This window comes from Onychomys torridus, chromosome 5 (assembly GCF_903995425.1).
Source record: "Onychomys torridus chromosome 5, mOncTor1.1, whole genome shotgun sequence".
Classification (NCBI taxonomy): domain Eukaryota; kingdom Metazoa; phylum Chordata; class Mammalia; order Rodentia; family Cricetidae; genus Onychomys; species Onychomys torridus.
This window is the reverse complement of record NC_050447.1, coordinates 7,792,733-7,864,821: the sequence shown is the minus strand read 5'-3', so window position 1 is coordinate 7,864,821 and position 72,089 is coordinate 7,792,733. Positions and strand designations below refer to the sequence as shown.

Sequence of the window (72,089 nt, the reverse complement as noted above, 5' to 3'; positions counted from 1 at the left end):
CTCTGTATGCTGTGAATGTGTTGCTCTGATTGGTTAATAAATAAAGTACTGATTGGCCAGTAGCCAGGCAGGAAGTATAGGTGGGACAAAGAGAGAGGAAAATGCTGGGAACAGGAAGGCTGAGTCAGGAATCGCCAGCCAGGCACAGAGGAAGCAAGATGTAAAAGATACTGGTAAGCCACAAGCCACGTGGCAAGGTATAGATTTATAGAAATGGGTTAATTTAAGATATAAGGACTAGATAGCAAGAAGTCTGCCATGGCCATACAGTTTATAAGTAATGTGATCTCTGTGTATTTATTTGGGTCTAAGTGGCTACAGGCCTGGACGGGACTGGAGAAAACTCCAGCTACAGTTAAGAGCACTGGATGTTCTTTTAGAGTATCTGGGTTCCATTTCCAGCACCCATACATTGGCTTACAACTGTCTGTAACTCTAGTTGCAGGGTATACAACCACTCCCTCTTCCGGCCTTTGAAGGCACTGCATACACCTGGATCACAGGCATACATGAAGGCAAAACACTCACATATGTAAAATGAAAAGAAATCTGGGGGCTGGAGATGGCTTAGAGTGGTTAAGAGTGCTGGCTACTCTTCCAGAGGTCCTGAGTTCAATTCCCAGCACCTGCATGGCAGCTCACAAACATCTATAACTGTAGTCCCGTGGTATCCAATGCCTTCTTCTGGTGTGTAGACATACATGTTGTAAATGGACATTTCCTGTCCCAATTGCCCAGCTCCAAATAACAGACTCAAAGGCTGAATATGAATTATAAATGCTTAGCCAACAGCTCAGGCTTATTACTAACTCTTACTTTTTTGTTTGTTTGTTTGTTTTTGTTTTTCAAGACAGGGTTTCTCTGTGTAGGTTTGTGCCTTTCCTGGAACTTGCTTTGGAGACCAGGCTGGCCTCAAACTCACAGAGATCTGTCTGCCTCTGCCTCCCAAGTGCTGGGATTAAAGGCATACACCACCAACACCTGGCAACTCTTACATTTTAAGTTAACCCATATTCCTTATTTACGCTCTGCCATGTGGCAGTACCTTTATTAGCATGGCACGTTCATCTCCTGTTCCCACTGCATCTGGCTGATGACCCCTGACTCTGCCCTTCTCCTTCCCATTATCCTTAGTTTGGTCACCCTGCCTATACTTCCTGCCTGGCTACTGGCCAATCAGCATTTTATTAAACCAATTTGAGTGAGGAATCTTGACAGTGTACAAGAAGATTATTCCATAGCAGTTACCCCTTTTTGTCTAATTAAAAAGGAAGGTTTCAACTTTAACATAGTAAAATTTTATACAACAAAAACAATTACCAAGTAAGAATTATGGTTACAATATCCAATCTATTTGTATTTGGTAAAATTAGAGAAGATACTCTATTATCTATTGATAAAATTAGAGAGAAAATACTCTATTATCTATCTTATCTTTGTGGGTCCAAAGTTTTGAACTTAATTTATCATTTATCATAACTAAGGAAACCATAACTATCTAGTCTTCAAATCCATCCAAGACCTCAAAAGGACAAAATGTTATGTAATGACAGATATCAGGTTTCCTGGACAGTCACCCAAAGTTCCTCTATAATGTTGGGGCATCCAATTCTGGCCTCTAGGCCTAGGATATGTGACAGACTTTCTGGTGAAGCAGGGAATTCTGAAGGGCTGTTCTACCTTGTCTTGGCAAAGTTTGGTGGTTGCTTTTCTTATGTCCTGCTGGTCCAGTTTAGACAGTAACTGTCAGCAATTGAGGAAAAGTCAATTTCTTTGCTTACATAGCTAGTTTTTGCCATAAAGAAGACAAACTCCATATGGAGATTCTTCAATGTCCATTATCTTCTCTGAAGTAGATTGTTTCTGCCAAGAGCATACCTGTCTCACTGTCATGAAAAGCCTTAGGTTATTAAATATATTAAATGCCATATTCTGTAGGTCTTTGAAAACCATCTATATATATCTAAATATATATTTTATGACCTTGAAAACATACCTGATATGACTACAAGTTTGACTATTGTAGATGACTATTAGTCTGTATTTGTTAATTACACTACATTTTAAATGATCTGTATAAACACAATACCTTAAACAAGAGTAGAAATGTATATACAGTATAATAGAAATAATTTAAATTTGTATCAATAAACTAAAATCCATACCAATGTAAAATATTTAAGGTTAATAGTTGTTTTTTGAGATTAAAGTAGGTTCAATAATCTGCCCTTTTATCCTATAATTTTTATATCCCCCCTTTTCCTATTAAAATGAGATCCCTGAGATCTAATCACCTTTGTTCAGATTTTTTCCTGACTATTACCAATAACAACTTGTAATCAATCCCCCTTAAATGATAATAAATATCTATAGCCCATTTTGGGGAATGCAGGCATAGTTTTCTAGACTACTTCCTATTGATTGGGCACACTGGTAATCTTTCGCACCAGATGAAGCATGATCCTAATTAGTCTTATCAATTAAAAAGCAGAAGTCAGGGGCTGGGGATTTAGCTCAGTGGTAGAGCGCTTGCCTAGTAAGCACAAGGCCCTGGGTTTGGTCCTCAGCTCCAACAACAACAACAACAACAACAACAACAACAAAAAAAAACCCAAAAAACAAAAACCAACAACAGGAGTCAGATATTGGGGTGAAAGCTGAAAGATCAGAGAAGCAGGGAAGCAGCCACTTCCTACCTCTCAGAATCCTTTGGCCAAAAGGGGCCAGGATCCTGTCTCCTCTCTGCTTTATCACTTCCTCTCTCTGCCCAGCCTGGTCACTTCCTGTCTCCTTTTTGTACAGACCTCCAGACCTCTATGCTTAACTATTGGTTAGCTCTGCTCCCTGATCTCCAGGCAAGCTTTATTTGTCAGATCACAAGCAAAATATCACACTACACCACATGTTGTCTTAGTTAGGATTTTTTGTTTTTGTTTTTGTTTTTGTTTTTTGAGACAGGGTTTCTCTGTGTAGACCAGGCTGGCCTCAAACTCACAGAGATCCACCTGGCTCTGCCTCCTGAGTGCTGGGATTAAAGTCATGCACCACCACCACCTGGCCTTTGGCTAGGATTTCTATTGCTGTGAAGAGACATCATGATCACAGAAACTTTTTGTTTTGTTTTGTTTTGTTTTGTTTTGTTTTTGAGACAGAGCTTCTTTGTATAGCTTGGCTGTCCTAGAACTAACTCTGTAGACCAGGCTGGCCTCAAACTCACAGAGATCCACTTGTCATCACATCAGGAAGCATGGTAGCATGCAGGCAAACATGGTGCTGGGGAAGGAACTGGGAGTTCTGCATCTGGATCAGCAGACAGCAAGAAGAGAGTGACACTGGGCCTGGCTTGAGCTTCTAAAACCCTAAAGCCCACCCCCAATGACACACTTCCTTCAACAAGGTCACACTAAAGTGGGGATTTATTATTTTTTTATTTTAATTTTTTGATTTTTTTTGAGACAGGGTTTCTCTGTGTAGCTTTGTGCCTTTCCTGGATCTTGCTCTGTTGACCAGGCTGGCCTCAAACTCACAAAGATCTGCCTGCCTCTGCCTCCTGATAAAGTGGGGATTTAACAAAGCAACTCCACATAGTTTATCTGGTAGTTAAAAGGAGGTTTTTTTTTGGGGGGTAACTTACAATCTGTGAAGGGGTCAGTTACAGGATCTAGGAGAGGTGATGTGCAGTCCAGTGTGATTCTCTGGAGAATTCTGACTTGGTCTACAATCCAGCATCCAGGGTCATGAGGATCCAAGAGGGCTGGCACATACAGATCTCAGGTCTTAAGGGCTCCTTCCTCAGCCATGCTCCAGGGGCAGGTCATATGTAGGCATGGCAGTTACTGGCTGTCTCACTAGGGGAAATGCTTCAAAGTCAAAGCTAGAACAGCTACCCACTATATCTCCTCCTTTTGTCTAAATAAGAAAGTTCTAACCTGATACAAAACTGTATACAATAGGAAAGATTATCAAATATTGTCCAGGGGAATAAGGGATAATGACCTAGACAAGATGGAACTACAACCAACGCGAACAATGTCAAACAAGAGACACATACTAAAATCCAGAGAAGTCTGGAGCATAGGTAAATGGCATATTACAGAGATCATTCCAAAAGGTGTCCTATCCTGAAGAACCTGAATCTAATACTTAATGTGTTCTATCTCAGGTATTATATAAATATTAAGTTGTAACTATAACTGCTAGTCTTCAGTCCCATCAAAGACCTGAGAAGGAGTATAATGGTACCTGAGAAATGAAAGAAGGATGCAAGCAACTTTCAGGAATCTTGCAAGAGTAGACAGAGACAGCTGGCAGCCTGGGCAGTCACCTAAAGTTTCTCAGTATTGCTGGTGCATTCAAATTGGCTATAGGCCTAGAGTATCTGTCAGACCATTTTACTGTCTGCAGTCAAGGCAAGGGTAGTTCTTTGCCCAGTAGGCCATTTTGTGCCAAGATGAAGACAAACTTCCAAATAAAAATGTCTCAGAAGCCCAGCATTCTCTTGGGATCAGATCAGTGCTGCCAGGAGCAATCATGTCTCATGTCAACAGAATTTTAATTTATCAAAACATTTAAATGCCATATTATCTAGGTCTATGAAGTGTTTGAAGACTACTTGTCCATCTGACCTACGTTTCTGCAAGTCTGGATACCCTAACTAACATAACTATAGAGACGACAAGCATAGGTGACTATAAATCTGTAAGTCTTATCTATCTAGATAACCTAAGGACTAGGGTATCACATAAACAGGGTAAACAGTCTATAATCAAATATACAGTAAAAGAACAATGATCTCAAAATTGTGATAATACACAAAATAGCTAAAGCAGAGGTAGGAATGTATAGTACAATATGCAATACGACAATAATCCTAAATATATATCAATATATCAAATATCCTAAACAGAGGTAGAACATACATACAGTATGAAAAATATAATTTCACATTTGTATCAATATACAAACATTTCCAATAAGAGTAGAAATATATGTACATTACAACAAATATGGTTCTGTACTTCTATCAATATACAAATTACCTGGAATAAGAATATAAAAATCATTTATATTTGTATCAATATACAAGAATCCATAACAGTTCAATTTATCTAAGGCTGATGTTTTACTAAATTAGTTTACTATATATACAATAATCTACCTTAATATCCTATACCTATCCATCCCCCCCCCCTTTTTTTCTTAAGGGAAATACTGAGTCTAATGTTTTCTTCTACCCCCAACCCTATAACCATCATCCATAACCCTGAGAAACATGAAACCTTTGGTAAAAGGGGATCTAGTTTTCTTAGAATTGCTTCTGCTGTTCAGGGGGTGATGATATCTCTGAGTTCTGTAAGAAAGCTCAGATAGTTAAGTCTCAGTTGGACTAACGGTAGATTCTGCAGTCAGTTTCAGAGTAATGGGTGAGGTTGACTGAGATTATGGCTAGAAGTATAGTATGATGAACCATCTTATTATGAAATTATCTTGGAGAATTTCAGTCCAAGGTTGATCATTGAGTAATGTTTGTAAGTATCATGGCATCATTCTGGACTGGATAGAGTTGTTGTTGTGGGACCCCAACTTACTTCTGGAGACTTCAGAGATTGCTGTTGGAAAACTTATTTTTTATTGCGGAAAACTTGAACATTATTAATATCAAAATGGAAAGTTTGAATTTAAAGATGGCATGACATGTAAGAAAGGATTCTGAGAAATCAACAATAAGCATGGAGAGAAGTAGAATCTTGAAGACAATGGTCCCTTTTTACTGGTTTTCTTCTGTCCCACACCAGATGGCTCTTCTGATATGAGACAGAATCTCTCAACCTTTTTCTTTTAGCAATATGCTTGGGTTTAGAGAAGGAGGGAACCACATTCCAACTCCAAAGCCAGCTTGGTGTATAATTGAATTGGAACCACAACTTTTCTAAAGTTAAAGAGATATAGATGTTAGGCAGTTGCCCTGTGTAGATTGGTAACAATAGATGTCTAGATATCCACAGCCTTATGATTTCTGGAAGATGGGTATTTCCATTATCCTATAAAGACAAAAATAGAACCCTGCCACAACCCTTGTTTGTTAAATTTTTCTTACAACTTGAAGAGATGTCACATCAGTAGATGAGCTTTTACTTCTCATCAAGGGGTTTCTCCTTTTCCAATTGAATTTTTATTAATTTTGTTGGTATCCATAGCTTTTCTTCTTCTTCAGAAACAAAAGCAAAACCCCTTCCTCAATGTAGGACGTATCCTAGTTTTCATTCTGAGGTCAACACATCTTTGAAATAAACCAGTTGATTTAGCTCAGAAGTTTTGTCTGTCGTCCAATGTCTTTCTGAAACTGTTGTTCCTTTCTCATCAGCATTGAGAAAATTTAAGGTTAATAAAGCATTATGCAATCTATTTCTAGGAGTCATTGTTACCTATTTCTGTTTATTTAGCATATCCTTTAAAGACCAATTGGGTCTTTCTATGACTGCTTGACCTGTGGGATTATGTGGTATACCTGTAACATGCTTCATATTGTAATAAGCAAAAAACTGTCTCATTTTATTGGAGACATATGCTGGGACATTGTCTGTCTCAATTTGTACATGTATTCCCATTATGGCAATAACTTCTAGTAGGTGTGTAATCACAGAGTCAGCCTTTTCAGAACTCATAGGAGTTGCTCACTGAAATCCTGAATAGGTGTCAAAACAGTAAAGAAAGGAATTGAAGAAGATTATCAGAAGATGGAAAGATCTCCTATGTTCATGGATCAGTAGGATTAATGTATCAGCAATGGCCATCTTACCAAAAGCAATCTACAGATTCAATGCAACCCCCATCAAAATTACATCACATTTCTTCACATATCTTGAAAGAACAATTTTCAGCTTTATTTAGAAACACAAAAAACCAGGATAGCTAAAGCAATTCAGAACAATAAAAGAACTGCAGCTGGTCTCACTATTCCTGATCTCAAATTGTACTACAATGCTGTAGTAATAAAAACCACATGGTATTGGCATAAAAAGCTTGATCAATGGAATAAATTGAAGATACAGACATAAATCCACACAACTGTGGACACCTGACTTTTAATAAAGAAGTCAAAAATGTACCCTGGAAAAAAGATAGCATCTTCAACAAATGGTGCTGGTCAAATCAGACAGCTGCATGTAGAACACAAATAGATCTATACTTATCACACAAAACTCAACTCCACATGGATCAAAGACCTCAACATAAGGCCAAATACACTGCATATGACAGAAGAGAAAGTGGGGAGTAGTCTTGAACTTAGTGGCACAGGAGACGACTTTCTGACCAGAACATTGATTGCACAGGTACTAGGATACAAATTAAAAATGAGACCTCATGAAACTGAGGAGCTTCTACACAGCAAAGAGTACCATCACTGAAAGTGGCAGCCTTCATAAGGGAAAAGAATTTTACCAACTGCACATCAGATAGATGGCTAATTTCCAAAATATATAAAGAACTCAATAACCTGGATATCAAGAAAACAAATTACCCAATTAAAAAATGGAGTTCAGATATAAACAGAATTCTCAAGAGGAAACTCAAATGGCTGAGAAACACTTAAAGAAATGTTTAACATCTTTAGTCACCAGGGAAATGAAAACCAAAAATATTTTGAGATTTTATCTTACATCAGTCAGAGTGGCCAAGATCAAGAAAGCAAATGACAGTTCATGTTGGCAAGGTTATGGAGTAAGGGGAACACTCCTCCATTGATGGTGGGAGTACAAACTTCTACAGCCACTACAGAAATAAGTAGTGGTTCCTCAGGAAACTGGGAATAGCTCTACCTCAAGACCGAGCCATGCTGTTCTTAAACATATTCCCAAAGGTCACTACATTCAACTACAGAGATACATGCTTAACCATGTTCATTGGTACTCTATTCATGATAGCCAGAAATTAGAAACAACTTACATGTTCATCAATGGGTGGATGGATAAAGAAAATGTGGTATAATTACATAATTGAATATTTCTCAGCCATTAAAAAAATGAAATAATGAAATTTACAGGTAAATGGATGGAGCTAGAAAAAAATGGTCCTCAGTGAGGTAAGTCAGACCCAGAAATGCAAATGTGGTACATATTCTCTTATATGTAGATATTAGCTGTTAAGTCATTGATAAGGAAGCTACAATGTATATAACCACAGAAGTTATATATACCTACATATATGTATATATACATATACCTATATACACATGTATGAATATAATCTACATATACCTACACATGCATATATATATACATATAGGTATATATAGGTTAGAGTATGTATGTATGTATTATGTATAAAGGACTAGGGGACTAGGGATGGATCCCCCTAGGAAGAGGAAATAGAATACATATTTATGGATGGATGGGGTGTGGAAAGACTAGGATGGGAGGATCAAATGGGAAAGAGGTGGGAAAAGGGGGACAAGAGGGAAATATGAGGGGGACAGCTAAAACTAAGGGCCCTTGGAGGGGTTGTGTGAAACCCTAATATAGTAGATACATACACATAGTCAATCCAAATGAAATTGCCACATGCTGTGGAATGATCCCTCTGGACATTGTGAATATATATTACTCTCATTGGTTAATAAAGAATCGAATGGCTGGTAGCAAGGCAGGAAGTATAGGCAGGATAGCCAAACTGAGGACACTGGGAAGAAGGGTGGAATCAGAGGAGTCACCAGGAGATGCAAAGGAGGCAAGACATGCTGGAGGAGATATAGAGCCAGGATCCATGTGGCAGCACATAGATTAATAGAAATGGGTTATTTAAGTTGTAAGAGCTTGTTAGTAATAAGCCCAAGCTACTGGCTGAGCATTTGTAATTAATATAAGCCTCAGTGAGTTTATTTGGGAGCTGCTGGAGGGACAGAAACTTCTGCCAGCAGCCACATAACAAGGGAGACAGAGCCCTAACTGGACATCTCTCATCACCAAATGAAGTTTTTAGTACTGGGTATCAGTTACATTTAATAAAGTTATTGGTCAAAGGAGTTGTATGGGAACCCTCAAACAACACAGGCTATTATCAAGGCTATTAGTTGTTCTCCAGAAGTATTTATTGTTGAAGAAAATACCTACACAAGTTCACTGAGCATAGAGAAGTCAATCTGGTGCCTACCTAGTGCCTTTACCCCTACTGACTAATGGTCATGGTACTCTGCAAGTTACCAGAAGAGAAAGATAAACACTAATCCAGCTATAAGCCCTTCAATTTACAATGTTGTCCTGTCTTCAAGGTGTGCTGGTACAATAGTGGCCCAAAACTTGTGGGAATAACCAACCAAGATCTGATTTAAGGTGCATTCCACCCAACATTACTTGGGTGGCCAAGAACCTGAGACTAGATAGTCTATGGACCTATGGGAAAACCAAATACTGCTTTCTGGTAAAGGATCATAGCAATGAAATGACTCCTAATGACATTCTGCTATACTCATAGATCAGTGCCTTGTTCAGCCATCATTAGAGAAGCTTCTTCCTGCAGCAGATGGGAACAGATACAGAGACCCATACTTGGACAAAGTGCAGAGTGAGAGATCTTAGAATACCAGCCCTAAAAGGGATGTCTCCATCAAATCTCTCCCCTCAGGGCTCAGGAAACCCTGAAGAGGAAGTGGAAAGTGTGTAAAAGCCAAAAGGGATAGAGGATGCCAAGGAGACAAGTCCGTCTAAACCAGCCGTTCTCAATCTGTGGGTTGAGATCCCTTTGTGGGGCCAAACAATCCTTTCACAGGGCTTCCCATCAGAAAACACAGATACTTACATTACAATTCATTTTGTCTTTTTCCCCCAAGAGCTGAGGACCAAACCCAGGGCCTTGCACTTGCTAGGCAAGTGCTCTACCACTAAGCTAAATCCCCAACCCCTACGTTATGATTTATAATGTAGCAAAATAACAGTTGTGAAGTAGTAACAAATATAATGTTATAGTTGGGAGTCACAGCATGAGGAACTATGTTAAAGGGTTGCAGCATTAGCAAGGCTGAAAAGGACTGCAACACAGAGACTGTGGCAGCTGCATGGGGCTGCATCAGATGAGCCCTAGAGCCAGCTGGGCACACAACCTCCCCCTCCCTAACCCAGAAGCTAGCTCCCATTGAAAACTGCCTGCAAATAAAAAATCAGTTTCAGCAGGGAAAAACAATGACATCACGAAATTTTCAGGTAAATGGATGGAACTAGAAAATAACATCCTGAGTGAGGTAACCCAGACTCAGAAGGACAAAGTATATACTCACTCATAAGTGGATACTAGATATAAAGCAAAGGACAATCAGACTGCAACCCACAGATCCAGGGAGGCTACCTAGCAGTGGGGGACCCTAGGATGACCGTGGCTTATAATAAGTTTTGGTTTTACCCAGTCACTGGACAAGCTTTAGTGAAATATTTCACCTTTAGGATAAGAAATTGTACCGTATCGAGCTGTTGAAAGAATATGCTGGCCATGCTTTCAGGAGGGGAAGGCTAAAATCTTTTTAGATGATGGATTAGCCTATAGAAAAATGTCTGCCATAAATGAAACAGTGAAGGGGAAGATGAATAGGAATCTCACTTACACAACTTAAGTAAAACATAAATCTCTGAACAATGAAGATAGGTTTCTTCTATATCCCAGAATCTAATCAAAATTTATATGTATAATTCAGCTATAGTTTAGCTTAAAAGGGCTTATTAGAAAACGTTATCATTTATACTATTTTCTTTTTTTGTAAGATTTATTTATTGTGTATTATGTATACAATGTTCTGCCTGCATGCCAGATCTCATTACAGATGGTTGTGAGCCACCATGTGGGTGCTGGGAATTGAACCCAGGATCTCTGGAAGAGCGGTCAGTGCTCTTAACCGCTGAGCCACCTCTCCAGCCCTTACTATTTTCTACAGAGAAAATATTTTAATGTTTAAAAAAACCCTGGACTTTTAAATTATAACTTGTTTTTATGTTCAGGCTATCTGAGTATTATTTCCCTTGCAGTTGTACATAAAATGTTTTTACATTTAAAAAAAGGACAGGGGCTGGAGAGATGGCTTAGAGGTTAAGAGCACTGACTGCTCTTCCAGAGGTCCTGGGTTCAATTCCCAGCACCCACATGGTGGCTCACACCATCTGTAATGAGATCTGGTGCCCTCTTCTGGCCTGCACGCATACATGCAGGCAGAATACTGTATACACAATAAGTAACTCTTAAAAAAAAAAAAAGGACAAATACTGTAGAATTGTATTACATGAAATATATAGAATATATAAATTTAGAGACAGAAAGATTAGATGTTATCTCAAGACAGAGAAGAAAGGAATATAGAGCAATAATTTCCCAAGTACAGAATCTCTATTTTGTGTGATGGAAAAACCCCACAAATGGACAGTAGTATCAGGAAATAATATCATGAATGTAATAAATCAATACAATTAATGTAATTAATGAATATCATAAATATAATTATTGAATGAATACTGCGAATATAATCAATGAATGCCACAAATGTAGTTAATATCATGAGTGTAATTAATGAATATCATGAGTGTAATTTAAAAAATTAATTAATTAAAATTTTTAAAAAAGGAAAAATCAGTTTCGTTCAAAAGTGTAGGCCCCAGGCCACAAAAAGAACTTGATGGCATCTTTGGAGGTTTTTTTTGTTGCATAATGTTGTGTTAGGGCATTTGTGTTTTTAACTTTACAGGTCCTTTGCTTATAGATTATGGCTTCCGGTTTTGTGTTTTATGGGAGTCCCAAGTGTGAATTTGCGTCTCCTTATCTCTGTGTGTTCTGTGCTTCTTCTTTGGTTTTAGTCCTTCTGTTTGTTTTGTCCTACTCTGATGTTTGCTTTTGTTTCTTTTTATTTTATCTTATTGAAGAAACAAAACACTCCTTAGATGCCCGTTTGTTTTCTAATGGGAGACAGAAAGGGTGTGGGTCCAGGAGGGAGGAGAGGACGGGAGGGACTGATAAGAGCTGGGGAGAGGAGATGGTAATTAGAATATATTGTATGAGAAAAATCTATTTGCAATAAAAGAAAACATTGCTTACCTTTATTACTATTATTATTTATTTTGAAGCATGGTCTTATGCAGCCTGGGCTGCTCTTGAATGAGATATGTAGTTAAGGACGGCCCTGAAGTTCTGTTCTTCCTAGTTACACCTCCCAAGTATTGACATTATAGGTGTGTGTCCCATTGTATGTAGTTCTAGGAATTATACCTAGGGCCTCTTCACACCAGGCAAGCACTCCCACCATCTGAGCCACACCCCTGGCCCCTCTATTTTTGAACCTGTGGAGTATCTCATTCAGGGCTTTCTGCATGCCAGAAAATTTATGTACCTCTGAACTACATCCTCACCAGTCCTTAAACAGCACACACACACACACAAGTAAATATAAGAGATGATGGTGTATGGGTTGTAGTAATTATTTTACAGTCTTATCTGTATTTCTAAACATCACATTAAGCACCTTGAGTAAACACATTTTCGTTCTTTCTATGCTAGGGATTGAATATGCTCAGCAAGAATGCTCTACTGCTGAGCTAAACCCCTAATCCATACAAGCATTATCTGTCAATCATACCTCCACCAAAGTAGGAAAAAATAGATTCTTCACTACTGTAGCACATTTATTAAATTAAAAAAAAAAAAAAAGGCAGGAATTAGGGCCCAGTAAATGAAGGACACTCACTGCCTGCCTGGGGTCACTTGCCCTGGGCTAGGAGGAGGAACCACTGGCGGTCTGGCACCATCATGGTGAGCCAATGTATGGTGGGGTATGGGAGAGAGAGAGAGAGAGAGAGAGAGAGAGAGAGAGAGAGAGAGAGAGAGAGGATGGTTCATGTCTTGTGGAGAGAGGCAGATCTAAAGAGGCAAGGGTGATTAAGGAACAAGCCTCCCTTAAGGGAGGCCTGCTTGACACCCCGGGCCATATTGACAGCTGGGCCTGGGCTGCTGCCAAGGGCCATGTCTGGGTCCATGGCCCTGCAGCAGCTGTGGTCTGAGCTGATGTCTGTGGCACCTGTTATCAGCAAAGGCTGTGAATATGCCTCAGATCTGGGCTGCCACATTGGTGCCTGAGGGCCATGCCACCACAGGGACCATCCCAAGTTGAGTGGTCTCTACTGCTATTAGGGGCCATGGAGGCCTCGGGGGCTGAGCTGCTGCCAAGGGCTATGTCTGAGTCCATGGACTCTGCTTTGCTGAAGTCTGTGTTGATGTCCATGGCCCATTTTGCCACCAAAGGCCACAAAGATGTCCAGATTCTGGGCTGCCACCTGTGGCCATGTTGGGGTCCTAGGGATGTGTAAGCTGCCTAGGGTCTTGCTGATCCAAATGGCCTGTGTTGCTGGGGCTGTGGTGTCATCTGGGGCCCTAGCTACTGATGAGGACCATGTCTGGGTCCATGGCCCTACTGCAGCCAGGGCTTGCGTTGATGTCCATAGCTCCTGTTACCGCCGCCAAAGGCTGTGTAAGTGCCCAGGATCTGGAAGGACATCTGAGGCCATGGTGATGCCCAAGGGCCATGCTGCTGCCAGGGCTGTACAGATCTGGGTGGCCTGAGCTACCTACCTGGGGCCATGGTGTCATCTGGTCCTGAGTTGCTGCTGATGGCCATGTAGCCCTACCACAGCCAGAAATCCTTTTACCACCAAAGGCTGTGCAGATATCAGGGGTCTGGGCCAACATCTGGGCCCATGTTGGTATCTGAAGGTCAGGCTGCCACTGGGGCCCTACAGATCAGGGTGGCCTGCACTGCCACTGAAGGCCATAGTGATGTCTGGGCCTAATCAGTGGCCCTACTGCAGCGAGGGTCTATGTTGATGTCTGTGGCTCCTGTCACCATTGGAGGCTGTGTGACTACCTGGGGTCTGGGCTGCCACCTGGGGCCATGTTGGAGTCTGGGGACCACAGGACTGCTGGGCCCATTGTCATCTGAGAGGCCTGTGCTGCCACTCTGGGCCATGGTGACAACTGGGCCCAAGCTGCTGCTATTGGCCATGTCTGTGTGGGTGACCCTGATCCAGCTGGGGTCTGTGTTGATGTCTATCACCTGTGTTACCACAGTGGCCCACATGAACCATGTGTTTAATCATGTGTTGAACTGTGTGTGTTGAAGTTCAAAACCTGTTATGCCCAGATCACAGGGACCCCTCAAAAGACCATTACGGAGGCCAACTGTAAGCAAAAGCAAAGAGCCTCTACTCAGGCTCGAGCTTGGGCCCTCCACATGACCAGAGAGCGGACAGCCCCAAGCCCAGGCAGGGTGGGGTTTTTATCATAGCAGAGGTTGGGGTGAGGGGATTGACTGACATTTGTCTATGGCTTTTTCTGGGCACTAGGTGCTGCCTGCCAGTAAGCCTGTCATGGTAGCTGTGTCTGGGCTCCTGTCCAGGCACACATCCAGGGCTTTGAGTTGGCACCCCTATGACCTGCTGAAGCACATGAAAGGACTGGTCCTGGAGAATCATAGCCACAGGAGGTCATGACTCAGAGCAACAGCAGGACATCTGAGAGGAGTTTCGGTGAGGGTCTGGTGTTGACAGTGTACCAAAGCCAGAGGCCCTGAACCAGACCAACAACACATTACATTTGCAAGTAAAGCTGTTTCTACAACAGTATACTGCATGATACACCACAGCTCTCAATGGCACTAAGATGAATGAAAAGGAGATGGAGAAGCTGGAAAGATGGAGGAGTGAAGTGGGTTGTTATTTGTTTGCTTTTTTTTTTGTTTCTTTGGGTTTTTAAATAATATTATTATTTTTAATTTTTATTATTAAGTTTTCCTTTGGAAGGGATGATACAAAGGTGAGCCGATATGGAGGGACTGGGAAATGAATCAATAAAAATTATGTTTAAAAAAAAAAAAAAGAAAGAAATGCAGCCGGGTGGTGGTGGCGCACGCCTTTAATCCCAGCACTCGGGAGGCAGAGGCAGGCAGATCTCTGTGAGTTCGAGGCCAGCCTGGTCTAGAGCGAGATCCAGGAAAGGTGCAAAGCTACACAGAGAAACCCTGTCTTGCAAAACCAAAAAAAAAAAAAAGAAGAAAAAGAAAGAAATGCAGGTTTAGTGGGATGGCTCAGTGGGGAAAGTGGCTGCCAAGCTGATAACCATAGTTCAATCCCAGGACCCACAGGACAGAAGAGAACCGACTCCCCAAATCTGTTCTTGGACCTCCACACATGAGCTGTGGCCTGTGTGCATACCTCCCTACCACATATACACACAAAACAAATAAATGTAACAGAAAAATGCTGACAAGAATCAGGATATACAGACCACAATGAATTTTAATAATTCCACAAATACACTTGTTTGAACACATTTTTGAAGTGTTAAAATTTTTCAGATAGTACTTCATAATCAACATACTTCTGTTAGATTGTTACATGTTAAAAGTTCATTCTATAGGCATACAATATTTTTAATATACTAATAATGTTGAAATTTAGCCCTTTATCAGCTTTTTGCCATTAAGATTATGAGAATTATTGAATTTAATTATATAGATATGTAAACATTGTTATATCTTAGAAATACTTTGTTTTTATTTATTTACTAATTTTTGAGGCCTGCCTCTGCCTCCAGAGTGCTGGGATTAAAGGCATGTGCTACCACCGCCCAGCTGAAGAGACTTCCTTTATTCAATATCGGTGGCCACTAAGTCATCAACTGGGATGAAGTTAACAAAGACCTTGTGTGCCTGGGAGTAGGTGGGTGATGTAGTGTAGGAGAGGACACAAGCCTTTAGATACAGAAGCAACACGAATAATTTTTCTCTATCACCAACCAATATATTATGTATACAGCATGTTTCATGTTTGCCTGCAGGCCAGAAGAGGGCACCAGATCTCATTACAGACAGTTGTGAGCCACCATGTGGTTGCTGGGAATTGAACTCAGGACCTCTGGAGGAGCAGCCAGTGCTCTTAACCTCTGAGCCATCTCTCCAGCCCCTCTCTTTAAATCTCTGAGACAGGGTTTCACTAAGTAGCCCTGGCTGTCCTGGATCTCACCAGGCTGGCCTTGAACTCACAGATCCGCCTGCCTCTTTCTCCCGAGTGCTGGGATTAAAGGCGTGCGATACCACCCCGACCAACTTTTCTTAAGAGGACAAAAATGCGCATTTTTCTCTGATGCACGCGGAAAAAAACACACCACCATTTGTCTTCGTCTGCTGCCATTCAGCTGTCCCAGGGTGCACTGGCTTAATTTGCAGTCCATAAACTTGCAGCAGACTGGTGCAGCCAGACGGAGTTTCAATCTGAGGTCATGTTTCTTAGACGCCCGACGTCACTCGAGGTATCCCTTAACGTCATGCCGGGTGAGCGAAGGCGGCAGGGCGAAGGCCAGCCCAGGCCAAGGCGCTTGACCGTCCCCACATAGGGCCGTGCTGCTCGGCGAGCCAGCGAGCAGTTAGGGAGCCCCGAAGCCCCGGCTCGCGTCACTCCGAGCAGCGGAGACGCAAACCTGCGCCGCCGCGCTTCCTCCAGGCCCCGCCCACCCGCCCTCCGCGGCTCGCTCGAGGGCTGGAGGAGGCGGGGACAAGGAGGAGCAGGCGCATGCGCATCGCGATCCGGCCTGTGGAGGGGGGGGTAAACTAGCGATCTCGCGAGGGTTGAGAGCGGGTGGCGTAGGTCGCTGTCCCGGTGGTTGGAGAAGCTAATCTACCCCCGGAGAGGAGAAGGCGCCGGGAGGCCTCCGAGTACCTTTCGCTTTCCTTTCCCCTTCCCTCAGCCCTCCGCCTCCTCCGACAGCCCGCCCTCCCTGACCTCCGTGACCCCGCCGGCCCCGCCCACCCTCGTCGACGTGATTCCCGCCGTGAAGTAAACGCCGGTGGAGCGGAGCGGAGTCCCGCGGAAGAGGCCGCCGGGGAGAGCGGCGCGGCTGGGCCGGCTCGGGTCGGTGGCGGAGCCGCTGCGCGTGAGAGCTTCCGTGCGGGGTCTCGCTCCTCGGGCGGCCCGGACGCCAGAGCCGCGCAGGCAGGCCCAGGCCGCTTCCCTCCGCGCCGCGCCTGCCCGTGGCCGCGGCGGGTGACGCAGCCGGAACATGTCGTCCGCGGCCGAGCCTCCGCCGCCCCCGCCTCCCGAGAGCGCGCCTTCCAAGGCCGCGGCCGCGGGCGCCGGCGGGAGCAGCAGCGGCAACAAAGGCGGCCCCGAGGGCGGCGCGGCGCCGGCGGCTCCGTGTGCGGCGGGCGCGGGCCCCGCGGACGGCGAGATGGAGGTGAGCGCGGCCGGCGCGCGGGGAGGGAGGTGGATGCTCGGCCGGCGCGCCTCCGTCACCTCGGCGTTTTCCCTCCGTTTAGCTAGCCTAGGCGGGTCGCGGGCCGCTCTGACGACACACATGTTCCTGATTACTGTGGCCGAGGGGACCGGTGTCCCCCAGCGCCAGACGCCACCAGCCTCGCTCGATTGCCCCCGGATTTGGGTTGTAGTTTGCACCAAACTTTGGGGAAGGGCGAGGGAGATGCCCCTCCGCAGTGGGATGCACCGGCCGAGCGCGACGTCTCCCCGCGTCGCAGCTGGGGACTTGCGCCTCCAGGGCCTCATCCCGGTGCTGGCGGGGGCGGCATCTGTCTGTTCTGGGCAGAAACAATGGCGAGAGCTGGAGGGCCGAGTGCGCAGTGGGGAGAAGCGGGGCGCAGCTGCTGTGTGCAGCGAGGGGAGGCCCCTCCCGGGCCCTGCTCCATCGGGAAGGAAGGCAGCGAGCGTGACGGCCGCAGCACCTGTCCTGGATCCCCATCTAATTAGGGGTTGTGGATGGAGAGATGAATGAATGGGAGCGGTGGGGAGGGTGGTGGGCTTCTAGCCCAGCGCATTACCTCCTGTTAAAGCCATTCAGACAATTTCGCTGTTGAACCACCTGGGGCTCGAGTGGGCCAGATGATGATGACAATCCTGGAAGTGGGGGAGAGGGTGGGAAATGGGGGAGCTGCCAGGCAGGTCTCTTGGATATGCTCCTAGGCTTTGAGTTGCCTGGGAACAAAGTTATTGCTTCCAATTTTTATTCTTGGCCTTGGACTTGTTTTGAGATATTCTGTAGTTCCAGTTTGAAGGGTTCTGAAAATTTCAGCCCCTGGGAGGTAATACTATAGAGATGAACCTTGGTGCAGAATTTACACTGTAAGGAATGATGGTGCAGTCTGCATCGCTAGGGTGAAATGACATGTTAGTCCTTGAAAGAGCTTTCAGTGGGGAGGGAAGGTGTAGGTGTGAGGCACCAATTTGAAGTGAATGAAGTTTTTTGTTTTGTTTTGTTTTGTTTTTTTGAGCTGAGGATCGAACCCAGGGCCTTGTGCTTGCTAGGCAAGTGCTCTACCACTGAGCTAAATCCCCGACCCGAAGTTTCATTTTAAAATGTATTTGATGCCGGGCGAACGGCTTTGATCCAACCACTCCTGGAGCAGAGACAGGCAGATTTCTGAATTGAGGCGAGCCTGGTCTAGAGTGAGTTCCAGGACCACCAGGGTTACACAGAGAAACCCTGTCTCCAAAAACAGAAAGAAACAAAAAATTTATTTGATACCCTCCTTAAGATTTTAAACGGTCTTTGAATTTCTAGGGTTGTTTAACTGGATTCTTGGATTTCTGGACACCAATAACACTGAAGGAAATTATATGTAAATGTACAGTTCACCCCACAGAGATAGCTTAGCTTACCTAAGCTTTGCAGATTCCGCCTGCTGTTATAACTTAGAGTCGCACATTTCCACTATAGGTGTTATTTCTATTTACGTGTCCTAAAGATGAGCATTTAAAACCCAAATGAAATTCATTTTTAAGTTTCTGTTTTTCAGTTAAAACTTAAATATAAGCGTGAGTGTGATAACATGGTATAAAATAAGTGGTATTTTCGTTTATCAGATGAGAAAACCGAGTCTTGGTTTTTCGAGACAGGGTTTCACTGTGTAGCTTTGCTCCTGGATCTCACTCGGTAGACCAGGCTGGCCTCAAACTCACAAAGATCGCCCGCCTCTTCCTCCTTCTGTTTTTGGAGTCTGATAGAACTGTGGTCTGGTTCCACAATGAGCCTTTTCTATACATCTTGCCCTGTTTTTTGTTTTTTTGGTTTTTTTTAAGTTTGATAATTTTACATATTGAAAAGTATCAATAATTTCTGTTTTCTCTTACTCTTCACACATTTTATTTTCTGTTCATGTTGTAGTTTTTTTTTATTTTGTTATCTTTTAAGACTATTATCTTCTGCTTTTCATTGTCTTAACTGAATTTAGAATCAGAATTAAGTTTGAGTTGAGTACACTTGCCTAATGTACCTGAGGACCTTAAATATATTTTAGCAGTTCGAAAAAGAAGACAGTTGAGTTATAGAAGTAATGTCTGCAGTTGGAAAGCACATATTGTTATTGTAGGGTGTACTTTATCTCTAATGTGCACTGGCAGGAATTTTATAAGTTAGACTGGGTTGGGGGTTTTGTCACTTTGCTTGTGGCATTTGAATGTCAGGATAAAGGCATTTCGAGAATAGTGTATTTATTACTAACTAGGAGTCAGACTAAGAGTATTCAATTTAGCTGGGCTATGGTGGCACAGGCCTTTAATCCCAGCACCATGGAGGCACAGGCAAGAAGATCTCTGTGAGTTCGAGGTCAGCCTGGTCTATAGAGCGAGTTCCAGGACTGCCAGAACTGTGTGACACAGAGAAACCCTGTCTCCAAAAAACAAAACAAAACAAAAGAATATTCAATTTAAGCTCCTTTTTTGGTAATGTTCTAAGTACTGGAAATCAATGACTAATTGCTACCTTCCATGTGTATGTGCAGTAGATAGATGGGATTTTATGATAAAAGGGAACTTTGTTCACATTAATGGTACCTAATTTGGCTTTATAATTTTATTTGAAAAGATACAGACTTGCCCACGTGGCTTGTATAGAAAGTAATTTTGCTTTAAGGTGTTGTTGATAATATTTTAATCATGGCAACAGCTTATAATTGGGAAAAGTGATTATCCTCATGGTATTTTATTTCATCCTTTATCAAATTTCATGTCAGGTTATGTGATAGCCGTTAAATACCTAGGGAATTTGGAGTAAGAACTTGTTATTTAGTTGACAATTCTTAAACAATTCGATTTCCCTTTCTAGCAGGAAGTATTTGATGATGCTTCACCTGGAAAGCAAAAAGAAATCCAAGAACCAGATCCTACATATGAAGAAAAAATGGTATGCTCTAGACATGTGAATAGTGTTTCTAATGAACCTTTTAAAAAAGATTTTAAAGGTATTTATTAGTTATATACAAGTGTCTCTAATTGTGTTGTAAAACTTTAAAAAATTCTTTGTGGTTCTTTTTAAGATGAACATAACTTTAAGGTCAGTACAGGGCACTTTTACCCACTATGGTTTAGAGTCTGATACTAATACTATATTAATAAATATAATTCCAGTCCTGTGGCTAATGGTTATTTCATTGTTGCTGACCTCATATGTATGTATTATTCCCTGAAAATCTTTATTAACCCTGAGAGACTGTTTTATTTTAAAAAATGATCATCACAATTGGCTTTCTTAAAGATTTGTGATGCCATACCTAACTTGTTTCTTTGTGTAAATACATAATCATGTCTTTATTTATTTATTTATTTTTCTGGGTTTTTTGAGACAGGGTTTCTATGTAGCTTTGAAGCCTGTCCTGGACTAGCTCTGTAGACCAGGCTGGCCTCACAGAGATCCACCTGCCTCTGCCTCCCGAGTGCTGGGATTACAGGAGTGTGCCACCACCGCCCAGCAAAGTAGTCACATTCTTTTTTTAAAAAAAGATTTATATCTATCTATCTATCTATCTGTTTGTTTATTTATTATGCAGAAGGGGGCACCAGATCTCACTACAGATGGTTGTGAGCCACCATGTGGTTACTGGGAATTGAACTCAGGACCTCTGGAAGAGCAATCGGTGCTCTTAATGTCTGAGCCATCTCTCCAGCAATCATGTCTTTAAAATATCACAGTTACTGAAGGACTTGAGATTTCCTTATCAGTAAGCTTTATTTTTAAGAAGCTTATTTTCAAATAAATTCATTCTCTTAATGTGACAATAGGAAATATTCAAAGAGATAGCTAACAAATACGAAAGAAATGAATAGAACTATGTGATATTTATTGATAAATGAATTTTGGACTTAGTACCATTTTAAAATCTGGCATCAGGTTGAGTAACTAGTGTGTTTTCTTCTTTCTGAATGCATTCCCTTATAAAATGTTTTTGTTTTTTTTTTGTTTTGTTTTATGTAAAATTTAAAAATTGTTTCTGCCATCTTTTAAATGATAATGTACATAAAGTTTTCATTTTGGATATATATGAATTCATTTAAGCATTACTGAAAGAAAGCGTGATGTAGAGTATTTTCTGTGATACCCCATTTACAATCAGTCGTTCCTGTCCTTGACCATTACCAACCACTTCTTATCTTTAAATCACTAACTAGCACTTGATATATTCGTATGTTGAACCTGTGCTTGTCCATCACTTGGCAAAATGCTTCTGATAGCCACAGTCACCCATGGTGCATATTTCAGTAGTTTGTTCATTGTGATTCTTGAGTTTATCATGCAGCCATTTGATTTCTAAAGTTTAATAAAATGTGTCTTATATTTTGCAGCAAACTGACCGAGCAAATAGATTTGAGTATTTATTAAAGCAGACAGAGCTGTTTGCACATTTCATTCAGCCTGCTGCTCAAAAGACTCCAACCTCACCCTTGAAGATGAAACCAGGGCGCCCACGGGTAAAAAAGGATGAAAAACAGAATTTGCTCTCTGTTGGCGAGTGAGTAATAGCTTATATTTGATCATTTAAATCAAACTTGGTTTTTGGTTTGTTTGTTTGTTTGTTTTGTTTTTGTTTTTGTTTTTGTTTGTTGTTTATTTTTTGTTTTTTCGAGACAGGGTTTCTCTGTGTAGCTTTGCGCCTCTCCTGGATCTCGCTCAGTAAACCAGGCTGGCCTCAAACTCAAAGATTGGCCTGTCTCTGCCTCCCGAGTGCTGGGATTAAAGGCATGCACCACCACCGCCCGGCCAAACTTGGTTTTTAAATTCTATTTAAGGTTTTAAATTTTTATTTTCTGTTGTTTCACAGATGTGGCCATCAGTGTCTAAGTATCAAAAAATAAATACAGTGACTTACCCTAATAGCATTATATGCTTTATGAATTGTAACAGCTGTGTTGTACATGGAAATAAGATGTTAAACTGCAGGTGGTGGTGGTACACGCCTTTAATCCCAGCGCTCGGGAGGCGGAGGCAGGCGGATCTCTGTGAGTTCGAGGCCAGCCTGGTCTCCAAAGCGAGTTCCAGGACAGGCGCAAAGCTACACAGAGAAACCTTGTCTCAAAAAACCAAAAAAAAAAAGATGTTAAACTGTTCCTTAGAGAGGTTAAAAATGGAGGTTAAGTGGGTTAGTCACTATCACATGGAAGTATATAGTTCAGGCTTGAACTGGACTCTGATGTATGTTCTTGTCCTCCACAATGATGGTAGTGGAGATTGGACCTAGGGTCTCATGGTTTCTGGATGAGCACTCTACTACTGATTTATAAGATCCACCCATTGTTTTCACTTTTTGAGACAAGGTCTTCTTGAATTGTCAGAGTTGGCCTTGAATTTAGTCTATAACTGAGATAGGCCTTATGGACTTACTGAGGGTCTTCTCTTTCAGCTCTCTAAGTAGTTAGAATTGCACGTCCCTTATAACCAGCCTTGGTAATAAGGGTGTTTGAAATCTGAGCTGCTGTGTGGTATACTTGTTTAAAGTGTTTGCTTCATATTTAACTTGCTACTTATATGTTGAAGTGTCACATAGGTCATCCTTTGGGATTTTTTGATAATTCCTTGTACGTACTGAATATACAAATTTTTCAAGATTTTTATGCTAGTACATCATCATCATCATCATTATTATTATCATTATTATTATTATTTGGTTTTCCGAGACAGGGTTTCTCTGTGTAACAGTCCTGTCTGTGTCCTGTTCTAGAACTCATTTGGTAGACCAGACTGGCCTCCAACTCACTGAGATTCACCTGCCTCCCAAAGTTCTGGGTTTAAAGGCATGCGCCACCACTGCCCGACCAGTGTATTAATATTTTAAGAGTGGTTGCTGCTATAATTCCTGGCATGATAAATGAAGTGTAGAAATTAATTATAGTATGTGAGATTATTTAAAAGAGGTTATATATTTATTAATGTGAAAATTGCTAAGTGATTAGTTGAAATAGAAAAATACAACGTTCTATCTGGAGGGCATAAACATATTATTTAGTTTTATTTGGAGTATTCTGTTGTTGCAGTGTATCTTATTACCAATCACGTAAATCCAAAGTGCAATTTTTATATTTAAAAAAAAACTTTCAAGCTGGTGGCAGTGGTGCACACCTTTAATCCCAGCACTTGGGAGACAAATCACTGAGTTCCACAGAGTGAGTTCCAGAAAAGCTAGGGCTACACTGAGAAACTCTGTCTCTAAAAACAAAATAAAACAAAAACCCCAAAACCAAAAAAACTTTAAGAGACAACTTTGTACTTTAGATATATTTAAATTGTTCCAGATGTAGTATCTTGTTAGCTATTTAAATATATCAGTGTCCTGGAATTACTATAATAAGTGTTATTGTGAGATAAATCAGTACAGTCTGAAAAGAAATGCTTCTGCTTTTTTTGTTTATTCTGTAAGATAAAGATGGTTCACAGGATATACACAGTAAATTATTAAGTTTTGTTTTTTATTAGAAAATAAGATTGAGATTTCTGTTTTTTTTTGTTTGTTTGTTTGTTTGTTTGTTTTTTTTTAAAGATAGTCTTGTAAGGATCAAACCCCAGATCTTGGGTACATTAGGCAAGCATTCTACTACAGATGGATATATGTCTAGTCCCCCTTTCTCATCCTTTCTCGTTTTGGAGATGGGGTTGGAGTGTGTATTACTTGAGACAACATCTAAGTGCATAGCCTAGACTGGCCTCAAATTCATTCAGTCTTTCTCCCTGGAATGTTGGAATTATAGGTGTGGCCAGCTAACACCAGGGATTTGCTTATCTCTGGCTCCTCAGTGTCCACATTGCAACCTTGAGCTGCATCTTGCTTTTATTTTGGTGGGGAGATGGATTTGAACTCATGTCTTATAAGGCAGGTACTTTGCTGACTGAACTATTTCTCCAGTTCCCAAAGTAATCTTTGGGAGTAAATCCAATGAATCCCTTAGTTACAACTGTTAAACATCTTAAGTCCTTATTTCTTAGCTTTTAGTCATAGTCATGATGATTTTAAAACTGTTATTTCTGGAATTTTCCTCTTGGCAAAAAGACCTAAAAAGGTAACTTTAAAATACAAGTTAAAAAGATTTTGGCTGTATATATCCTTGAAATTATTATCATGTTTATTAAGATCTACTGTGTATTAATATATTTTAAATATTTTTGTTTGCTGTCTCTTCCTCCCTCCCTCCCTTCCTTACTTCTTTTCTTCCTCCCTCCCTCCCTCCCCTTCCCTTGAGACAGGGTTTCTCTGTGTAGTCCTGGCTATCCTGGAACTTACTCTGTAGACCAGGCTGGTCCCAAATTCAGAGATGAGCCTGCCTCTTAATGTATTTTAGTTTTATTCATAGTTTAGGTAGCCACATAAATAATTTCAGGTTTAAATTTACTAATACATTCTCTACTGATCACTTTTTAGGCTTACCTGCTTTTCAACTTTTTGTTTATTTATTTTCATAAAATTTTTTTGGGTACACTGGATCTAACCCAGGGCTTCTACTCATGCTAGACAAGTGCTCTACCACTGAGCTCCAGTTAAGCTTTGGCTTAACTTAGATGCCTGTTAAGATTGTTGGGATATCACCATTTGGCTACTATGTTGAAATAAAGCTATTAGTTGACGTTTGTTTTCATTTTGACAGCTACCGACACCGTAGAACAGAGCAAGAGGAGGATGAAGAGCTTTTAACAGAAAGCTCCAAAGCAACCAATGTCTGTACTCGATTTGAAGATTCTCCGTCATGTATGTTACATTCATTGAATGATTCCAGTTTTCAAAGTTCCTCCCTTGAGACGTCCTTTTATGTTTGAATTTGCTTTTCCTATAAAGGGAATTCTTAGTAATCTTGGATAGTTAATAGCTGTGAATAACTTAATTTTTTTTATCTGAAATGTTAATATGCCAGCTGGGGTTATAGCTATAGAGTTATAGCATGTGCAAAGCCTTGATTTGATCCCTAGAATTAGAACTGAGAGATGATAGTATGTGCTGTATTTCAGAAGAATATGAAAATACCATTCAGTTTATTATGGTTCTAAGGTACATTTAAATAGGAGTGATTTGCCTAATTTTTCCCAAATAAGAAAACTACTTTGTAAAAGAGGGAGGAAAATCAGGGAAAAAATTTATTTGCTGATGTTTTCATATGCATTTTTCATTTTTGTGAAACGTGTTAGTGCTTTTCCATAAGAAGTCATTTTAGCTAGGTTTTACTTAAACATACCTGGATTTCTGACAGGGTTAGCAGCTTCAGTAATCTTGGCTGCAGCCTCCCTTTCCTGCAGCTCCTCGATGAGTGTTGAGTTGAGCCCTAACAGGATTTTGGGTGGCTGCTTGCTTAGTGAGAATGTTAAGGAGTTCACTCACTCCCACTTTCCCCTTTTCTCTTTGCCTTACGAAACACCCAGTTTCTACTTTTCAACTCAAGCTAGAGGATAGCGAGCAGTCATGTCTGACTGGCTGGAAAGGGAATTCAGATTGTTTGTGTTTCATATTCACTCATTGTAACTAGTGTACCCAGTCCTGATGAGCTTTTCATTCTTACGCAATGATTTATCCAGGGAAGTAGAACAAGTACTATGTACTGAAAGACACAAGATCTATCAGAAAAAGAACTTAAAAATTAGAAAGGGTAGACTTGAAGAAGGAGTTCTCTGTCTATATTCTACCATCACTAGGAGGAAAAGAAAATCTTCAGAGAACCACCATCTGATCTTTATGAAGGCTGAAAACACTTGGTTAAAAACGTTGGGCTAACATTAAAAAGAGAGGTAAAGAGGCAAGAGATGGTCTGAAGACCAGTGTGTTTTAAACCTTGGATTGAATGATTTGGATGAGGACTCTGATGCCAACAGTCATAGTTTCTGCAGTTCATTATCAGTTATTTGTATCCAACTACCCCTGCTTCAGTCCAGATTTCATAGGCTACTTTTAATGATTTTAACCTTTCAGAATCCCCATACATAACACATGTATCTTCTAGAAAAGAGACGTAGATATATGTAGGTCCCAGTTAAACCTCTAATATCAGATAAAAGAGGCCTGGCCTGTCTTGTATCTCTTGTGTTTAAAATGAGCATTCTGTTTTTGTGTTCTTAGATGTAAAATGGGGTAAATTGAGAGATTATCAGGTCCGAGGGTTGAATTGGCTCATCTCTCTGTATGAAAATGGCATCAATGGTATCCTTGCGGATGAAATGGTATGTACTTAGTTATCCTGAAGCTTGAAGGTTTTTGTTGGTGGTGTTTTGCTTTTGTAACATAAGATAGTTGGACATTAAATTTGTAGCAATTAAGAGAGAATAGTTTTGTTGATTACAGCTAAATTTTTCTTAAAGTGTTATAAGCAACTTGCCTTAGCTGCATAAGTGACATCTTCATATGGGAAGAATTATAATCTCTGTAAGTAGAGTACATCTTAAAATAATACATTTCAAGTTTTTTTGTTTCATTTATTTACTTATTCATTCATTCATTTATTTATTGTTTTTTGACACGGGTTTCTCTGTGTAGCGTTGGCTGTCCTGGGACTTGTGTAGACCAGGCTGGCCTCAAACTCTCAGAGACCCGCCTGCCTCTGCCTCTGCCTCCCAAGTGCTGGGATTAAAGGCTGCACGAGCACTGCAGCTTCTTCATTTTTGTAGTAAAGAGATTTGGCTGTTTCTAACTTTGAGAAACAGCTCACACAGTTGTATTTCATACAAGATTGTGTCTTGTGTTCACTACCTACTAGTTATGTAGTGGCTGTGCTTACCCTTCTCAGTTGTTTAAACCATTGTCTGGAGAAAGTATGGAGTCAGAAGAGATATTCACATCTCCCTCTGCTAGGTAACTTTGGGAATATCACATTTTCTGAGCCTTATACCGGTGATGTGGATGCCTTCCTTACAGACTTATGTGACCTAACTCTGTAAACTTTCATACACATTAAGCTCTTGTCATGCTGTCCCAAATGTAGCATTTCTTTTAAATGTTTCTGTACATGTTGGGGGGCTGTAAAAGTATGGAAAACTTTAATTGTGTAATGATTAATTGATGTGATTAATTTAACTGATTTAATGTTTAATTATGATGAACTTTTTCAGGGTTTGGGAAAGACACTTCAAACAATTTCTCTCCTTGGGTACATGAAACACTATAGAAATATTCCTGGTCCTCACATGGTTTTGGTTCCCAAGTCTACATTGCACAACTGGATGAGTGAATTCAAGAGATGGGTACCAACACTTAGATCTGTTTGCTTGATAGGAGATAAAGAGCAAAGAGTAAGTTTTTATACCACTAAGATGAAATAGCTGGAGAAGGGATAAAAAAGAAATGGTCTTCACAAATTACTAGTGATTTATAACTGTAATACTGCTTTTGTGGTTAAGAATTTTATGAGAAGGCTTTAAAGACTATAGAAAGCTGTAAGAATTTCTTAATTCATTTTCAGTTTATTTCTCCCCTTGTATGTGATATTATAATGTCAAGGATTGTTTTTATTTGTTTGTTTGTTTCGTTTGTTTCTTTTTCGAGACAGGGTTTCTCTGTAGCTTTGGAGCCTGTCCTGGAACTCACTTTGTTGACCAGGCTGGCCTCGAACTCACAGAGATCCTCCTGCCTCTGCCTCCCGAGTGCTGGGATTACAGGCGAGCGCCACCACCGCCCGGCCTAAGGATTGTTTATTTGGAAGTATTAGCTTGTTGTTGTTGTTGTTGTTGTTTTCTAAAAAAGTCTTGAATATGTTAAGATCATTAGAAATTTCTAGATTAGGGTACAGTGATAATAGTCAGAATAGTAATTATTAAATTTGAGTGGAGTCAATTCTAGTAATTTGGTGAGATATTATGATACAAATATGAGTTAAAATATTGATTTCTTAGCCATATTTTTGGGGGTCAAAGTTGTGGAAATAATGACTCTATTAAGAATAAAGAACTTTTGCTGGGTGGTGGTGGCAGTGCAGGCCTTTAATTCCAGCACTTGGTAGGCAGAGAGGCAGGTGGATCTCTGAGTTTGAGGCTAGCCTGGTCTACAGAGTTCCAAGACAGCTAGGGCTACACAAAGAAACCCTGCCTCAAAAAACCAAACAAAGAAACCCAGCAAAACAGAGAGGTGGGGAGGGGCGACTTAGATTTGGAAGTTGGAGATAATGATTACATTCACTGATTAAATGATTGTAATAAATGATTTTGTGTTAATTAGTATAGATTAATTTTTTAAAGATTACATTTGTGTGTGCTTTGCCTGGATGTATGTCTCTGCACCAGGTGCATGTTTCTGAGTCCAGAAAAGGGAGTCACAGCCCTGGAACTAGAGTTATGTATGGGTGTGAGCCACCATGTGTATGCTGGGATACCCGCCTGGGTCCTCCCTGAGAGCCTTCTTTCCATCAGCGGTCCGGATTTCTTTCCCTCCTGAGGAAATAGTGTGGATTAGTTTAAGTTACTAGGTTGCTTTTTGTTTGGGGGACTCAGTTACTCCTGGTTTTTACTTTCATATCCTTATCTATAAAATGAGAACAGGAACAATGTGTTAACACATCTACAGATTAAACTAATGACACTGTTTACTAACAACTGTCAGTCGTCTTTATGTTACAAACCCTGCTTCCTAAGAGTTTCAAGACCTAGTGGGATTGTGGAAAGACATTTGAAAGAGATTGGCTTCTGAATTTTGTGATTCACGTTAGCTTTCTGAAACTAAGTTAAAACTGATATGAAGGTGACTAATGAAGTAATGAAATAAGTAACTTTAGTGGTAGGATAGCTAGCTTTAAATGCTTATTTAATAATAGCTATTCTGTTTAGTAGTATCATTCCTTTTTCTGTGTTAGATTACTTTTTGGTGAATGTAATGTATGATTGTATTGAGTGATGTAATTTTTTCTGTTGCTTTACAGGCTGCATTTGTCAGGGATGTTTTATTACCAGGAGAGTGGGATGTGTGTGTCACATCTTATGAAATGCTTATTAAAGAGAAGTCTGTGTTCAAAAAATTTAACTGGAGGTACTTAGTTATAGATGAAGCCCACAGGATAAAAAATGAAAAGTCTAAGGTAATTGAATACTTGATATGAACATTTTTATGTCTGAGGGTTGGATACTTAGAATGTTCTAACAATGTTCTTTGATTGTTTCAGTTGTCAGAAATAGTGAGGGAATTCAAGACTACAAATCGACTGTTGCTAACTGGGACGCCTCTTCAGAACAACTTGCACGAGCTCTGGTCACTTCTAAATTTTTTGTTACCAGATGTGTTTAATTCAGCTGATGTAAGTATCTCTTGTGGTTAATAATATTTTTGTTAATGCTTTATATTTTAATAATAGCACTGTTTGAGATGGTCATTAATTTTTTTATACTTATGTAGCTAGCCTGTTACTAACCAACTAAGTTGATTGTGTATCCTGAGAATTCACTTTTGAGCCTTGGCTTTAATCTCATTTCCCATCAGTTTCTATAACTGGAATGGCATACTCTTTTTTTTTTTTTTTCCAGTTTTCATTTTCACTTTATTGTTACTTTTTTTTTTTGAATGCCGAATGCCATTTATTGAAGGAGGGAGGAGGTCTTAAATACAGGCTTACAGCTCAGTGGGAGAACCCCGGAACTTCTGATGTTTTACAATCTTGCATCTAAGCTGTTAATGCCCAATATGCAGGATACACAGACAAGGAACTTCCCTTAAGCATTCTGGAGGGTGGATCTCACAGGGAATTAGCATAGGGAGGATGTCAAGGTCAGCAAGCAAGGCAACAGTTACCCAAAATGGGGGGCCAGGGCCCTACAGCCTCCCCCCCCCCTTTACTAAAAAATGAGCTTCTGACTTAGGTTGCGTGGGACGTCAGCAGGTCACCTTACCCGTCATGGAGACCTGTCCAGGCCACACAGGTGCTCTGCATTAGGTTGGTGTGTGTGTGTGTGTGTGTGTGTGTGTGTGTGTATGTATGTGTGTGTCCGTCCCCGTCCCATTACCTGTCTCTGAATACTCATCATACAGGCTCAATCATGTGAGAGCTGCAGAGTTAACTGTTGCCAAAGATCTCTAAGTGGCGCTGGGCTTACAATCTGTGTTCAACACAGAAAAGACCAACAGAAGTCTTAACCCATCCATAGCCAGTAGGCTAAAGGCAACTGAGGGAATGGCATACTCCTGTTTGGCAATCAGGGCTGTTTAATTTTGCCTGAAGAGTTTCTAGATCAACGACTTGTTTTAAAGCATTCCCAAGTATCTTTGTATACCTTATACATTGTATTTTAACATTCAGAGGTGGTCTTCAGATGTGGAAGGGTTTGTTTAACCCTGTCATAGTTTTTCTTCCTGTTGCTGTGATAAAACACTCTGACCTAAGCAATTAAGGGAGAAAGGGTTTATTGTGGGCCACAGTTGGAAGGGTAGACGCTGTCAAGGTGGAAGATGCTGACAGTAGCTGATCATACATCATTCACATTCAGAAAGCAGACAGTGTGATAAATGTATCCTAGTGTTCTGCTCCTTTTCACCATTCTAAACAGTCCAAGATTCTCAACCCGTCAATGGTCACACAATTAAGATAGGTCTTCCTACACACCACTTAATGTAGTCGAGATAATCCCCCAGTCATGATGGGAGGCCCATTTCTGGGCTAATTCTAGACTGTCAAGTTGACAGTGAATAGTAAACATCACTCATGTCTTTCATTATGGTTTAATAGCCTAGTCTTTACCCTATAAATTATTTACATAGTAGAATGATGGTATTAGTGCTTAACTGTTGATTATACTAGGGAATATAATTTATGTATCAATAGTTTGCGCTATTAGTAATTGCAGTCACCAAACCAGAGTTCAGTTTTGTCTGGAATAAGTAAGGAGGGCTTTGTAGACATCCATGTTAGTACATTTATATAAATAAGTTGTATAAAAGTATTAGTTTTGGTTTGTTATGTTAAGAGTTATTTTAAAAAGAACAGAAATTTGTGTGGAAAAAAGTACATTCAGATTTGCAAGTTTTAATTCTCCTAAATTTAATGATTTAGAGATAATTTCAAGGTAATTTGTTTTTCTTGCTAGGCTAACACTTATTTCTGTTAAAGCCCTCAGTTATAACAGTGATTATAAGATGTTTGATTAACATAGCAAATTTATAATAGATATTTTCAAGATACTTGATAAGGAAATTGTCTTTATTTAGCTCTTACCTAAATAGTAATGAAATGCTTTTAATCTCAGTTTCACTTAGATTAATTAATAAGATGGACATTTCTCTGGGAACCTTGAGTTGTGTATTCTAATTATTTCTATGAACTAGCTTTCAAACTCCTCATTGTGAGTCTGTGTCTGTGGGAAAATGCTTAGGGAATAATGTGATTTAGCTACTTGTCCTGGAGCTAGTAGTAAACATGATACTTGGAAAACAAGGGCTTACACGAAATTGTCTTTTTGTGGCTCACAACTCGTGTGCTATACTAATTCTAGAAATCATTTTTACATCTGATGCTCTAGGGCATTTGTGGTTATTATTATTTTTGACCTTAAGATATTTTTTGTTTGTTGATCTAGGACTTTGATTCTTGGTTTGATACAAACAATTGCCTTGGGGATCAAAAGCTAGTTGAGAGGCTTCATATGGTAAGTATGATTAGAACATATTTTTAATGGGAAGATATTTAAATGAATTATTTTACTGTTAACAGAAGTATGATGCAGAATTATATTTGTTTGAATTTAAAATCTGTTTGAAATGACATTAGGGAGATGATGTGTGGCTTTAGTGTTAGAACCTCAGATGTACTTTAATTTAATGAAGAAGAAAGTAGCCTTTTAGTCCACAGCTAAAAGTTGGTAGGGTAGATGAGGATGCTCTTGGCTATCAGGATCAAGTAAGATATTGTGTCCATGCCCTAGAAGTCCCTTCATGACCTAACATTAGGGCTTTCAGTATGGGTTGACATTTTGGTGTGGATAATATATAGGGAATAGGAGACGTATAGAAGGTTGTACTGTATATTATTAGTCTGTTTAACAACATCCTTACACTTTCTCCTTGATACCATGTGTGACAGTAAGCATGCTTATAAACATGGTAGAAGTTACCTGGAGATGAACTGATGCCCTGCTCACCTCTCACTACATCCCAATCTTTTCAGCTTTAATTTTACTTTTACCTAAATTTTCTGAAAACATCTGACTAATTCCACTTACTCTTTGTTCACTGTTTTTACTCTATCTAGAATCTCTGATTTCTTTTTATGTATCCTAACACTGACTTACATCTACTACCTTCTTTATTGACTATCTAGGCTGAGGCAGGCCTAGGTACTTTGTGTATTCATTCCATCTTTAGTCATTTGATCATTTGACATTATAAGACTTGTACAGGGGACTGAAGTGTTGTCCTTGATGGATCCTAAACACAAAGGCAGGAAACATGCTTATATACTTTGCACAGTGCCTGGCTTCGGTAGATATTTTTCTTCTCTCTTCTCTTTCTCCTGTTCTCTTTCCCTTTCCTCTCTTTAAGTTTTACCGAGACCTTGCTATGCAGCTATGGCTGGCTTTAAAACAGGTAGTCCTCATGCCACAGCCTCCCAAGTGTTGGGATTACAGGTATGAACCCTTATGCTAGGACTACTTTGACCTTTGTTTCTGTATACGTTAATTATACTTTTAAATTCTTGTGCATTGAGATTTTTTGTTAAGTATATCTGAGAATAGTGATAGTGTCCTAGGAACTTTTAATTCAGATAGCAGTCAAGCATTTAAATACTGTTTAGATTTGTTTTTTTTTATTCAAAGGATTGAAAGTTTTGAAAGATTAGAGTGTTGTTAAAATCCGAGTGATGAGAAATGAGGCAGAGTAATTTGGTTTTTCCTACCTTTCCCTCCCATACCCTTCATTTCATGGCTTCCCTTTAAGTGAATATCGAGGTGCATGTGGGTAAAGCAAACTAAAGTACCTAGGCAACAGAGTCAAGTAGTTTTGGTATCTTTGTTAATTTTTCTCAAAATAGTCTGAAGTGCTTTATTAACTCAAGGGAGAAGAGAAATGATTTCTCTACTTTGTCCTGCCCTTGCATTCTGAAATCTCCATTTATAGTATCTGTGACCCTATGACGAAAGGGGCATTTAGGAGTCAGCCAGGGAGGCTGATGACATGGCTCATATTACAGAAAGGTGCTTGTTTTGGAGGCTTTGTGAGTGACCTGAGTTAAGTCTCTGGCACCCACACCAAGGTGGAAGGAGAGAACTCATTTGACATGGTTGTCTTGACCTCCACATGTGTGCTATAGCATGTACATCATAGACATACACATGCACAATAATAATAATACATTTTCTAAAACTCAGCCTGAATATTCTGAGGAATGATTTATCAGCTATATAGTCCTACAAAACCAGTCCCTTACTTTCTACAAACTTCTACCTTAATAGCTTGCATTTTAATAATTTTGGAGTTCATGGGTGTTGTGGTGATTTTTTTTTTTTTTTTCTTTGCACACTTTTCTTGGGTTTATTATCCAGCTGCATTTAGCTGGACAATTTTAGAAGATAGCCAAGTGGGACTGGAGGTCTTCTTGTCTTGGCAATAGCTGGTGCTTGATTAGGCCTAGACTAGCTTTATTGTCTGCTGTAATCTGGTAAGAGTTGCTGATGGTTTTTCTTACCCATTTTAAATTTGTTTTGTGATGTCAGTATTTTAATAATCCAGGAAAACTAGTACAAAGAAGCTATAAAAACAATTTTTAGTTTTATTGTTATATTAAGCAGTACATTTTATAAAAACGAAAGAACTGCTACTTTGTGAAACCTAGATACCAATCATAAACATTGAAGAAAGTTGAAAGTGGTAGGTAGATAATTTGTTGTATAAAATTAAAAAGTAAGTATTGTTTAAAAAGTAAGAATATTGCTTACTCTTAGGAAGGACTGAAGAATTTGTTAACTTGCTAGAGACTGAACTGAACTGGGTATTTTGTACTTGCCACATGGACTGCTTCTGTAATGGGTAATTATTTAAAAGCTAGCCATAGAGCACCTAATCAGTGTTGGACAGTATATATGCAAGTAACTTCTAAACTAGCATGAATTAGCAATGTTGAAAGTAGTTTTAAAACCTACCATTGTTTCCTAGTATTTAATGAGAATATAGCAAGTATTATATAAATACTTACATATAGGATAAATAATGAAATTATTACCTTTCAAGAATGCAATAGTAATAAATTATGTATTTGGGACAGGGGAAATCTTAAAAATTACTTGGTATTCAAGCAAATTTCTTTTCCATGTATTTGGTATATAATTTTAAGATTTTGAAATACCAATATTGCAGATAAGGTTATCTTTTTCTTTTTTGCCCTTTCTAAGGTTTTGCGTCCATTCCTCCTTCGTCGAATTAAAGCTGATGTTGAAAAGAGTTTGCCTCCAAAAAAAGAAGTAAAAATCTATGTGGGTCTTAGCAAAATGCAAAGGGAGTGGTATGTATTCTGAGATGCTTGACAATACTGTTTTTCCTAGATTTTCATTTTACAGTCTTTAATGTCTTTATGGAATTATTGTTTACTGGATTATGTTAGCCTGTTAATGCAATGCCCAGAAAAGGTGGCAGGAGGCAAATCAGCACACCACCTTGGTTTGCAGCATGGTTTCTGCTGCCCAGGATTATTCTGGTGGTGGGTACTCCTTCTCTCTGTTTTATTTCAGACAAGTGATAGAAACTAGATGTTTGATTTAGTTATCCTAACTTGAGAGGCTTGGTTCTTTTCATTTCACCTGAAGTTCACTTAAAAACTGAGTCATGGGACTGGAGAGATGGTTCAGCGGTTAAGAGCACTTGCTACTCTTCCAGAGGACCCAAGTTCATTTCTCAGCACCCACATGATGGCTCATAGCTGTCTGTAACTCCAGTTGCAGGGTATCTGATACCCTTATCCAGACACATGTGAAGGCACAACACCAATGCACATATAATAAAAATAAATGAGAAACTGAGTCATAATTTCTATACTTAAAAACAAGTATAGCATTTTTCTGTTCAATCATGAGAGCTAATAAACAGAATAAAGCAAGATCTATGATACAAACAAAACAAAAAATGGCTCAGGATGTAGTTCAGTTGTTAGAGTGTTTATCTAACATGCACAAAATCCTGGGTTCAATCCTCATCACCACATAAACTAGGCATGATGTCATCACTGCACTGGAAGAGCAGAGGTATGATATCAGGAGTACAAAATCATCTGTGGCTATGTCAGTTTGAGACTAGTTTGAGAACCTTTCAAATATGCACACACACAAATATACATGTATGTACACTTACATACACTTATGGATATGTAAAACTGTATTTACATTTTGATTTTTTTTTCCACACACATATTACATGAAAATGTATCATATTTTTATTCAACTAGACTATTTTGCACATTTAAAATAATGTCCTTAAGGTCCAAGGGCATAAATGTGAACATATACAATAGGCAATAAAAACAGAAATAAGAGGTTACAAATGATAAGTAACCGTACCTTAGGAATTGATGCTGTACATCAGCTACATCATATATAGCATAATGATCCACCATTTAATGATGGGTTGTATTCTGAGAAATACATTGTTTTTAAGTTTTGTTGTTATATAAACAGGAGAGACTTTTTATAAAATCTGTGTTGTACCTGTTTATTCCTAGATCGTTGGAAGCAATTTTCAGACAATGATTTTTCAAATTATTCCTAAGTGTTTTGTGATTGGTTTGGGTAAGGAGATCAAGTATGCAAAGTGTCAGGCATTAAATGATTTTTCTTTTTAATAGGTATACTCGGATATTAATGAAGGATATAGACATATTAAACTCAGCAGGGAAGATGGACAAAATGAGGTTATTGAACATTCTGATGCAGTTGAGGAAATGCTGCAATCATCCGTATCTCTTCGATGGAGCTGAACCTGGTCCACCTTACACAACAGATATGCATCTAGTTACCAACAGTGGCAAAATGGTGGTATTAGACAAGCTGCTCCCTAAATTAAAAGAGCAAGGTATCTGTGTTACTGGCATTAAATTGAAAAGTAAAGAAAACTTTGTAAATTATAATAGTAAGAGGGCAAAAGCACAACACTTTAAAATGTCTGTTCTGACAGTTTTTAAAGTTAAAGTATTGAGCACCAAATCTCCTTTCCCTAATTTTCTTTTTCTTTTTCTTTTTCTTTGGGGTTTCTCTGTGTAGCTTTGCGCCTTTTCCTGGAATTCACTTGGTAGCCCAGGCCGGCCTCGAACTCACAGAGATCCGCCTGTCTCTGCCTCCCGAGTGCTGGGATTAAAGGTGTACGCCACCACTGCCCGGCTCTTTCCCTTAACCCCCATAGAAGTTGGTAAATACTCAAGAGTAGTTACCATTCAGTTTATGTAGCTTTCTTAGATATTTAATCTTTTTATCATAAGATACCAGGAATGCCTTTCCTGCATACACATTTCCCATATCTTTTGTTTAGAAGGTGATGTTGCATACTTTTCTGGAGGGTAGAGTCTTGGTGTGTCCAGACTCTTCTTTCCTCTCGCCCATGTTGGGCACCAAATGTGGGGTGCTCTGTGCAGCATCAGCTTGTCAGCCTCGGTTTTGAGTTAGGCTCCTCCCATAATCAGGTATTCTCAAAACAACTCCTTTGTCATAGGTTTTTGCTGATGGTGTTCCATAGCTTGTGAGGAATCTAGTAGAATAATTTGAGTCATGGCAGAGAAGTGAAGGACTTCTGTTATAAGTATGAGATACACATTTATGGTCTATTGAGTTAAACTGTGTCTTCATAATTAGAATGGTATTAGTGATTTAGAGGGGTTTTGGGGAGCTTAAGGGGTCATGTTTAAAGAAAGGTGGTGGAGTGGTGGAAGACTGCTTTTCAATATGTATGAGGGACAGATTAATGACTCCGTCGCCTAAACCAGATAGCTTGCCTTGTGTACTGCACACGTCACTCTTGGTGCCATGATGGAAGACAAGTGAAGAATGACTGTCTTGGGTGTTTACTAATGACATTTTTATTTTGTTTGTTTTGTTTTGATTTTTTTATTTTTCAAGACAGGGTTTCTCTGTAGCTTTGGAGCCTGTCCTGGACTAGCTCTGTAGACCAGGCTGGCCTCACAGAGATCCACCTGCCTCTGCCTCCCGAGTGCTGGGATTACAGGCTTGGCCACCACCACCTGGCAACAGTTTTATTCTTTTAACTAAATAAGTAATTTGTAATTGGTTGGTAATTTATTAATCTTAATTTTATTAGCCTTAAATTTTTAAATAAAAAGTTCTATTAGAAGTTTCTTGACAAAGGGCTGTTTATGTCTGTCAGGTTCAAGAGTACTCATCTTCAGTCAGATGACAAGGGTGTTAGACATTTTGGAAGATTATTGCATGTGGAGAAATTATGAGTACTGCAGATTGGATGGGCAGACACCCCATGATGAGAGACAGGTAAGTTAAGAAGGCTGGGGAGATAAAAAAAATCAGATAAAATGATTCACTTTATTTTTTTTTTTATGTTCTGTTAGCATATCCCAAGTTAATATATGTTTGCATTGTATTATATTAGAATATTTGATTTTTTAAATACCTTTTTCTTTTATAACTTATTTTGTGTATATGGGTATTTTGCCTGCATGTCTATCTGCACCTTGTGTGTGCCTGGTGCCCAAGGTAGCCAGAAGTGGGCATTGGAGCCCTGGGACTGGAGTTACAGATGGTTGTGAGCCATCATATGGGTGCTGGGAATCAAATGAGGGTCCTCTGGAAGAGCAGCCAGTGCTCTTAACTATTGAGCCATCATTTCAGTCAGGGATTTATATGCACCCATGGTATTTGCTCCACCCATGACCTTGGTGCTTCCTGCTGTGGAATGTGACCTCTTTTTGTTTGTTTGTTTTGTTTTTCCAGGCAGGGTTTCTCTGTGTAGCTTTGCACCTTTCCTGGATCTCTCTCTGTAGTCCACCACCACCCAGCTGTATGTGACCTCTTATAAGGGAAGGGAGAAGGGTCACAGGTCCCTTCTCCCTGGACCCTTCTCCCCTGCTCCTGCCTAAGAGGTGGATTCCTCCCGGTCAGATCATAGGGATGACAAGCCCAGCTAGCTCAGTCAGTAGAGCATGAGACTGTTAATCTCAGGGTCATGAATTCGGGGCCCATGTTGGGTGCCACTTATAAGTTCAATCCACCTGAGTCTATTAAGTGGTTAACAGAATTTATTAAGATATAAATTGAGGAAATATACTCATGAATATAGAAAAGAGTAGAGAGCTGAAGTCATCCTCTAATCTGACTGGGAGCAAATCCACCTCACAGGCAGGAGCCAGGGAGAAGGGGCATGTGTAACCCTTCTTCCTTCCTTTATAAGAGGTCACAAAACATGGCAAGAAGCACTGACTGCCTCCTTTGAGCCTTATAGCCCCAGGTCATGGGCAGAGCAAATATCACTACATTTATATATGCCAGGCTGGTTTGGAATTCACTGTGTAGATGAGTATGATCTTGAGCTTTTGATCTTTCTGCCTCTTCATGAGTACTGAGCTTATAGATGTGTACTGCCACATCCTAGATAGAATAATTTTTAAGCCAACCATCATGCTGTGCACTTGCAGTCCCAGCTGCTTGGAAAACTGCAGTAGGAGCATGTGGTGGAGTGTGCCTTTGATTTTAGCACCCAGGAGGTTGAGGCGGGTCTACATAGATTATAGAAAAGAATACCCCATCCCACAGCACATATAACTAAAATTTCTAACACTTGTTATTTTATTCCCATAGGACTCCATCAATGCATACAATGAGCCAAATAGCACGAAGTTTGTTTTTATGCTAAGCACACGTGCTGGTGGTCTGGGCATCAATCTTGCAACTGCTGATGTAGTAATTTTATATGATTCGGATTGGAATCCCCAAGTAGATCTTCAGGCTATGGTAAGAGATAACAAATAAAAACTTGTGTGCTTAGTAGATGTCTTAGGTAGAGTCCATTTATTCTGTAAACCTCCCTGATTTAACCTAGTAGGATCTTCTTTTTTCTTTTTAAAATTCAGTTATTTAGAAAGTGTGTGGGCACATCTCTGCCTGGTGCATATGTAGAGGTCAGAGGACAACTCAGGGAGTCTGTTCTCTTTCCACCATCTGGTTTCCAGGGATTGACTCAGTTCATCAACTTTCTCCTCAGCCTACTGCATTCTTTATTTTTTTTATTTTTATTTTTTTATGTGTATGAGTATTTTACACACCTGTATGTCTGTGGACCATATACATACCTGGTGCCCCTGGAGGTCAGAAGAGGTCATCCCCTAGAATTGGAGTTATAGGTAGTTGTAAGCCATTGTGTGAGTGTGTGTGTGTGTGTGTGTGTGCGTGCGTGTGTGTGCGTGCGCGCGCTGGGAATTGAACCTCGGTCCTCTGGAAGAGCAGCCAGTTCTCTTAACCACTGAGCCACCTCCCTGGCCACTGCATTCTTTATTTTTATAAATACATAGTATTTTAAACTAATCTTAGATATAGTATCATGAATGTATATAGGTTTTTTGATTATATACATCTCCCATTCCCCTGCCTCCTCCTCTCTCCTCTTGGACTCATCCTAATATATCCTCCCTTCTCAACTTCATGTCTTTTTTCCCCCCAATAGCCCAGTGAGCCCAATTAGTGCACCTGTTTATGGGGCCATGTACTGGAGCAAGGGCAACTTAGCAGTGGCTACACCCAGAGAAAACAGATTCTCCCTTCCCCCAGTAGCAGTACTTGCCAGTAGCTCCTTGGGTAGGGATGGGGGGTCTCAGCAGGTAACCACAACTGCTATAGGTCAGTGCCTGCAGTGGACACGGTATGGACAGACAGCATTTCAGTGTTCCTCTCCATTCTCCCACCTTTACCTCCCACCTCCTTTTGATGTTCTTTGAGAGCCTTCGACTGGGGTGGGAGGTTGATAAAGATGTCCCATTTAGAGCTGTGCACCCACTGTCACTTCATAGAATTTTCTTTCTTTGGCCTAATAGCTCAGTCATCAGAGTTTTGAATACTCTGATGAATGAGAGAATCAGTAAGTAAGTATGGTTGTGCTTTAGGAGAAAGGGGAAGTCAGTTTGCTGAGTAGCTAGCTTATCTGCCACTTGGTATACCTAAAACTTATGCCCGTTTTTGGAGTGTCTGACCAAATGAGGAAGTTGATTCTAAGGCCAAGAACATTCATGACCCACAGACTAATGTGAAATATCCAGGGTCTGACTATTGATTTGACATAGAGTTGGTGTTTGTAAGTGCAACTTTGAGATACCTGCATTGGTTACTTTTGTGTCATACTCTTTGTAAGGGTAGTTAAGGGAAAATTGATAAATTATTAGAAATACGGTGTTTTGTTAGAGGTATGCAGTTAGTGAGTTTAACAGAAATTAACATGCAAATTAATTGGATTGAAGGTATTTAGCCAGTTGAGTAGTATTTAAATATTTTTATATCATTTGTGAAGAACATCTTTTATTTTCCTAGTAAGTGACATTAAGATTTCATTAATTTATGCCTTTAATCCCAACAGCCTAGAGGCAGAGGCAGGTGGATCTCTGAGCTTAAGGCCAGCCTGGTCTACAGAGTGAGTTCCAGGACAGTGAGGTCTACACAGAGAAACCCTGACTCAAAATAGAAAAACAAACAAAAACAGATTTCATTAACTTCATGAAGGAAAAGATTTTGACATTAAATTTAAGTAAAAGAAATAATTATCAGCTGGGCAGTGGTGGCGCATCGCCTGTAATCCCAGCACTCGGGAGGCAGAGGCAGGTGGATCTCTGAGTTCAAGGCCAGCCTCCAAAGCTACAGAGAAACCCTATCTCGAAAAACCACAAAAAAAACCACAACAAACTGAAGTATTAATTACAATTTTGCCTGTTAGCTAGTGTTATTAAATTTGTGTTGCTCATGTAGTTAGCCTTGTCTATTAAACAACTGTGGTTTCCAGTCTTAGGAAGCTTGCCTTGTATTTAATTTGATCAAATCTTAGAATTTAAGAAATATTTATGTAGTATGAATTTGTGTTATTTTATATGTTATATTTTATACTTAATAAGTATTTTAATTATGCTTCTTATTGTACATGTTTATGTATTATTTCATTTTTTAACTATTCAAAATGACAATCAATTTTCCAAGGACCGAGCACATAGAATTGGACAGACAAAGACTGTTCGAGTGTTTCGTTTTATAACTGATAACACTGTAGAAGAAAGAATAGTAGAACGTGCCGAGATGAAGCTCAGACTGGATTCGATAGTCATTCAACAAGGTGAGGCCTAGAGCTTTTAGATAATTCCCTAAGTTGAGTTGACAGCAACATGTCTCTGTCTGATGCTTTTCTGAGATGAGATTTTAAGCACCTGGAATCCAACTAACAGCCAAGAAAGATGGTTTATATTCCAGATATTTTAAACTTTAATTTTGTTGTTAAGAAAGTAGGTTTTGAGCTTGGGTAAGTTGATTTTAGTATTCACTAGCTAGCAGTTTCCTTTTGTCTGATCCTCATATTTCACAGAAGTGGAAATAAAAGTAATGTTTAAAATTGTTTAGAGAGTTTAATGGGGTAATATAGAAAAATGTGTGACACTCAGCATAGTGTACATTAGATAGAGCTTTGGTGATAATTTACAAGCACTGGGGGATATTGAAGAAATGAAAGACAAAAAGCGTTTCACTTTTTTCTTATCTGAAAATATGGCCGGCCAGGCACTGTTGTTACTGCTGACTAAAGCAACAAGTCAACCAAGTATGCTACTTTTAAAGGAACTTCACAGTTTAGTAGAGAGAGACTCTTGACTAGACACAGGACTAGAGAGGGTGGGAGTTTATTTGGCTCGTTTGAAGGAAACTTCAAGTTCTTGTTATCAGGTCAACCTTTAGGAATATATACTTTGCCTATATTTGTGAAATCACTAATATTGGCTAAATTTCTACCAGATCTTCATTTAATTTATTAATGTTGAATTATTTTCTGTGATCAGACTAAATTTTCAAAAGCTTTGGGTTCCTCATATCTAGATATTTTCTTTTGTGATTTTTTTTTTTTGGGAGGGTGTGGGGGGGGGGAGATGGGGATGGGGAGATGGGGATCTCATTGTGTAGCCCTGGCTAGCCTAGAATTTGCTAAATAGACTAGGCTGGCCTTGACTCATGGTGAATTTCCTACCTCTACTTTCCCAGGATTGGGGTTAAAGTCACCTGTTCTTATATAAAATCAAAACACTAGCAAGACTTTTGTATTTCAGTTTTCTAAGAAAAAGCTGATTGGGAAAGATGAGCAATAGCATATTTCCGATATGATATTTCTTATGTTTATAATGTTTACAAATGTTAAAATTTGTGAGATTCCCTCTTAACTTTGATTATCTTTCTTTTTTTTTAAGATTTATTTATTTATTATGTATACAGAAGAGGGCGCCAGATCTCACTACAGATGTTTGTGAGCCACCATATGGGTGCTGGGAATTGAACTCAGGACCTCAGGAAGAGCAGTTGGTGCTCTTAACCTCTAAGCCATCTCTCCAGCCCTGATTTTCTTTCTTTTTGTTTGTTTGTCTCATGTAGCTCTGGCTGTTCTGGAACTCACTTTGTAAATCAGGCTGGCCTCAAACTCAGAGATAATGCCTGCCTCTGCTTCCCAAGTGCTGAGATTTAATGCATGTACCAATAGGCTCAGCAACTTAATTTTCAAATATCTCAATACTATTTTCTTCAAAAAGCATTTTATTGAGCCAATATATAGTAGGTAACATTATGTAATATTTAAGCTTTCGAAATATTTCAAAACTTACCCAGCTGAAAATTGTGACTAATTAAATTTAATGTACTAATGAGTTTGATCACTTGTAAATTAACAGTAAACAGGAATGAGGTAAAGCTATAAGATTGTTGCCTCTGACATTTAACAATTTAAGTTTATAGTAAAAACTTAAAATTAATATCATACAACACAATCTTATTTTTCAGGGAGGCTTGTAGATCAGAACCTGAACAAAATTGGGAAAGATGAAATGCTTCAAATGATTCGACATGGGGCCACACATGTGTTTGCATCAAAAGAAAGTGAAATCACTGATGAGGATATTGATGGTATTTTGGAAAGAGGTGCAAAGAAGGTAAGATGCATAGTAAATGATAATGTTTTGTAATAGAAATAGTTTATGAATAAACTGATGACACGATATGGTATCTGTGGTATGGTTAAGGGGAAGTTTTTCTTTAGTAGTAGATAAAGAGAACAGCCAGAGGCATCTGGAGGAGTCCAGAGCTGAGAAAGAAGTAGTGTGAACATGGCAGCAGACATGGCCAGGCTGGGATGTAGCAGAGCGCAGAGAGCACAATGAGACGATCAGGAACCAAAGGGGAGAATAGCAGGCTATAGGAGTGTTGAGTAGCTGACAGGAGGGAGCCTACAGAGGGAGGAAGGGAGGAAGGGAGGAAGGCTAGGGTGCTAGCATGGTAGCGTAGACTTTGAAATGTGTAAGTATTTGTAATACAGGGAGCCTGGAGGCTAGCATGTACTTTGATATGCTGATAGGTGCCACGGGCAGGAGGCTGCCAGAGGTAAGGGAAAGGACTCCCTTTGGTAGCTGGAGCTGGCCTGACAAGTTCCTGAGGGATGCTGGCTTTAATCTAGCTGCCAGAAATCTTCCTATAATCCAGGTTGAGCTCATTTCTGGATTTTTGGATGTCTTTTAGAGTTTGGGATATTTGAATTTGCTTTGAACTTAACAGTTTAGACCAAAACTACTTGAGAATATACTTCCTCTGTGAATTGCCATCTTTTTTTCTATAAAAAGCTTTTGTATAACTGTAGTCTAATCTTTTTATTTATTTAATGTGTATGGGTGTATATACACATACATTATGAGTGTGTTTGTTGCCCAAGGAGGCCAGGAAAGGGCACTGGATCCCCTGGAACTGGAGTTAAATAGAGCTGTGGGCTGTCTTGTAAATTGAACCAGGTTGTCGGGAAGAGCAACAAGTGCTCTTAATGCTAAGCCATTTTTCTAGCCCCAAAAGTCGAATCCATTTTGGCTACAGGTCTTAATATTATTTTGCTTTCAATATAATGAGTGTTTTATTCTATATAGACTGCAGAGATGAATGAAAAGCTCTCCAAGATGGGTGAAAGCTCACTTAGAAACTTTACAATGGATACAGAGTCCAGTGTTTATAACTTTGAAGGGGAAGACTACAGAGAGAAACAGAAGGTATTTATTTTAGAATGGAGTTTTACTGAAAACTTGGGAGTCTTGTGTTAGTTGTGAAACTTCATAAGTATTATTTCAAACAGCAACCAGTTTTGTTTATTCACATTTTAGGTTTTTCATTGTTTAAGTAGTGTTTTAGCCTGTAAGATCTGATTTGTTTGCTTATTTATTTATTGGGAGTCTTGCCACAGCCCTGAGTGGCCAGGCCACCCTTGCTTTATATTTGAAGGTGGCCTTGAACTCTCCTAATCTCCTGCCTTTATGTCTCCAGTGCTGGCATTACAGATGTGTGCCACTGTGCTAGTTTTGGAGTGTTTTTAATTTATATGTAAAGTTTATTATATCCTGTTAGTGAAAGTATTATTGTATGGTGTTAGTATAATTAGGGTACTTGAAAGTAAACTAAGTGGCAATAAAAAGGCCATAGGCTATTTTTCTTCGAACTTGAATTGATTTAAATGATTTTATTTTATTAGCAATATTTGCTACTACATAGAAAAATTGGGAAATTTGATATGGAAGGAATATGTTACATTTTTTTTAACATTTAGACGTATTAAACATAGTCTCAGAAGTTTTTTTTTTAAGAAAGTTGACTTTTTTTCTTATTTGGGTTGTAGCATATATTTTAAAGTATTATAGTATACGTCTTGTGTTTTAATTACATGGTATAAGAAATACTGTAGTCTTCACCTTTATAGAATTCGTAGTTCAGTATTTTGTCAGTATCTTTATTTATAAATCACTAGACAATTGACTACTGTGTATAATGAAATTAGTGATTTGCATTCTTTCCCATACCCTAGATTGCATTCACAGAGTGGATCGAACCACCGAAACGAGAAAGGAAAGCCAACTATGCTGTTGACGCCTATTTCAGGGAGGCTCTCCGTGTGAGTGAGCCGAAAGCTCCCAAGGTAGAGTGACAGTGTGGGGATACTGGGATGTCATGGCAGTTACATTGCGTTTTCTCGGATTCTTAGAACAAAAGAGAATGGAGAGTTAGGTTTTGTGTGATTTGTTGTTGTTTTTTGTTTTGTTTTGTTTTGTTTAAATTTTGGTTAATGTCAGTTTATTTTTCTTAAAAGATGAATTCTGTTCCTTGGAGAATTGGCTGTCATGCTTTAGGAATTGACTTAATATAGATAGATGTGTGTGTTTGTATTTTTCTGTTTTTTAATGGACGATACTGTTTTTATTTCCTTAGGCACCTCGACCTCCAAAACAACCAAATGTTCAGGATTTCCAGTTCTTTCCTCCACGTTTATTTGAATTGCTGGAAAAAGAAATCCTGTATTACAGGAAAACTATTGGGTACAAGGTGATTGAAATTCTTCTCTTTGTATTTTCTACTCAGAAACCACAAAGGCACAACTACTTAATGACATTTGCTTAACTAACTGAGCCTAGTAGGAAATACGATTATTTGCTGTACTCTAGTTTTATATGTCTAGTATCTGAACTTTCTGAGTTTTCATTGAAAAGAAAAAAAATTTCATGAGTAATACTTTTTAAAATGTAACTTGGAGCTGGGTGATGATTGCACACGCCTTTAATCCCAGCACTCGGGAGGCAGAGCCAGGTGGATCTCTGTGAGTTCGAGGCCAGCCTGGTCTATAGAGCGAGATCAGGACAGGGACCAAAACTACACAGAGAAACCCTGTCTCAAAAAAAAAAAAAAAAAAAAAAAAAATGAGAATTTAGTCTATGTTAAGCCTCTTAAAATTTACCAATTGATGGCATTGGGAAACATCTGTTAGGTGCCTCGGAGTCCTGACCTACCCAACGCGGCACAGGCACAGAAAGAAGAGCAACTTAAAATTGATGAAGCAGAACCCCTGAATGATGAGGAGCTGGAGGAGAAGGAAAAGCTTCTTACCCAGGTACAGCCTTGGAGTGGCACAGTCATGTTGTAAAGTGCTGTTGTAGGTGTGTGGAGACCACACAGTTCAACTCTCTGCCCCCCCAGAGTTAGTGTGACCCAGCACTGGAGTGCTTCCCTGGTGTATGCAGTGCTCTAGGTGCGCTCTCCAGCACTGAAGAAGTAGGAGGCTGATTCAGCATGGGGAAGGAAGCTTGAACACAGGCTGCTTGTGATTTTCATTCCCAGTTGAGCTTAGAGACACCTAATCAGTAGAGTTGCCATTGTTTAGAACTTACCTTCAGTAGTGCCAGCCTTCTGTGAGTTCCATACTTGTGAGTTATCTCAGTTACAGTTTTCTGTTTGGTACTTAATTGAAAACACTTTTAGAATGTTGTGTACTCACTGTCCTTGGTACTGTGTTACATAAGGATATTTTACACTGACTCTACATCATCGGGTTGAACACGTTCTTCCCCATACACCTCCCCTCCTCCCCTTCTTTTCTCCACTCTTGTTAGTTCTCTCTGTTCCTTTCTCCTTCTTCATTCATGTTGTATATACATACACGAGTCATTTTAAGTGTCTATAAAATCTAGATGCAACAAATGGGAGAATACATAGAGTTCGTCTTGGTGTTGGCTTCATTCACTTAATAAGATTATCTCCAGTTGCATCCATATTTCTGTAAACAGTGTAATTATTGCTTATGGCTGAAAAAATTGCCACACACTACTTGTTCTACATTTTCATTATCCATTCCTCTGTAGTTGGCCCTATAATTAGCTCTTGAGAATGATTGCTGAATAAACATTGGTGTACAAGTATCTCAGATATATTGACTTAGAGTCTTGGGTAAATGCCATACAGGGGGCTGGAGAGATGGCTCAGAGGTTACATTTGTCCTTGCAGAGGACCAGGGTTTCAGTCAAAGCCCCCACATGGTAGGCAGCTCACAAACGTCAATTCTAGTTCCAGAACACACATGATATAGACATATATTTGTACAAATACACTTATACTTATAAAATTAAATTAATAAGTCTTTTTTAAAAAGCCTGCTATATATTGGCTTCTATAGTGGTAGGACTAATTAAATTCCCATCAGCAGCATATGATGATTTCTTATTTGTTCACATCTTTGGTAATATTTGATATTTTCTTTGTGTTTGCCATTCTAATGTGAGATAACATTACAATGTCATTTTAATTTGTATTTCTCTGGTGGCTAGCACAGTTGGGTAGTTTATATATGTTCATTATTCATTTGTATTGGTATATATATACATATGTTCATTAGTCATTTATATTTTATTTTCTGTAAGTAGTTTATCTCCTTAGCTCATTACTGAGTTCTTTGTATTTTGGGGTTTAATTTTTTTTAAGTTCTTTGTATATTCTAGATATTAATCCTCTGTCAGATGTATTCTGCTTAATATTTTGTTTTAATTCTTTAGGGTTCAAACCTTTGAGAATCTGGTCTTATATTTTTGGTTGTGAACCTAGCCTTTAATGGCTGAGCCATCTCTCCAACCTGAGAATCTGGTCTTTGATGGTTGTGGTACTAAGAATTTAGTCTGCCTGGGTGGTGGTGGTGCACACCTTTAACCCCAGCAGAGGCAGGCGGCTCTCTGAGTTCAAGGCCAGCCTGTTCTACAGAGTGCATTCCAGGACAGCCAGAGCTGTTACACAGAGAAACACTGTCTCAAAATAACCAAAAAGGGGAAAAAATTTATTATTTCACACACACACACACACACACACACACACACACACACACACACACACACCATTGGCAACTCTTGCCTCCAACATCTCTCTCTAGTCCTTTCCACCACTGTCAAACCCCACCCCAGTCCCATTGTTGTGACCCACTCATCTGTCTGTGTGAGTTTGGGTGTGGAACTATCCATTGGAACATGGTAGTCTCACCAGTGCCTGCACAACTCAACACATGCGCTCCATAAATAGTCTTCCATTGATGGGTAGAGTCTCTTGAGTTCCTCCATCCTTTGCTTAATACCAACAGGTCCAGTTTTGTGCAGGCTTATTGCAAACAACTGCAGCTGCTGCTAGTTCCTGATTGTAATGACTCTCTTATGCCCAGAAGGTAGCATTTCATAGCTCTCCTCCTTGTAATCTGGCTTTTACATCCTTTCTGGCACTGTGCAGGCAAGCCAGCAGGGAGGAAGCTTCCAGTTGATTGTCAGCTTGAGTCCTCTATGTCTTACAGCCAAAATGTGTGCTGTCTTCAGCAATAGGTTCTCATCTAGTTCTGGTAGGCAACCAGGAACAATGGCAATAGCCTGTGTTGTTTTGGGGTTTTTGAGCCTTCCTGACCAACAACTTACAGATATCACACATCTGGCAGTGGGGGTTTCGTTTGATCTCTGACTTCTGGGGTCAGCGTTAATCCACCCATGTAGAATAACTTTTTGTAGATGCTTAAACAACAACAAAAAACCAAATACAGTTAATGTATTCTTGTGTTCACGTGTGTGGACAACTTGAGGGAGTCAGTTCTTTTTACCATGTAGTTCTGGAGATTGAATTCAAGTCATCAGGCTCGCCTTCAGGGACCTTTGCATGTGGTGCTGTCTCACGGGCTCTTTTTAAATAGTTTGATAGGGTGTAGCATGTAGAGTAGTAGGTTCCATATGACTTTGTACATCTTTGCTTTTGGTTACCCACTCCCTTTTGTTTCTCCTGCTCCTCTTTTCTCATTTAATCCTTACCCCAGTGCACCCCCCCCCCCCACTTGACTTCACATGTTCTTTTTTTTTTTTTTTTTTAGATTTATTAATTTATTATGTACACAGAAGAGGGCACCAGATCTCATTACAGATGGTTGTGAGCCACCATGTGGGTGCTGGGAATTGAAGTCAGGACCTGGAAGAGCAGTCGGTGCTCTTAATCTCTGAGCCATGTTCTTTTAAGCTTTGTTTTTCTTGCATTTTCCTACTTGGTCATTTTTACTATCAGTTATTTACTTTTCCTCCCCAAATCCTAATAGTATTTCAAAGCTAGAAAAGGTGTCATTCAACCTTTTCATGTGGCATTCCTTACAGTTTCCATTCAGAGTTAGTTGCTCAGATTTCTGAGAAATATATAGCATACTGGTAAAAGTATGTACATGGAAAGTTAACTGCTCCAAACTCTTAGTTAAGATAAAGTTATTTTTTTCTGTCATACTAAATGTATTTGTAAGTATAGTAGCATTATTTTCTAAATTTATGTCCTGTGATTAAACATTTTGCTTATTGCTGTTTAGGGGTTTACTAATTGGAATAAGAGAGATTTTAACCAGTTTATCAAAGCCAATGAGAAGTGGGGTCGTGATGATATTGAAAATATAGCCAGAGAAGTAGAAGGGAAGACTCCAGAAGAAGTCATTGAATACTCAGGTAATTATCACTCTCTGAAAGTTGAGTAGAGGGTTTTAGTAGCTTCCTGTTTTCCTTTTTATAATTTTCCCTTTCCTTCATTTACTCTCATTTATGTGCTTACAGCTGTGTTCTGGGAAAGATGTAATGAGCTCCAGGACATTGAGAAGATTATGGCTCAGATTGAAAGGGGAGAGGCAAGAATTCAGAGAAGAATAAGTATCAAGAAAGCACTGGATACAAAGGTACTTTGTATATTCATAAGTACAGTAGCTAGTATAAGTCCAGTCTGTGGATACAATGAGGTAACCGTGGTAAAGAAAAACAAATTGCTGTTTAAATTTTAAATTTCTACCATAACTTTTATTAAAATAGTTTACCCAAATATTACATTGATAACTTAGTTTAAAGGTGCTGGACTCGCTTCTGCCTAAGTATTGTCAGAAAGCTTAGACCTCATTTCTCTCAGTAACAATAATGGGAAAGTACTGTAGGACAGAGGGCAGAAGAGGGCCTAGATGGAAGAACATTTATGGTTAATTATAGTAAGGCTGAAGTAAGTTTGAAGTGTGGATTCCATAGGACTTGTGTTTTATATAACATATATATATATATATAATATAACTTTCATAGATTGGACGGTACAAAGCACCCTTTCATCAGCTAAGAATATCATATGGTACTAACAAAGGAAAAAACTACACTGAAGAAGAGGATCGATTTCTCATCTGTATGCTGCACAAGCTTGGATTTGACAAGGAAAATGTTTATGATGAGTTACGACAATGCATTCGCAACTCCCCTCAGTTCAGATTTGACTGGTTTCTCAAGTCCAGAACTGCAATGGTAAGTGTCCAAGGTTTTCTGTGTAGTGCAGCTGAGTGCAGAACAAGTACATTCAGTATTTAACTCTTTAAAAACATCCTTGAAGTGGATTTTTACTTAGTTTCAGAAATTAAATAATTTCTACTTTTCTCAGCCACAGTTTGAAAATGTAGAGGTAATTTGAAAAGCTGCTGTCTCCTTTAATGTATGTTTTACCATTGCTTTATACTATAGGACTAGTTTTTGCTATTAGCTTTAATCAGGTTCTAAGTGAGGAGAAATTCTACTATCAGGTTCACCTCCTGAACATGACGACTTTTAGGTTTGCATCTATCTGTCTATCGGGATGCTGAATCTGGGTTCTTTTAAAATAGCTGATTGGCATAGAACAGTGTTCTTTATGTTGATTGGTTGAAATATTAAGGCAATTCCATGTAGTTAAAAGGGAGGTTTATTTTGTGGAGTATCTTACAAGTGAAGGGATAGGTTACAGGGTCTGGGAAAGGTGAAGCTCAGTCCAGTGGTGTTCTCTGGAGAACTCTGTCTGCTCAGTCTACCTCCAGGGTCCAGGAACCAAAAGCCAGCCTATCCGCATCTTGGGTCATCAGGGGTCCTGTCTCACCTCCGCCTTGTAGGCGTGACAGTTACTGAAGCCTCACTGGGGCAGTACTTCCAGGTCAAAGCTGGAACGGCTATCCACTACATCTCCCCCTTTTGTCTAAATAAGAAGGTTCTAACCTAATACAAGACGACATACAATAGGAAAGATTATCAAATATTGTCCAGGGGAATAAGGGATAATGACCTAGACAAGATGGGACTACAACCAACGCGAACAATGTCAAACAAGAGACACATACTAAAATCCAGAGAAGTCTGGAGCATAGGTAAATGGCATATTACAGAGATCATTCCAAAAGGTGTCCTATCCTGAAGAACCTGAATCTAATACTTAATATGTTCTAGCTAAGACAGAGGATTGTAACTGTAACTGTTAAGTCTTCAATCCCATCAAAGACATGAGAAGGAAGATAATGGTACCTGAGAAATGGAAGAAGGATGCAAGCAACTTTTGGGAATCTTGCAAGAGTAGACAGAGACAGTTGGCAGTCTGGACATTCACTTAATGTTTCTCAGCATTGTTGGTGTATTCAGATTGGCTACAGGCTTAGACTATCTGACAGACCATTTTCAGAAGCAGGAATTCTGTCTTGGCAGAGTTCAGTATTCACTTTCCTTGTGTCCCGTTTGTCTAGAAAGGACAGAATTCGTAGTCTAGGCAAGGGCAGTGCTTTGCCCAGTAGGCCATTTTGTGCCAAGAAGACAAACTTCCAAATGCAAATGCCTTAGAAGCCCAACATTCTCTCAGGATCAAATTGGTGCTGCCAGGAGCAATTGTGTCTCACGTCAACAGAGTTCTAAGTTACTTAAATGCCATATTCTCTAGGTCTATGAAGTGTTTGAGGATTACCTGTCCGTCTGACCTATGTATCTGTAAATCTGGATAACCTAACTAACATAACTATAGAGATGGCAAGCATAGGTGACTATAAATCTGTAAGTCTTACCTACCTAAATAACCTGAGGACTAAGGCTTCATGTAAACAAGGTAAACTGTCTGTAAGCAAATGTACGGTAAAAGGACAATTATCTCAAAATTGTGACAATACACAAAAAATATCTTTAACAGAAGTAGGAATGTATAGTGCAATATGCAATATGACAATAATTCTGAATATATATCATCAATATATCAAATATCCTAAACAGAGGTAGAACATAGATACAGTATGACAGATATAAATTTACATTTGTATCAATATACAAATATTTCAGATAAGAGTAGAAATTTATATGTACATTACAGCAAATATAGCTCTGTATTTGTATCAATACACAAATTATCTTAAACAGAAATGTAAAAATAGTTTACGTTTATATCAACATATAAGAATCCATAACAGTGCAAATTATCTAAGGCTATTATTTTACTAAATTTGTTTACTAGTATATACAATAATCTACCATAATATCTTATACCTATCCATCTCACTTTTTCTTTTCTTTCTTTCTTTTTTTTTCATTTTTTGTTTTGGTTTGTTTTAAATTCTGTATGTTAACCTTTAAATATAAGTAGTCCAGAGTTCCTCGGCATAGTTATGGCATGTGTTAGATGTTCATTTTCACTGTGTTAATACCTAAATGATCAGTGGAGGAATGATTTGTGAAGACTATACACTAGTATGAAGCTTTCCTGTTTATCTGTTTGTTTATTGGCATACTACCACTGAGCTGGTCTCCAACCATATGTTAGTGCAGCTTTAAAGAGTGAAGTAAAAACATTAAATATTTGCTTTTTGTATTCTTATAGAATAGTCTGTGAGTAAAAATTAACTTCCTTTTGCTTTCTTTTATTAGTCTATTGGGAATATATGGATGACATTTGTAACATTTTAAAACATACCTTTCTTTAGATACTGAAGTCCTGACAATATGTAGTTGGAATTAACAAGTTTACCGTGTATATTTATAATGCAGGAGCTCCAGAGGAGGTGTAATACCTTAATTACTTTGATCGAAAGAGAAAATATGGAACTAGAAGAAAAGGAGAAGGCAGAGAAAAAGAAAAGAGGACCAAAGCCTTCAGTGAGTGTTCACTAATATCTAAAATATATAGATTATCTGAGTGCAGTTTGTGTGTGTGTGTGTGTGTGTGTGTGTGTGTGTGTGTTTGTACATTGTGAGGCAGAGGTTGACAATCAGATGCCACCTTATTTTTTGAGACAAGGGTCTCACTGAATTTAGAGCTTGCCATTTTGGCTAGGCGGGCTGTCCTGTCCACCTCTTCTCCCTTACCCCATACCCCTCACTGATGGGGTTGTCTGGGTTTTACTGGTGTTTTTGGCTCAGAACTCAGGTCTACGTGCTTTCTTGACAAGCAGTTTACCCACTAGCCTTGTCTTCAGAAACCCCACCACTACCTTCCTTTAAATATTTGAACACTGCTGGCATTTCTTGTGTTAGGTTTTGTCTTTTTTTTTTTTTTTCTTTGTAAATAAGACATTTGAGTCACCAGAGACTATAAACTGAGTTTGTTGCACTCCATATGGAAAAGCATGTCTTCTGATTGCCAAGAGTGCACACTTTTTTTATTCTTGAAACTGGAGGAGACTGAGGGATATTAGGAAAACAAGAGCTTTGGTTGTCTTCTAAGCTGATTCACTGTCTTAGTAATGTGTTAGCAACTTGAGTGCATTTCAGGAAGAAGCAGGCATCTTGTTACTAATAATGGTAAAATGTTTGGAGATGTGATAGTGGTTTTGAAAGATCATTGTGTAGCTCTGGAGAAAAGTCTTACACTGTCCTGTCCTATGTTAGTTACTACTAATGTGCTACATGAGTGAGACTATAATAGTTCATGTTCATATTATTTTAATCTTGTCATGAGAACTAATTGTTGTGTTTGTTTATAGACACAGAAACGTAAAATGGATGGTGCCCCCGATGGTCGAGGAAGAAAAAAGAAGCTGAAACTATGAACACATATTTGTCTTATAATCACTAAACTAGTAGTTCTTTAATTTACGGGTCTTCATAAGATGTGCTGTACAGTGCTCAACTGTTATGTCATTCAAAGACATCAGCTCCATCTGCTTACTGAGCTAGAAACATAGGATGTAGTTTCACTTTTTTAAATGCAACAGCTGTGCTGAAATTTTTTTTATCATTAACACTTGAAGTAATAAAACAGGCTTCATTTATTAATAAATGTTTCATTTGATTTATTTTTCTATTAGTTTCATTTGTAAGAATTGTGGCTTTTTATTGGCTACGACTTTAACACTTGTATGGCTTAAAAACTAAGCAAACAAGTAAAAAAAAAATTACAAAGAACATTTGTCCCTTCATCTCCATTTAGTTGTGTAATTCACATTCTTTGCCTCTAATGATTTTTTTTTTTTTTTTTGTAGTACTATTGAGTCTCATCTGGAAAGATTGTGTAAATTGCATTCTTGCTTATTATAGATGGGGGAAGGCAAGACAAGTTAAAATGATTTCTATGCATATTTCTATTTCACTTTCTGTTCCTATGGTTCTGAGGTGAATGTGCCCTGGTCTGTTGGATGAATGACCTTTTTAGTTGTATAGCCAAAGACATTTAGTATTTTCTGGTTCTTGAAGGTGGTGTATTATTTTGTAGCAGGATTTTTTTTTAAAGTATTTGGTAAATATTTTGACAAATGGCCTGCAGCAGCCACAACTTAGATAATGTCAGAAGTAAGGTGATTTTTTTTTCTTTTAAATTTGAATGACCCAGCCAAAAATGAGGTGTGAATCTGTCATGTTGTTACAATACTAATAGAATGTACCCTCTCAGTTTATAGTATTTTTGAGTTTTTAGAGTAAATGAAAATTTTATTTTATTATATTTTAAAATAACTTCTAAGTCTTAGTAGCAAGATGGAGTGTAATTCCAGTTTTTATTTTCTATGGAATAGACTTGCTAACTGGAGACCCTGAAGCAGGAATACCCAGAGGCCTTTATGTGCTACACATCATTTGTATAAAGTTTTATATGTGCAAATTGGGTACATAAGCAGTTCTCCATTTTTCTAAGGGAATGCAATAAATGTAGCATCGTGAATAAATATAACTTTTATAATCCTTAAAGTGGTCTTTTCTTTCCATCTTTTGAATTTTTTTCCTTATTTATTTAACTTCAACCTTTTCCCCTTAAGAGAGAGTTTTTCGTAGACCTCTTCCTCTGAGACGGAGTTCCCTCTGCGCACGAGTCACTGAAGTCTGCTGCCGGCACTGTGACTGCCTGGTTTTCTCCGATGTGGGCCGGCTGGTGTGCCACGCGTTTGGTCTGTGGACTGTAGAGCAGCTTGAGTTCTTTTCCCCCCACAGCTGGTCAATACTGACATTAGGTGTGCCTCGTTTTGGGAGAAAGAATTGGAAACAGTTTTAAGGTTGAAGAAAACTATAACGGTCGTAAAAGTGAGGTTTTGAAGATGGAGAGAAACTGGCAGTAGTACTCTGCAGTGGAAGGATGCTGAACCGAGTGTGAGGTGTCTGTTGAGACCTGGAGGTTTGAATACAGAAGAAATACAAAGGGAAATCAAGTTAAAAAGATTGTGGAAGATACTAGCCAAATTTAGCGTTAGTGATTTAGTCAGTTGTTTTAGGGGGTTCTAGGGCCCATTTAGATAGCACTTCACACTTCTCTGGAAGGAAGGGAGGGACAGAGGGAGGGAAATCTACTCCTGAACCACCCCGTGTTAAAAAGAGCTGGTGAAGATTGAAGATAGAACAGGAAGCCACACCGCAGCCTGGTACAGTGGTGGCGGTGCCTGAAGCAAAACCAGAGCCCCAGCAGTGGGAAGAACATATGTGTAATGACATAAAAATGATCATGTGAACATTTGTATGGCTATCCTTTTACTTGACAGGACTTCATAATAGATTTTAACTTTGCAAAGTTCAATGGCTGTCATAGTGCACACCTGTAATCTCAGACCTCAGAAATCTGGTGAATTTGAGGCCAACGTGGGCTATAGAGACCTTGCTCCAAAAACAACGAAGTTATCAATTTGTTAGTGTATTTTAAATAACTTCTTTCAAATAGAATCCAATGCATAGTTTTGCATTTCATGTATGTTAACTTTTTTCCATTAGAGAAAGGTTGAGCTGGAGAGATGGCTTAGTGGTTAAGAGTACTGACTGCTCTTCCAAAGGTCCTGAGTTCAATACCCAGCTACCACATGGTGGCTCACAACCATCTGTAATGAGCTCTAGTGGCCTCCTCTGGCCTGCAGCAATATATGCAGGCAGAAAATTGTATACATAATAAATCTTGAGAGAGAGAGAGAGAGAGAGAGAGAGAGAGAGAGAGAGAGAGAAGGAAATCTCTAAAGTTTTCTTTAGAGAAAAGAAATCTTCTTGTCCTCAGAGTAGTAAAGAGGTTTAGATACAATAACAGTTTGGGGAACATTTGTAATTCCCATTTCTGAGAAGCCGCTAATCCTTAATGCTTGACAGTTCACTGTTCAGTGTTTCTCTACAACAGTAAATTGTGTAAGTAGAATCAAAGTTTATAAAATCAAAAAAGCATGGTGTTCCTTGCTTCAGGAATATAGTTTACTGTGACTTTTAAAGGAAAGAGCTTGCAGAGTGAATACTGTGTGTGGATCTAAAGTACTGGTGCTTGGGCCTCCCACAGATTTGGGTAGCCAGGGCTTAGGAATGATTGGCAGTCACTGGAACTTGGCAGCTAAAGCAGGTGAGCACTACTGTCTTGATGCTTGTCTTTTCTGAAGCCACCCTTTCTGGTAAGGAGTCAGACATCACTCAGCACTACAGATTGAGTTGATAGAAGTGACACCCCAAGTCTGATATTTTGACAATCCTTTCTGGACCTATACTGACAACGCTCTTAAGACCTTCATCTGGGTGATAGTAAAGGCAGATTTGTAACTTGTGCTGAATAGGATCAGTATTGTACCAAGAGGTGTTGTGTAGAATAGAATTGGAAAAGCAATGCTTAAAGTATTTTGCAAAAGGAAAATGAACCGCTGAGCTTTAATATTTTTCAGGAGGCCTCCCAGTGTTTTCAGGGTGGTCTTGAACCTGCAGCCTCCTCTAGCTGTGACTCCAGGTGCAAACCAATGCATAAACACCTAGTTTGAAAAAAGGGAGATTATATTTTTCAGACAGTGCTTTATCATTTAATTTCTCTATGTGTATAGTTCAGGCTGGCCCGTAACTCTTATACCTACCAAGGGTTGAGATTATGGGCATGCTCCAATATACCTGGCCTTTAAATTGTTAAATGTTAGCGTTTTAAGTCATAAGAGCTGTGTTTCTTCGGGATGTGGTAACTAGGGTTGTCAATGGCAGTGCAGGAGAATGTAGAATCACTAGTGTGGTTGGCACACAGGCTCTGGCACCAATCTCCATCAGCCCTAAAAGTAAATCTGTTTGTAGTCCAGAAGTTCATGGACTACAAGGCATGTTCAAGTTGAAATGCCACCAGTTAGAAGGCTTCACTCTATCTATTGGTTAGTATTCCATTTAAATGGAGCAGATGTAACGGAACTTTAAACAATTGATTTTTCCTGCTCTTAAATTTATAAATATCAAATATATCTGTAAAGGAAGAGTGCCATTTGAGTAATTCTGGACATAACCTAGAATAACCTAGGAAGAGAGTCTTAATTACACATTTGTTTATTTAGAGAGTATGTGTATGGGAGCACACATGCCACAACCTATGTGTGGAAGGAAAAGGGCAGCTTGTTGGAATTGGCTCTTGCCTTTTAGCATGTGGGTTAGATTGCCAGGCATTGACTTGAGAAAGAGTCTTAGGAATTTTCTAGATGAGGTTCACCTGTGGGCATGTCATTAAGGAGTTTCAGGGATTGTTTTGACTGTTTCGGGAAGATCATCTCACTGACAGTGGCACCCGCTAGGCACGGTCCAGAACTGTAAGAAAGCTAGACTCTCTTAACTTGATGGAATACGATGAGCTCTTGGAAGTTCCTACCTTGACTTCTCCATAGTGATTTTAAGCTCAAATAAATCCCTTTAGCCTTAAGTTGCATTTGGTCTAAGTGTTTAATGTTTTGTATATATCTCCAATAAGAGAGTTCCCTAGTAAATGCGGAGGTTATAAACACTACATTCACAAAACCACTTACCGGCACTTTGGGAAACAGTAAAACACTAATTTCCTAGGAAGCAGTTTGTGACATTTCCAGAGATAAGGACAAATGTCTCAACACCTCATTCATTTGAGGGTAATTCCTCAACTAGAGACAGTAAAAGAGAAGGATTTTCTGAAAGTCACTGAGATGACAGGATTCAAACTAATCCTCTGTGGCTTTACTTACAGTGTCTGGTGAATTTGGGGGCACATATTTTCAGCATGAAATCCATGATAGAGTCAAAGCTGGGGTATTCCCCAATTGAGAGTTCTGCTCACATGGTAGTTTTCCCAGTACCTTTGCTAATATCTCGGGAGAGTGTGTATCTCTCTGACCTATAGAAGATTAAACAATATTAGTTAATTGGTTTTAAAAGATTTTGGGCTGGAGAGATGGCTCAGCAGATAAGAATACTGGCTACTCTTCCAGAGGACCCAGGTTCGATTCCCAGTACCCACATGGTGGCTCACAACCATCTGGAACGTCAGTCCCAGGGAATCCAAAGCTCTCTTCTGGCCTCATGGGTGCTACATTACATGCATGTGGTACACAGACTTACATGCAGAAAAAACACCCGTATACTTAAGACAAATAAAAATAAAGTATAATTTTTAAAAAATGCTTTGGACATGGGTAATGAGACAGCCACTAGAGAGCTATGATTTTCTGGTGGGATCACAACTGGGAAAGGTCTTACTTAGAAACTGTTGGCACATATTCCATGGTGGAAACCTTTTACCTTGGACTGGCAAACCTGAACTAACTTCAGCAAAACTTGGGCTGACATGCCATCTATGCAGATCACCTCACAGGAGCCTTCTTATTCTGTGTGTGTAAAGTCATGAATATAGCTCCCATGTAGGTTTGGAAATAGGTTAAGAAATGTTTAAAACAGTTTTTTTGACAGTTTCTCTGGTAACAGTCCTGGTTGTTCTGGAACTCTGTAAACCATCAGGTTGGTTTCTAACTCAAAGATCTGCCTGCTTCTGCCTCCCAAGGTGCTGGGATTAAAGGTGTGAACCACCACACCAAGCTCTCTGAAACAAATTAAAGAAGGGGATTGTGCAAGAAATACCTAAAGGTAATCATGGAGCACAAAAATGTGGTTTAAGAATAATTTGGCCTTTGATCCCTGCACTCAGATGAAAGAGGCAGGAGGATCTCTCTGAGATGGAGGCCAGCCTGATCTACAGAGTGAGTTACAGGACAGCCAAAGCTATACAGAGAAACCCTGTCTCGATAAATAAATAAACAAATAAATAAATAAACAAACAAACAAACAAACAAACAGACAGACAAATAAATAAATAAAAATAAAAATAATTTGGGGATTTTGATTTATGTGACATTATTAAAGCATGGATGGCTATAAATACTGTCAATTTAAAATTAAGAACTTACTAGGTAGTCTGGGAGCAATGCAAATCAAGTTTTCTTTCTTGTCTTTTTTGATACTCACACTTTTACCATGTTATTGTTTATAATCCTTTACATGGAAGAGTGAAAAATAGTTAACAGTTTGGTGAAGGCTTGTGGATAGACATTGAACAGTTGGCAAAAATAACTTGATTATTTGCAGATTTCAGTTAGGGAACATATCAAATAACTGAGAGGTACTTTCATCCCTGTCTATCACTGTGATAAAGACCCTGACCAAAGCACCTTTGGCCAGAAAGGTTTTATTTTAGCTCACAGCCCATCAATACAGAGAGGTCAAGGAACCTAAAACCACTAGACACATCCCCAGGCAAGGACAGAGAGGGATGCTCGTTTTCTCTACTCTTACACAGCCCAAGAACCCCAATCCAGGGAGCAGTGCTGCTCACTTTTAGGCTGTGTCTTCCCACACCAGTGAATAATGAATGAAGACAATCCCTCATTGAAACTCCCTTCCCAGGTTCCACATCCCATCAAGTTGATAACTAAACTTAACCATCGCAGTCACAATATCTAATATCAGCCTCTGGCCTTAGAAGGGCCAGGGGGAAGGGGAGGGGTGAAGATGGAACTGTTCTGCATTACTAAAACTTAGAGGGGCTGGAGAGCTGGCTCAGCAGCTAAGAACACAGGCTGCTCTTCCAGGAGACCTGGGTTCCATTCCCAGCAACCACATGGCTGCTCACACTCATCTTCAACTCCAGTCCCAGGCATCCAATGCCCTTTTCTGGCACCAAGCCTGTGTGCGGTGCACATTCAATCAAAACACCCAAACGTAAAACATTAAATTAAAGCAGATCTGACAACTAAATAAAGGGTGAGATTTTGGACTGGATTAGCTGTGGTTGGACCATTGGTGAGCTTAATCTGTGGAGTAGATTATAGAAAGGTGTCAAGTTTGTGTCCTGGTTTGATGTCTGTGCTGTAGTTGTGTGAGGGAATATATCTGTAGGAATCACATTTTGAGCTTTTAGAGCAGTGGTTCTCAATTTATTGGCAACTTCCCCCCAATGGCTGAAAAACCCTGTGGAACCTGTTGCATCTCTGTCTGTTGGAGGTTGTCTCAAAACTTTTTGAGAGGCATCAAATAAATGATGGCATTAACAGAAGATCTATGGCTGTGGTGAAACTCAGCAAGGCAGGGGAGGCAGAGAAAGAGGCCTTTGTACCCTAGGCACTTGGGTCACTGCTTCATTTCGTCCGTTAGTCAAACTCATGTGGGCTCAGTGTCTTCAACTGCAAATGCAGATGTTTACAGCTGCCTTCAGGGCCACTGTGAGGACTGGAAATCATAGCAACCACGGCAGCACAATGTCTGGCGACTACTGGGCATGGAGTGAGTGGAGAGTGAGAATTACAATCATGCACTTTTTTTCCTTTATTCTTCTCTCATATATTATGGTCTGTCTGAAGTTTCCTCCTTCCTCCTCTCCTCCCAGTCCCTTCCTCCAACTTCCCTTCTCCTACAGATCCACTCCTCCTTTCCCTTCAGAAAAGGGCAGACCTCCCAAGGATCTCAACCAAACATGGTGTATCAAGATGCAGAGATTTACAGCCAAGCACCAGGCCGATCTTTGGGAGTCCAGTCGAAGAGAGAGTGGAGAGATTATATGAGCAAGGAGAGTAAAGATCATAATGGGAAAATATACAGAGACAACTGAACCAAGCTCATGGGAACTCACAAACTATAGACCAACAGCTGTGGAGCCTGCATGGGACCAGACTGGGCCCTCTGCATACAGGAGACATTTATGTAGTTTGGTCTGTTTGAGGGACCCCTGGCAGTGGGATCAAGGATCCATCCCTGGTGCATGAGCTGCCCTTTTGGAGCCCATTACCTGTGGTCAGATGCCTTGCTTAGCCTTGATGCAGTGGGGAGGGGCTTGGACCTGCCTCAACTGAATGTACCAGGCTTTGCTGACTCCCCATGGGAGGCCTTATTTTTCCAGAGGAGGGGATGGAGGGTGTCTTTTGTGGGGTAGGGGAAGCTGGGGAGGAGCAGGAGGAGGGATGATGATAAGGGGAATCTGTGGTTGGTATGTAAAACGATAAAATTTCTTAAAAAAAGAAAAATATTTTAGGATAGGAATGAAAACAAGAAAAAAAAAAAAGAGTCAGAGAATCCCCCACTCACACTATTAGGAGTCCCATAAGAACATCAAGATACACAACCATAGCATATATGCAGAGGACTAGTTCAGACCCATACAGGGTCCATGATTGTGGGTCCAGTTTCTGTGAGTGCCTATGAGCCCGCTTAGCTGACTCTGTGGGCCATTTTCTGGTGCCCTTGACTGCTCAGGCTCTTGCAACCCTTGCTCTGTTTCTAAGGAATCCCCAGCTCTGCCTAGTGTTTGACTGTGGGTCTCTGCGCCAACTAGCTACTCGATGAAGCCTCTCTAATGACGACAGTCATGCATTTTAAATACATATGCAAAATGAATATTACCTCTTGAGCAGATGGCTAGGTCTATAGAGTACCTGATCTGAGTCATTCTTGTTTAGACACACGAATCACTACCCCAAGAACCGTCAGTTCTAGTCTATCCCAGCCCCAAAATGGCAGTACTTTGGGATTTACCAAAAGGAACTTAAATGTCTCCTCTAAATTATAAGCCAAAGAATCCAGTGAACCAAAATTGGTTCTATTCAGTTCTTTACTTTGTAGACATATTTAGAACGAGAAATGAACCTCTCTGAACATTAAAGAAAGAAAGGTAGACGGGTGAGATGGTTCTGTGGATAAAAGTGATTGATGTGCAAGCCTGGTGCCTGAATGTGATCCCTGAATCTCACATAGGTGGAGGGGTAGAGCTGACTCCAGCAAGTTGTCCCCGACCTCCATGTGTGTGCTGTGTCTCCTGTGTCTCCGCCACAGTGTTGTGAAATATTAGTTTAAGATGTGTTACATTTGTTCATGCTATGGATCGTTTGTTTGAATGATACAAAGATGTATTGCATTCTTTCATGTTGTGTTTGTTTAACTCTGTGAAGCTGTGTTATTGTGCCTGTCTAAAACACCTGATGGTTTAATAAAAAGTTGAACAGCTAATAATAGCAAGGCAGAAGAAAGGATAGGCAGGGCTGGCAGGCAGAGAGAATAAAGAGGAGGAGAGATCTGGGAGGAGGAGATCAAGGAGTGAGAGAAGAAGAGGCCAGCCACCCAGCTACACAGCCAGCCATGGAGAAAGAAGAAAGTTATACAGAAATAGAGGAAGATAAAAGCCCAGAGGCAAAAGATAGATGGGATAACTTAAGAAAAGCTGACTAGAAATAAGCCAAGCTAAGGCCAGGCATTTATAAGTAATAGTAAGTTTCCATGTGCATTTATTTGGGAGCTGGGTGGTGGTCTCCCCAAAGAGCAAATGATCAAAGAGACAAAGAGTAAAAACAGCAAAATAACAAAGATCTTGCATGTGTGTGCACATTCTCTCTCTCTCTCTCTCTCTCTCTCTCTCTCTCTCTCTCTCTCTCTCTCTCTCTCACTCACACACACACACACACACATACACACACACACACACAATTTTGTTTAAAACAATAGATGAACTAGTCAGAGTCATTATTGCTGTTTCACATATCATCTCCCTGTGATGTATGTATGAGTGTTATGATGTCGGTTTTACAAGTCTAAGCAAAATGACAGTGCTTATCTTCCTCAATAATTTTGGGGATGTAATGATATTATGCTCACATTTTCATTGGTATTGGTGCATTTCGCTGTCCTTATATCTGGTCAGTTACTGTAGACATCTAGATTGTTATTAGATTCTATTTGTTTAGAGGGCTCTTGCATCTACATTGAAGTATTGTCATGGTTTATAGACATGTAGGCTGCTGGCCCTGAGGTGTGCTGGCTGACTGGCTGACTCCCAGGAGACTAAAAGATTCCAGCAGAAATGAGGAAATGCAATCATCTGTGTACTGGTTTTACTTTTATGATAAGCACCCAACAGGCTTTCAGGAGGATGTGGGATCCAGAGTCATCCAGCCTGGCTGCCAGCTAGACTTTCCTTGTCTGTGTCAGGAAACACAAAGGTGAGTGGGACATGAGAACAGTTACTGGAAGTCAAGGAAAATGCTGGAGTCAAGAGGCGAAAATTCTCCTCTTCAGAGGCCTATGACTTATGCAGCCATTATGCAGTTCTTACACACACACACACACACACACACACACACACACACACACACACACACGTACTGTTCCTTAGAGAGAGCCTTTTAAGACAGGGTCTCTTCTTGCCCCAGAGCTTGCTACACTGCCAGACCGTGAGCCCCAGAGATCCTCCTGTCTCTGCCTCCACAGCACAGGGTTACAGGTGTGCAGTGCCAAGCTTATGTAGTCACAGAGCACTGAACCCAGGTCCTGAGTCATTCTGCTGCCTGAGCTATTGCCTCCCCACCCCATCTTCCAAGCCTATATATTGTTGATGAGCACTGTAAGGTCTTCCTAGTATTCCGGACATTGGAAAAATTCATTTGAGTCCATGATAAGCAAGTGGCTAAAGAGTAAATCATATAGGCTGTGGTCTGAGGATGCTTTTGCAGACACGTCATTTATCCAGTAGAAAGAAGAGATAGAATCGGAACCCACCAACACAGACCTGGCTTGCTGGCTCCTGACAGACAGCGCCCACCACCAGCATGAATGGTGATGTTTTCTTCCTGCGGCTCTCTCACCTGCTGGCTGTTGCTCTGTCCTCCTTCGGTGCATGACGATGGAAGACGCTACAGAAAGGTCAGTGCCTCTTCTCCAGATGGCTACTTCCACGTAGCCAGCACTTTCCTCAGCGTGATACTCTTCATCTCTGAAGTGTAGGGCGGGCTCCAGGGAGGTACAGAGGACAAACCAAGGAAGGATGCAATGGACTCCCAGATGCACTTGCTCTCTTTGCTGGCCCCATGTGGGCCTGGACATTTGCCACACCTGCCATACCTGTCAGGTCACATCAGGTCACACAGACCCTGCTCAGGGAGAGAAAAAACCCAAAACTCAGAGAGCCAAGTCAGTGAACGACATGCTATGATTGCCTTTTGGTTGGGGTCCCATTTATTCTTCCGTTTTAAGGGTTTTCTGTCAAATAATAGTAACAACCAGGCAGCCGGGCAGACGCCAGCAGCCAGCTATTGTCTATGGAGTGCAGGGGTGAAGTTAGAGAGGCTTCACTCTGTTATGAGACAGCTGAGTCACTGTTCTGAGTTTGGGGACCACTACTGTGTATTTTTTCATAGTATTTGTTGATTGCAGGGACAGATAGCAATCTGGGGCTGGGGGATGTGGGACTCTGTCACTGTGCTAGAAAAGCTCCCCCAAAGGGAAGGAAGTGGAGTTTTTGAGAGGGAAGGCTGAAGGAGGTCAGAGCAGGAACCAGCCTCCAGGAAACATGTGTCTTCTAGAAGGAAGGAAAGCTTGATAAAGAGAATGCTAAGATTGGCCAAGTAAATGTACTAGCTTCATTCTATGGCCTGACCTGACTACAGTGTATATGAAGTTCAGGGCTGGTGAGTAGAGTAGATAAAGTCTCTCCCCACCCAGTTTCACGAGCTGAGTTTGGTGCCTGGGACAAATGGAAGGAGAGAGTTGACCTCTGATCTGCACATGCTGTGGCACGCACTCCCAACAAAATAAGACAGACAGACAAACAGACAGACAAAGTAAATGCAATAAAATTGAAGTTTTATGAAGTTTAGCTCCTAACACTAGATCTATTCTGTCCTAAACATTTTTGAAATAAATGGCATTTAGGCTAATACTAGGGGTTAAAAAATAAAAAGCAAGCCAGGAAGCTTCAACATGGAGGGCTATAACCCCAGAGATGGAAAAATAGAAAATCAAAGTTATGGAGCCACAGTGATGATGCCTTTGTAAATATATTAAGTGAAGATATATATCTGAATTAAAGTAAAAAAAAATCTGGAGAGTAGAAATCAGAGTTAAAAGGTGTCTGCTCATGATGCATTTTAGTAGAACAGATATACAGATATGTTGCTCTGAAAGTATTACTGTGTCACATAAGACCTCTCTCATAGTGTAGGCCGACTTCAGTCTGTTTTGCTTTTTGCTTCTGAAGTCATCTGGAACCATTCTCTATCTGGAACCGTGCTTCATCATCTGGAACTGTGCTCTATCATCTGGAATCATGCTCCATCATCTGGAACCGTGTTCTATCATCTGGAATCATGCTCCATCATCTGGAACCATGCTTCACCTGGCACCATGCTCCAACTAGAACAGTGTTCCATCATCTGAAACCATGATCCATCTGGCACTGTGCTCCATCTAGAACCATGCTCCATCATCTGGAACTGTGCTCTATCATCTGGAACTGTGCTCCATCATCTGGCACCATGCTCCATCTGGTACTGTGCTCCACCTAGAACCGTGCTCCACCTAGAACCGTGCTCCATCTGGCTCCATGTAGTTCACTGTTTCTCAGTTATACCTAGGTTTGCACTATGCCTGCTCCATATGGCAAGGGTGATTCACTGGTGACTTTCTCTGAGCTGGATTGTGCTATTTTAATGAATGCAAACTTTTCAGGGCTTTGATGACACATTGCTGGGAACTGGAGACCCAGAGTTACAGCTCTGGAAGCCACGTTGAATTTTCTCAAGAAATTATAAATTCTGTAAGCTGTGCTTCTGTAAGAGCCTGGCTAGTTTATAATTATGGGACTGGCCATTGCAGACTGATAGCAGGGATAGGCCTTACCCAGAGAAGGGTGCTGAAGCCATCTTCTTTTTTTATACCAAGGATTCTCGTCCTACCTCCTTGTTCTCAATCCTGGAGATGTTTATGATGTTCCTAAGGCTGGCATAGGACATGAAATCAAGAGCTGGGAAAAAGTTATTTTTCTTCAAATTCTTAAAATGTTTAATAAACTGAGTTATATAAGGCCATTTTTTTATGTGACTATTTAATGTGCTTTGAGAATATCTCCCCACCCCCACTACTTCCCCTTTTGTGTCTGCCCTGCCATTAGTCTATTTTGTTCCCATAGACAGTATCTCCTCTAGTTTCGTGTTGTCTGTACACACGTGACTTTACGAATCTGCAGGTCAGGTCTTTCCTGACAGACTGCTGGTCCTCTCTATCCTTGGATTTGTTTCTGGTGAAAACGGTGGCATCTTTGGAAGCCTCTCACTCCAAAGCTGGGTGTCGCTCTTCTGTGGTTTTTTTGATAAGGATGAAATGTCTTTTGACTATGCCCTTATCAGTCCTTAAAACCCATGCATTTGGTGATGTCCTCCTCTGAGACTGTCCTAGCCTCAAGATGGCGCATTTGGACCAGACCAGCTGATGTCTGCTGTTACTCCATGATAACCCTCCTGTTTTCCTAGCTGGAATCTTGGAAGACAGCAAGCACACTCCCAAAACAGTCCTCTTATTTGTTTGTTCAAAAAAGCGGCCAGTAGCTTATCTCCTACATTAAGGTCTCTCAGATAGAGTAAGACCTGACCACAAGAGAGGGTGCTGGGATTGAAGTCTATTATGATTATGATTATGATTATGATTATGATTATTAGTTGTGCCCATTTCTTGGGAACTCTAGTGTTGAGGTTAGGTGTAACTGCTATAATTCCCTAATGCAATGACATTTTATCACGTGTGCTTCTTGGTCTTAGCACCGGTTGCTAACATGTCCATTTTGTCCCACTGAAGTGAGTCACCCCTGCTCTGTGTGGGCTGTTATTTTCACAGAGTATCTTTTTCTCCCCTTTACTTTCAGCCTATGTGAGTACTTGTCTACAGCATACGGCTCTTTTTTCTCTGAGTCTCTTCAGTCACTTTTATTTTATGAATTTAATCCATTTGCACTTAAATGTGACAGCTAATAGGGAGGAATATTACCTGTGTGAGTGTGCATGTGTGTGCGCGCGCACGTGCATAGGTGCACATGCATGCACCCACACTCGTGTGGGGTTCTGCCAGCTTAAGACCACAAAAGCAGGAGGCAGCCCTTGGCCACTGCCCCGCAGCCCCAGATTCCCTCCAGGTTAACTGTTTCCTCTTTGGCCCAGTTGTTCTTTTCTTCTCTAATGCCATTCTTTATGTTTCATTGAGGTTTTGGCATTGATATTATGATGGCTCTTCTTGGCTGTCGGCTTGACTGCATCTGGAATCAACTGAAGTAAGGCTCTGGGCAGCCTGTGAGGGATTTTCCTGACTGGATTATCAGAAGCAGGAAGACCTACTCTAAACGTGGACTGCACTGTCTGGCAGCAGCCTAGAGAAAAGGACTCGGAAGAACCTTGGCTTTTGCCTGCTTGCCCTCGCTCTCACAGCAAGTTCATCTGTTCTGCTGCAGCTGTGTTCCTTAGCTGATATCAGAACCAGCTTCTTCAGGATTCCAACGTGGACTGCTGGGTATTTTGAGTATCCAATTTGATGATGTTTTGCTATTGTCTGTCTATCATTTGTTATTTCTTCTTTTACTTTGGCTTGTGATATACTTAATAAACCCATTCACACACAACTGGGAATAGAGCAATCATAGAGCATCCTCTGGACTGCACAAAATATACCCTTCCTTTCCCCAGCCCTCCCCTAAGGCTGAAAGAACATCGAAAACAGAGTATAGCAGGGCTGGAGAAAAGGCTTAGACACCAGGCTGCTTTTCCTGAGGATATGAGTTCAATGCCCAGCACTCTATTGGTGGCTCAGAACTGTCTCTAACTCCAATTCCAGGGCTCCAATGTCCTCTACTGGCTTCTGAGGATGCCAGATATTCACGTGATGCCCAGACAAACATGCAGGCAAGACAACCATATACATTAAAAAAGAAAAAAGAAAAAAGAAAAAAAGAAAAAAAATGGAGGTGTTGGAGGATGGGGAGGGGTGGTGTGAAGTGCTGTCTTCTGAACTTGATGTGACCATTACATTCATGGACTTTATAACATCTGTGGTTACCCCCACATGGCAAAGCCAGTGAATAGTATAGTGTGGATGGTGGGGGGCCGCACAGAGCAGCTATGGGCAGTTGGGAGTCATTTTTCCTTAGGGATGTAGTCACTTAACAGATCCCCTGAATCCAGTAAATAACCCCACACTCACACAATCCCTAAACTCAGCAGAAGTAGGAGTGTTATGCAGGGGATTGGGGGAGAGATGAATATGTATGAATAAACCCATTCATACACAACTGATAATACAGCTATCATAGACCATCCTCTGTGCTTACATATATGCTTGGGGTTGTCAGAGAGTGAATTTAAAAAGTAAAAGATGATTTATTAACCCACTAGTGGGTATATACGCAAAGAAAATGAAGTCTTGGAATTAAATTAGCATCATTCTGTTGTCTGAGTGGCATCCGTGGTTTATGGATGTAACTTTATTATTTCTAACATGAACAAGAGTTGGAGAGAGGAGGCTAGCCCAAGTGCCTGCTTCACCAGGGTATGCAGAGGCTGATGGAGAGAGGAGGCTGATGTCAGCCTGTTCTTTCCCTTTCTCTGTCTTTCATGTGCAGCCAACAAATGCTACCATTTCAGTTTCCTTGAATTTAACTCCAGACACTGAGGCACACTTCATTTGCCACTTCACAAGCTAGCCAAAACATTTGCCTTTGTCTTTGTGTCCTGCTGGGAGGGTTTCTTGGTTTCCTAAAGAGTCCAGTACATGTGGGGTGCATTCTTGGGCTGGTTACTTACTTTGGCTCCTGATTCTTATCACAAGAAGCACTTTCCATTTCTCCACAGAAGCTTGCTCAGTCTGTGAGAAGGCGGCCAGAATGCATCAGCCGCTTTTACGTCAGAGCTTTGTTCATTTACTAAGTAGCATGTCACATACATCTCTATCTTAAAGTAAGCTGGTAAAGAGCTGGGTTCCTTGTTCAGGTGCCATGCTAAGTCAGCATGTCACATTCGTTGTGACAATGAGGATCAGGGTGTATTACACAACCTTGCTGAGTAGCGTCTCCAGATCTCTCTGCATCTACTTCTGTCTGTGTGCATGCATGAACACGTCCTTCAAGAGGTGTGCTTGTGGAGTTCCTGCACCATGGAATCATGGGCATAGATTTGCAAGTGGAAAGGATGCAGTACTTTTTGTGGGGTTCACTGAGCAACAGTGACTGGTGGTAATTAATATGAAGGTAGCATCTTATTACCAAAATACTAGGTCAGCACTTCCACTACGGTGTATAGGGGACTTGCAAAGAAGAAGCTATTGCTCTGTAGAGGCTTGGCTATTTGTTGGTGGGAAAAGACCCCAGAATCATCCACTGATATATCATAGCATGCTCAAAATAGACAGAATCCCCCACCCCCACATACCTTAAATTAAAATATGGTATCAGTTATATTTCTATCCCCAAAACAATTTTGTTTCAGTAAACTAGATTATCAAGATTAATCTTCCTAGAAAGTATTCCTTGATATGTCTTAGGCCTAACAGAAAATATAACAAAAATTTAGATTTCCATAAAGAAGAATATTGGAAATTTACACACATTTTTTTTTTTTTTTTTTTTGAGACAGGGTTTCTCTGTGTAGCTCTGGCTGTTCTGGAGCTCCCTCTCTAGACCAGGCTGGGCTTGAACTCAATTCACAGAGATCCACCTGCCTCTGCCTCTGCGAGTGCTGGGATCAAAGGCGTGTGCTACCACCACCACCTGTTTCATACATGTTCTTTTAAGAACACCAATCCCTACCTGATTTGGAATAGAGATATTGTTGCAGGTTACATTTAGAAAAAAACAGAGACCTAAGATACTGTTCTTATTCTTAGCTTTTGATACTTTAGAAAATGTATTTTGAACTGAACTTAGTTCTTGAAATTTTTTTTTCTCCCGGAGCTAAGGACCGAACCCAGGGCCTTGCACTTGCTAGGCAAGTGCTCTACCACTGAGCTAAATCCACAACCCGAATTTTTTTTTTTTTTTTTGACTGTCACAAAACTAGTGTTGTGTATCTCTGAGGTGTGGTGTCAAACTATTGCACATCTCTGAGAAGTGACTGAGAGGGCCGAGGATCTAGGAGCACTAAGCCAAGCCGCTGGAGAAGCAAACACCAGCAGTCTCACTCACTTGCTCCCTTTCTGTGGTGGTTTGAGAGACAAAAGCTTAAACAGAATGTTGTTGTGTGTGATCAGTTTGCCATGCTGTCCTGGAGAGCATGTCCCTGTCCCATCTCCTCCCTGGGTGTGTTGGCGTCTTCCCCAGCTCTCAGTTTAATGGGAACTCTGTGCTCTGTAAGGAAGCAGTCACATTGCTGCTCGGTCCTGGCCAGCTTAATCCTGCTCAGATCTGGGCACAGATGCCCCTGCTTCTCAGGTCCCCACCAAGGCCTGTCTGATGGATGGCATGGTCTGATATGAGAGTAGTCATGTAATACCAGCCTCCATGTACAGCATCGACTCTTGAGTTTACTAACATTTCTCTTTAAATAAGACAATGGTGACACTGAGCTCGATGCATCTTATCACATGTGGGAGGAGGTGGTTGGTGCTGAGGAATGAGGAACCCTTCATCGTTGCCTGAGGAGCCCTAGGAAGGGGACAAGATGCATGCACACAGAGCTCTCAAGTCATTTTAAGACTCTTAAAAAATCATTTATTTAACTTTATTTTATGTGCTTTGGTGTGAGGGAGTCAGTTCCCTTAAAAGTGAAGTTACAGACAGTTGTGAACTGCCATGTAGGTGCTGGGAATTGAACTGGGTCGTCTGGAAGAGCAGCAAGTGCTTTTTTTTTTTTTTTTTTTTTTTTCTGAGATAGGGTTTCTCTGTGTAGTTTTGGTGCCTGTCCTGGCTCTCGCTCTGTAGACCAGGCTGGCCTCGAACTCACAGAGGTCCACCTGGCTCTGCCTCCCAAGTGCTGGGATTAAAGGCGTGCACCACCACTGCTTGGTGCCATTTTAAGACTTTTTATCTTATTTGGGACATAAATGTTTGATTAGGGATCTTCTAAGCCTTACATGATGCCTTTGACTGTTTGTTTGTTTGTTTGTTTTTCTTTTTAGAATAAAGTCATACACAAAGTCTTAATCTTCCTGCACTCCATTTTGTCCTTGGTGTTGGTAGAGTCTGCACACGTGGAAAGTTACAGCACAGCTTTACAGGGGAGTAGAGCATGAAGGTAACAGGGGCTTAGCTGATAGAGTGCTTGCCCATCATGCACAAAGCTCTGGGTTCCATCCCCAGCACATCCAACAGGCATGGTGTCTTACATCCATAATCCTAGCACTTGGGAGGTAGAGATAGGAGAATCTGAAGTTCAATGCCATCTTTGGCATTACAGTGAATTTGAGGCCAGCCACGCCTACATGTGAGCTACACATGACCTATCTAGAAATCATATAATTTACTGCTGTGGGATGTTCTGTATGTCAAATGTGTTGCTCTGATTGCTTAAAATAAATAGTGCTAATTGGCCAGTAGCCAGACAG

The 72,089-nt window shown here is 40.2% G+C and overlaps 1 protein-coding gene across 2 annotated transcripts; it reads left to right on the top strand.

The window, feature by feature from the left end:
- Positions 1-16,627: 16,627 nt before the first annotated feature.
- On the top strand, positions 16,628-55,229 carry Smarca5 (SWI/SNF related, matrix associated, actin dependent regulator of chromatin, subfamily a, member 5). Of its 2 annotated transcripts, none has more exons than XM_036187923.1 (24): positions 16,628-17,247; positions 20,131-20,205; positions 21,642-21,808; positions 24,930-25,030; positions 26,387-26,487; positions 27,373-27,552; positions 29,172-29,327; positions 29,412-29,543; positions 31,813-31,881; positions 34,621-34,730; positions 36,063-36,289; positions 37,592-37,713; positions 39,037-39,189; positions 41,413-41,545; positions 43,243-43,391; positions 44,370-44,489; positions 45,296-45,406; positions 45,697-45,810; positions 46,250-46,372; positions 49,622-49,754; positions 49,860-49,978; positions 50,367-50,579; positions 53,097-53,204; positions 54,032-55,229. In XM_036187923.1, exons 1-24 carry the CDS (start codon positions 17,074-17,076, stop codon positions 54,095-54,097), a joined length of 3,156 nt encoding a protein of 1,051 aa, XP_036043816.1. In that variant the 5' UTR covers positions 16,628-17,073; the 3' UTR covers positions 54,098-55,229. The 2 variants fall into 2 exon arrangements, with proteins under 2 accessions (XP_036043816.1, XP_036043815.1); XM_036187922.1 differs by having other exon boundaries at positions 17,008-17,247; positions 20,128-20,205.
- Positions 55,230-72,089: the final 16,860 nt, after the last annotated feature.

Excerpts from the sequence above, each read along its gene's own strand:
- Smarca5 (XM_036187922.1), top strand. The coding sequence starts at position 17,074 with ATGTCGTCCGCGGCCGAGCCTCCGCCGCCCCCGCCTCCCGAGAGCGCG. Across the intron at positions 31,882-34,620 it reads TAGTTGAGAGGCTTCATATG|GTTTTGCGTCCATTCCTCCT; the intron begins GTAAGTATGATT and ends GCCCTTTCTAAG. Across the intron at positions 50,580-53,096 it reads TCAAGTCCAGAACTGCAATG|GAGCTCCAGAGGAGGTGTAA; the intron begins GTAAGTGTCCAA and ends TTTATAATGCAG.